This window comes from Haematobia irritans, chromosome 1 (assembly GCF_050003625.1).
Source record: "Haematobia irritans isolate KBUSLIRL chromosome 1, ASM5000362v1, whole genome shotgun sequence".
Taxonomy (NCBI): Eukaryota; Metazoa; Arthropoda; class Insecta; order Diptera; family Muscidae; genus Haematobia; species Haematobia irritans.
The window spans coordinates 73813882-73885970 of NC_134397.1; the positions used below are offsets into that span (position 1 = coordinate 73813882).

Genomic DNA, 72089 nt, shown 5'->3' on the forward strand with positions numbered 1-72089 from the left:
GAAGTTTTTCATATAAAAATTTCCATTTTTTTAGGATTTGGTTGGATTTTTCGATTTTTTGGGGGTGGTCACGAATTATCGCCCTTTTCGCTCTAGGACGCTTAGTTTAGGAGATATGGCCAAAAGAAGTTTTTCATATAAAAATTTCAATTTTTTTAGGATTTGGGTGGATTTTTCGATTTTTTGAGGGTGGTCACGAATTAAAGCCCTTTTCGCTCTAGGACGCTTAGTTTAGGAGATATGGCCAAAAGAAGTTTTTCATATAAAAATTTCGATTTTTTTAGGATTTGAATGGATTTTTCGATTTTTTGGGGGTGGTCACGAATTAAAGCCCTTTTCGCTCTAGGACGCTTAGTTTAGGAGATATGGCCAAAAGAAGTTTTTCATATAAAAATTTCAATTTTTTTAGGATTTGGGTGGATTTTTCGATTTTTTGGGGGTGGTCACAAATTATCGTCCTTTTCGCTCTAGGACGCTTAGTTTAGGAGATATGGCCAAAAGAAGTTTTTCATATAAAAATTTCAATTTTTTTAGGATTTGGGTGGATTTTTCGATTTTTTTGGGGGTGGTCACGGATTATCGTCCTTTTCGCTCTAGGACGCTTAGTTTAGGAGATATGGCCAAAGGAAGTTTTTCATATAAAAATTTCAATTTTTTTAGGATTTGGGTGGATTTTTCGATTTTTTTGGGGGTGGTCACGAATTATCGTCCTTTTCGCTCTAGGACGCTTAGTTTAGGAGATATGGCCAAAAGAAGTTTTTCATATAAAAATTTGAATTTTTTTAGGATTTGGGTGGATTTTTCGATTTTTTGGGGGTGGTCACGAATTATCGTCCTTTTCGCTCTAGGACGCTTAGTTTAGGAGATATGGCCAAAAGAAGTTTTTCATATAAAAATTTCAATTTTTTTAGGATTTGGGAGGATTTTTCGATTTTTTGGGGGTGGTCACGAATTATCGTCCTTTTCGCTCTAGGACGCTTAGTTTAGGAGATATGGCCAAAAGAAGTTTTTCATATAAAAATTTCAATTTTTTTAGGATTTGGGTGGATTTTTCGATTTTTTGGGGGTGGTCACGAATTATCGTCCTTTTCGCTCTAGGACGCTTAGTTTAGGAGATATGGCCAAAAGAAGTTTTTCATATAAAAATTTAAATTTTTTTAGGATTTGGGTGGATTTTTCGATTTTTTGAGGGTGGTCACGAATTATCGTCCTTTTCGCTCTAGGACGCTTAGTTTAGGAGATATGGCCAAAAGAAGTTTTTCATATAAAAATTTCAATTTTTTTAGGATTTGGGAGGATTTTTCGATTTTTTGGGGGTGGTCACGAATTAAAGCCCTTTTCGCTCTAGGACGCTTAGTTTAGGAGATATGGCCAAAAGAAGTTTTTCATATAAAAATTTCAATTTTTTTAGGATTTGGGTGGATTTTTCGATTTTTTGAGGGTGGTCACGAATTAAAGCCCTTTTCGCTCTAGGACGCTTAGTTTAGGAGATATGGCCAAAAGAAGTTTTTCATATAAAAATTTCAATTTTTTTTAGGATTTGGGTGGATTTTTCGATTTTTTGGGGGTGGTCACGAATTATCGTCCTTTTCGCTCTAGGACGCTTAGTTTAGGAGATATGGCCAAAAGAAGTTTTTCATATAAAATTTTAAATTTTTTTAGGTTTGGGTGGATTTTTCGATTTTTTGAGGGTGGTCACGAATTAAAGCCCTTTTCGCTCTAGGACGCTTAGTTTAGGAGATATGGCCAAAAGATGTTTTTCATATAAAAATTTCAATTTTTTAGGATTTGGGTGGATTTTTTGATTTTTTGGGGGTGGTCACGAATTATCGTCCTTTTCGCTCTAGGACGCTTAGTTTAGGAGATATGGCCAAAAGAAGATTTTCATATAAAAATTTCAATTTTTTTAGGATTTGGGTGAATTTTTAGATTTTTTGGGGGTGGTCGCGAATTATCGCCCTTTTCGCTCTAGGACGCTTAATTTAGGAGATATGGCCAAAAGAAGTTTTTCATATAAAAATTTCAATTTTTTTAGGATTTGGGTGTATTTTTCGATTTTTTGGGGGTGGTCACGAATTATCGTCCTTTTCGCTCTAGGACGCTTAGTTTAGGAGATATGGCCAAAAGAAGTTTTTCATATAAAAATTTGAATTTTTTTTAGGATTTGGGTGGATTTTTCGATTTTTTGGGGGTGGTCACGAATTATCGTCCTTTTCGCTCTAGGACGCTTAGTTTAGGAGATATGGCCAAAAGAAGTTTTTCATATAAAAATTTAAATTTTTTTAGGATTTGGGTGGATTTTTCGATTTTTTGAGGGTGGTCACGAATTATCGTCCTTTTCGCTCTAGGACGCTTAGTTTAGGAGATATGGCCAAAAGAAGTTTTCTAGGACGCTTAGTTTAGGAGATATGGCCAAAAGAAGTTTTTCATATAAAAATTTCAATTTTTTTAGGATTTGGGTGGATTATTCGATTTTTTGAGGGTGGTCACGAATTATCGTCCTTTTCGCTTTAGGACGCTTTGTTTAGGAGATATGGCCAAAAGAAGTTTTTCGCTCTAGGACGCTTAGTTTAGGAGATATGGCCAAAAGAAGTTTTTCATATAAAAATTTCAATTTTTTTAGGATTTGGGAGGATTTTTCGATTTTTTGAGGGTGGTCACGAATTAAAGCCCTTTTCGCTCTAGGACGCTTATTGGGTGGATTTTTCGATTTTTTGGGGGTGGTCACGAATTATCGTCCTTTTCGCTCTAGGACGCTTAGTTTAGGAGATATGGCCAAAAGAAGTTTTTCATATAAAAATTTCAATTTTTTTAGGATTTGGTTGGATTTTTCGATTTTTTGGGGGTGGTCACGAATTAAAGCCCTTTTCGCTCTAGGACGCTTAGTTTAGGAGATATGGCCAAAAGAAGTTTTTCATATAAAAATTTCAATTTTTTTAGGATTTGGGTGGATTTTTCGATTTTTTGAGGGTGGTCACGAATCATCGTCCTTTTCGCTCTAGGACGCTTAGTTTAGGAGATATGACCAAAAGAAGTTTTTCATATAAAAATTTCAATTTTTTTAGGATTTGGGTGGATTTTTCGATTTTTTGATGGTGGTCGCGAATTATCGTCCTCTTCGCTCTAGGTCGGTTAGTTTAGGAGATATGGCCAAAAGAAGTTTTTCATATAAAAATTTCAATTTTTTTAGGATTTGGTTGGATTTTTCGATTTTTTGGGGGTGGTCACGAATTAAAGCCCTTTTCGCTCTAGGACGCTTAGTTTAGGAGATATGGCCAAAAGAAGTTTTTCATATAAAAATTTCAATTTTTTTAGGATTTGATGGTGGTCACGACATATCGTCCTTTTCGCTCTAGGACGCTTAGTTTAGGAGATATGGCCAAACGAAGTTTTTCATATAAAAATTTCAATTTTGTTAGGATTTGGGTGGATTTTTCGACTTTTTGGGGGTGGTCACGAATTATCGTCCTTTTCGCTCTAGGACGCTTAGTTTAGAAGATATGGCCAAAAGAAGTTTTTCATATAAAAATTTCAATTTTTTTAGGATTTGGGTGGATTTATCGATTTTTTGAGGGTGGTCACGAATTAAAGCCCTTTTCGCTCTAGGACTCTTAGTTTAGGAGATATGGCCAAAAGAAGTTTTTCATATAAAAATTTCAATTTTTTTAGGATTTGAGAGTGGTCACGAATTATCGTCCTTTTCGCTCTAGGACGCTTAGTTTAGGAGATATGGTCAAAAGAAGTTTTTCATATAAAAATTTCAATTTTTTTAGGATTTGGGTGGATTTTTCGATTTTTTGGGGGTGGTCACGAATTAAAGCCCTTTTCGCTCTAGGACGCTTAGTTTAGGAGATATGGCCAAAAGAAGTTTTTCATATAAAAATTTCAATTTTTTTAGGATTTGATGGTGGTCACGAATTATCGTCCTTTTCGCTCTAGGACGCTTAGTTTAGGAGATATGGCCAAACGAAGTTTTTCATATAAAAATTTCAATGTTGTTAGGATTTGGGTGGATTTTTCGACTTTTTGGGGGTGGTCACGAATTATCGTCCTTTTCGCTCTAGGACGCTTAGTTTAGGAGATATGGCCAAAAGAAGTTTTTCATATAAAAATTTCAATTTTTTTAGGATTTGGGTGGATTTTTCGATTTTTTGAGGGTGGTCACGAATTATCGTCCTTTTCGCTCTAGGACGCTTAGTTTAGGAGATATGGTCAAAAGAAGTTTTTCATATAAAAATTTCAATTTTTTTAGGATTTGGGTGGATTTTTCGATTTTTTGGGGGTGGTCACGAAATAAAGCCCTTTTCGCTCTAGGACGCTTAGTTTAGGAGATATGGCCAAAAGAAGTTTTTCATATAAAAATTTCAATTTTTTTAGGATTTGGGTGGATTTTTCGATTTTTTGGGGGTGGTCACGAATTAAAGCCCTTTTCGCTCTAGGACGCTTAGTTTAGGAGATATGGCCAAAAGAAGTTTTTCATATAAAAATTTCATTTTTTTTAGGATTTGGGTGGATTCTTCGATTTTTTGGGGGTGGTCACGAATTATCGTCCTTTTCGCTCTAGGACGCTTAGTTTAGGAGATATGGCCAAAAGAAGTTTTTCATATAAAAATTTCAATTTTTTAGGATTTGGGTGGATTTTTCGATTTTTTGGGGGTGGTCACGAATTAAAGCCCTTTTCGCTCTAGGACGCTTAGTTTAGGGGATATGGCCAAAAGAAGTTTTTCATAAAAAATTTCCATTTTGTAGGATTTGGTTGGATTTTTCGATTTTTTTGGGGGTGGTCACGAATTAAAGCCCTTTTCGCTCTAGGACGCTTAGTTTAAGAGATATGGCCAAAAGAAGTTTTTCATATAAAAATTTCAATTTTTTTAGGATTTGGGTGGATTCTTCGCTTTTTTGGGGGTGGTCACGAATTATCGTCCTTTTCGCTCTAGGACGCTTAGTTTAGGAGATATGGCCAAAAGAAGTTTTTCATATACAAATTTGAATTTTTTTAGGATTTGGGTGGATTTTTCGATTTTTTGAGGGTGGTCACGAATTAAAGTCCTTTTCGCTCTAGGACGCTTAGTTTAGGAGATATGGCCAAAAGAAGTTTTTCATATAAAAATTTCAATTTTTTTAGGATTTGGGAGGATTTTTCGATTTTTTGAGGGTGGTCACGAATTAAAGCCCTTTTCGCTCTAGGACGCTTATTGGGTGGATTTTTCGATTTTTTGGGGGTGGTCACGAATTATCGTCCTTTTCGCTCTAGGACGCTTAGTTTAGGAGATATGGCCAAAAGAAGTTTTTCATATAAAAATTTCAATTTTTTTAGGATTTGGGTGGATTTTTCGATTTTTTGGGGGTGGTCACGAATTATCCTCCTTTTCGCTCTAGGACGCTTAGTTTAGGAGATATGGTCAAAAGAAGTTTTTCATATAAAAATTTAAATTTTTTTAGGATTTGGGTGGATTTTTCGATTTTTTGAGGGTCGTCACGAATTAAAGTCCTTTTCACTCTAGGACGCTTAGTTTAGGAGATATGGCCAAAAGAAGTTTTTCATATAAAAATTTCAATTTTTTTAGGATTTGGGTGGATTTTTCGATTTTTTGAGGGTGGTCACGAATTATCGTCCTTTTCGCTCTAGGACGCTTAGTTTAGGAGATATGACCAAAAGAAGTTTTTCATATAAAAATTTAAATTTTTTTAGGATTTGGGTGGATTTTTCGATTTTTTGATGGTGGTCACGAATTATCGTCCTCTTCGCTCTAGGTCTGTTAGTTTAGGAGATATGGCCAAAAGAAGTTTTTCATATAAAAATTTCAATTTTTTTAGGATTTCGGAGGATTTTTCGATTTTTTGAGGGTGGTCACGAATTAAAGCCCTTTTCGCTCTAGGACGCTTATTGGGTGGATTTTTCGATTTTTTGGGGGTGGTCACGAATTATCGTCCTTTTCGCTCTAGGACGCTTAGTTTAGGAGATATGGCCAAAAGAAGTTTTTCATATAAAAATTTCAATTTTTTTAGGATTTGGGTGGATTTTTCGATTTTTTGAGGGTGGTCACGAATTATCGTCCTTTTCGCTCTTGGACGCTTAGTTTAGGAGATATGACCAAAAGAAGTTTTTCATATAAAAATTTCAATTTTTTTAGGATTTGGGTGGATTTTTCGATTTTTTGATGGTGGTCACGAATTATCGTCCTCTTCGCTCTAGGTCGGTTAGTTTAGGAGATATGGCCAAAAGAAGTTTTTCATATAAAAATTTCAATTTTTTTAGGATTTGGGTGGATTTTTCGATTTTTTTGAGGGTGGTCACGAATTATCGTCCTTTTCGCTCTAGGACGCTTAGTTTAGGAGATATGGCCAAAAGAAGTTTTTCATATAAAAATTTAAATTTTTTTAGGATTTGGGTGGATTTTTCGATTTTTTGAGGGTGGTCACGAATTATCGTCCTTTTCGCTCTAGGACGCTTAGTTTAGGAGATATGGCCAAAAGAAGTTTTTCATATACAAATTTCAATTTTTTTAGGATTTGGGTGGATTTTTCGATTTTTTGAGGGTGGTCACGAATTGTCGTCCTTTTCGCTCTAGGACGCTTAGTTTAGGAGATATGGCCAAAAGAAGTTTTTCATATAAAAATTTCAATTTTTTTAAGATTTGGGTGGATTTTTCGATTTTTTGGGGGTGGTCACGAATTATCGCCCTTTTCGCTCTAGGACGCTTAGTTTATGAGATATGGCCAAAAGAAGTTTTTCATATAAAAATTTCAATTTTTTTAGGATTTGGGTGGATTTTTCGATTTTTTGAGGGTGGTCACGAATTGTCGTCCTTTTCGCTCTAGGACGCTTAGTTTAGGAGATATGGCCAAAAGAAGTTTTTCATATAAAAATTTCAATTTTTTTAAGATTTGGGTGGATTTTTAGATTTTTTGGGGGTGGTCACGAATTATCGCCCTTTTCGCTCTAGGACGCTTAGTTAGGAGATATGGCCAAAAGAAGTTTTTCATATAAAAATTTCAATTTTTTTAGGATTTGGGTGGATTTTTCGATTTTTTGAGGGTGGTCACGAATTATCGCCCTTTTCGCTCTAGGACGCTTAGTTTAGGAGATATGGCCAAAAGAAGTTTTTCATATAAAAATTTCAATTTTTTTAGGATTTGGGTGGATTTTTCGATTTTGTGAGGGTGGTCACGAATTAAAGCCCTTTTCGCTCTAGGACGCTTAGTTTAGGAGATATGGCCAAAAGAAGTTTTTCATATAAAAATTTAAATTTTTTTAGGATTTGGGTGGATTTTTCGATTTTTTGGGGGTGGTCACGAATTATCATCCTTTTCGCTCTGGGACGCTTAGTTTAGGAGATATGGCCAAAAGAAGTTTTTCATATAAAAATTTCAACTTTTTTAGGATTTGGGTGGATTTTTCGATTTTTTGGGGGTGGTCACGAATTATCGCCCTTTTCGCTCTAGGACGCTTAGTTTAGGAGATATGGCCAAAAGAAGTTTTTCATATAAAAATTTCAATTTTTTTAGGATTTGGTTGGATTTTTCGATTTTTTGGGGTGGTCACGAATTATCGTCCTTTTCGCTCTAGGACGCTTAGTTTAGGAGATATGGCCAAAAGAAGTTTTTCATATAAAAATTTCAATTTTTTTTAGGATTTGGGTGGATTTTTCGATTTTTTGAGGGTGGTCACGAATTATCGTCCTTTTCGCTCTAGGACGCTTAGTTTAGGAGATATGGCCAAAAGAAGTTTTTCATGTAAAAATGTCAATTTTTTTAGGATTTGGTTGGATTTTTCGATTTTTTGGGGGTGGTCACGAATTATCGTCCTTTTCGCTCTAGGACGCTTAGTTTAGGAGATATGGCCAAAAGAAGTTTTTCATATAAAAATTTCAATTTTGTTAGGATTTTTGGGGGTGGTCACGAATTATCGTCCTTTTCGCTCTAGGACGCTTAGTTTAGGAGATATGGCCAAAAGAAGTTTTTCATATAAAAATGTCAATTTTTTTAGGATTTGGGTGGATTTTTCGATTTTTTGAGGGTGGTCACGAATTAAAGCCCTTTTCGCTCTAGGACGCTTAGTTTAGGAGATATGGCCAAAAGAAGTTTTTCATATAAAATTTTCAATTTTTTTAGGATTTGAGGGTGGTCACGAATTATCGTCCTTTTCGCTCTAGGATGCTTAGTTTAGGAGATATGGCCAAACGAAATTTTTCATATAAAAATTTCAATTTTGTTAGGATTTGGGTGGATTTTTCGATTTTTTGGGGGTGGTCACGAATTATCGTCCTTTTCGCTCTAGGACGCTTAGTTTAGGAGATATGGCCAAAAGAAGTTTTTCATATAAAAATTTAAATTTTTTTTAGGATTTGGGTGGATTTTTCGATTTTTTGAGGGTGGTCACGAATTATCGTCCTTTTCGCTCTAGGACGCTTAGTTTAGGAGATATGGCCAAAAGAAGTTTTTCATATAAAAATTTCAACTTTTTTAGGATTTGGGTGGATTTTTCGATTTTTTGGGGGTGGTCACGAATTATCGCCCTTTTCGCTCTAGGACGCTTAGTTTAGGAGATATGGCCAAAAGAAGTTTTTCATATAAAAATTTCATTTTTTTTAGGATTTGGTTGGATTTTTCGATTTTTTGGGGGTGGTCACGAATTATCGTCCTTTTCGCTCTAGGACGCTTAGTTTAGGAGATATGGCCAAAAGAAGTTTTTCATATAAAAATTTCAATTTTTTTTAGGATTTGGGTGGATTTTTCGATTTTTTGAGGGTGGTCACGAATTATCGTCCTTTTCGCTCTAGGACGCTTAGTTTAGGAGATATGGCCAAAAGAAGTTTTTCATATAAAAATGTCAATTTTTTTAGGATTTGGTTGGATTTTTCGATTTTTTGGGGGTGGTCACGAATTATCGTCCTTTTCGCTCTAGGACGCTTAGTTTAGGAGATATGGCCAAAAGAAGTTTTTCATATAAAAATTTCAATTTTGTTAGGATTTTTGGGGGTGGTCACGAATTATCGTCCTTTTCGCTCTAGGACGCTTAGTTTAGGAGATATGGCCAAAAGAAGTTTTTCATATAAAAATGTCAATTTTTTTAGGATTTTGGTGGATTTTTCGATTTTTTGAGGGTGGTCACGAATTAAAGCCCTTTTCGCTCTAGGACGCTTAGTTTAGGAGATATGGCCAAAAGAAGTTTTTCATATAAAATTTTCAATTTTTTTAGGATTTGAGGGTGGTCACGAATTATCGTCCTTTTCGCTCTAGGATGCTTAGTTTAGGAGATATGGCCAAACGAAATTTTTCATATAAAAATTTCAATTTTGTTAGGATTTGGGTGGATTTTTCGATTTTTTGGGGGTGGTCACGAATTATCGTCCTTTTCGCTCTAGGACGCTTAGTTTAGGAGATATGGCCAAAAGAAGTTTTTCATATAAAAATTTAAATTTTTTTTAGGATTTGGGTGGATTTTTCGATTTTTTGAGGGTGGTCACGAATTATCGTCCTTTTCGCTCTAGGACGCTTAGTTTAGGAGATATGGCCAAAAGAAGTTTTTCATATAAAAATTTCAATTTTTTTAGGATTTGGTTGGATTTTGCGATTTTTTGGGGGTGGTCACGAATTATCGCCCTTTTCGCTCTAGGACGCTTAGTTTAGGAGATATGGCCAAAAGAAGTTTTTCATATAAAAATTTCAATTTTTTTAGGATTTGGGTGGATTTTTCGATTTTTTGAGGGTGGTCACGAATTAAAGCCCTTTTCGCTCTAGGACGCTTAGTTTAGGAGATATGGCCAAAAGAAGTTTTTCATATAAAAATTTCAATTTTTTTAGGATTTGGGTGGATTTTTCGATTTTTTGGGGGTGGTCACGAATTAAAGCCCTTTTCGCTCTAGGACGCTTAGTTTAGGAGATATGGCCAAAAGAAGTTTTTCATATAAAAATTTCATTGTTGTTAGGATTTGGTTGGATTTTTCGATTTTTTGAGAGTGGTCACGAATTATCGTCCTTTTCGCTCTAGGACGCTTAGTTTAGGAGATATGGCCAAAAGAAGTTTTTCATATAAAAATTTCAATTTTTTTAGGATTTGGGTGGATTTTTCGATTTTTTGAGGGTGGTCACGAATTGTCGTCCTTTTCGCTCTAGGACGCTTAGTTTAGGAGATATGGCCAAAAGAAGTTTTTCATATAAAAATTTCAATTTTTGTAAGATTTGGGTGGATTTTTCGATTTTTTGGGGGTGGTCACGAATTATCGCCCTTTTCGCTCTAGGACGCTTAGTTTAGGAGATATGGCCAAAAGAAGTTTTTCATATAAAAATTTCAATTTTTTTAGGATTTGGGTGGATTTTTCGATTTTTTGAGGGTGGTCACGAAAATTTCAATTTTTTTTAGGATTTGGGTGGATTTTTCGATTTTTTGAGGGTGGTCACGAATTATCGTCCTTTTCGCTCTAGGACGCTTAGTTTAGGAGATATGGCCAAACGAAATTTTTCATATAAAAATTTCAATTTTGTTAGGATTTGGGTGGATTTTTCGATTTTTTGGGGGTGGTCACGAATTATCGTCCTTTTCGCTCTAGGATGCTTAGTTTAGGAGATATGGCCAAACGAAATTTTTCATATAAAAATTTCAATTTTGTTAGGATTTGGGTGGATTTTTCGATTTTTTGGGGGTGGTCACGAATTATCGTCCTTTTCGCTCTAGGACGCTTAGTTTAGGAGATATGGCCAAAAGAAGTTTTTCATATAAAAATTTCAATTTTTTTAGGATTTGGGTGGATTTTTCGATTTTTTGAGGGTGGTCACGAATTATCGTCCTTTTCGCTCTAGGACGCTTAGTTTAGGAGATATGGCCAAAAGAAGTTTTTCATATAAAAATTTCAATTTTTTTAGGATTTGGGTGGATTTTTCGATTTTTTGAGGGTGGTCACGAATTAAAGCCCTTTTCGCTCTAGGACGCTTAGTTTAGGAGATATGGCCAAAAGAAGTTTTTCATATAAAATTTTCATTTTTTTTAGGATTTGAGGTTGGTCACGAATTATCGTCCTTTTCGCTCTAGGATGCTTAGTTTAGGAGATATGGCCAAACGAAATTTTTCATATAAAAATTTCAATTTTGTTAGGATTTGGGTGGATTTTTCGATTTTTTGGGGGTGGTCACGAATTATCGTCCTTTTCGCTCTAGGACGCTTAGTTTAGGAGATATGGCCAAAAGAAGTTTTTCATATAAAAATTTAAATTTTTTTAGGATTTGGGTGGATTTTTCGATTTTTTGAGGGTGGTCACGAATTATCGTCCTTTTCGCTCTAGGACGCTTAGTTTAGGAGATATGGCCAAAAGAAGTTTTTCATATAAAAATTTCAATTTTTTTAGGATTTGGTTGGATTTTTCGATTTTTTGGGGGTGGTCACGAATTATCGCCCTTTTCGCTCTAGGACGCTTAGTTTAGGAGATATGGCCAAAAGAAGTTTTTCATATAAAAATTTCAATTTTTTTAGGATTTGGGTGGATTTTTCGATTTTTTGAGGGTGGTCACGAATTAAAGCTCTTTTCGCTCTAGGACGCTTAGTTTAGGAGATATGGCCAAAAAAAGTTTTTCATATAAAAATTTCAATTTTTTTAGGATTTGGGTGGATTTTTCGATTTTTTGGGGGTGGTCACGAATTAAAGCCCTTTTCGCTCTAGGACGCTTGGCTTAGGAGATATGGCCAAAAGAAGTTTTTCATATACAAATTTCAATTTTTTTAGGATTTGGGTGGATTTTTCGATTTTTTGGGGGTGGTCACGAATTGTCGTCCTTTTCGCTCTAGGACGCTTAGTTTAGGAGATATGGCCAAAAGAAGTTTTTCATATAAAAATTTCAATTTTTTTAAGATTTGGGTGGATTTTTCGATTTTTTGGGGGTGGTCACGAATTATCGCCCTTTTCGCTCTAGGACGCTTAGTTTAGGAGATATGGCCAAAAGAAGTTTTTCATATAAAAATTTCAATTTTTTTAGGATTTGGGTGGATTTTTCGATTTTTTGAGGGTGGTCACGAATTGTCGTCCTTTTCGCTCTAGGACGCTTAGTTTAGGAGATATGGCCAAAAGAAGTTTTTCATATAAAAATTTCAATTTTTTTAAGATTTGGGTGGACTTTTCGATTTTTTGGGGGTGGTCACGAATTATCGCCCTTTTCGCTCTAGGACGCTTAGTTTAGGAGATATGGCCAAAAGAAGTTTTTCATATAAAAATTTCAATTTTTTAGGATTTGGGTGGATTTTTCGATTTTTTGAGGGTGGTCACGAATTATCGCCCTTTTCGCTCTAGGACGCTTAGTTTAGGAGATATGGCCAAAAGAAGTTTTTCATATAAAAATTTCAATTTTTTAGGATTTGGGTGGATTTTTCGATTTTGTGAGGGTGGTCACGAATTAAAGCCCTTTTCGCTCTAGGACGCTTAGTTTAGGAGATATGGCCAAAAGAAGTTTTTCATATAAAAATTTAAATTTTTTAGGATTTGGGTGGATTTTTCGATTTTTTGGGGGTGGTCACGAATTATCGTCCTTTTCGCTCTAGGACGCTTAGTTTAGGAGATATGGCCAAAAGAAGTTTTTCATATAAAAATTTCAACTTTTTTTGGATTTGGGTGGATTTTTCGATTTTTTGGGGGTGGTCACGAATTATCGTCCTTTTCGCTCTAGGATGCTTAGTTTAGGAGATATGGCCAAACGAAATTTTTCATATAAAAATTTCAATTTTGTTAGGATTTGGGTGGATTTTTCGATTTTTTGGGGGTGGTCACGAATTATCGTCCTTTTCGCTCTAGGACGCTTAGTTTAGGAGATATGGCCAAAAGAAGTTTTTCATATAAAAATTTAAATTTTTTTAGGATTTGGGTGGATTTTTCGATTTTTTGAGGGTGGTCACGAATTATCGTCCTTTTCGCTCTAGGACGCTTAGTTTAGGAGATATGGCCAAAAGAAGTTTTTCATATAAAAATTTCAATTTTTTTAGGATTTGGTTGGATTTTTCGATTTTTTGGGGGTGGTCACGAATTATCGCCCTTTTCGCTCTAGGACGCTTAGTTTAGGAGATATGGCCAAAAGAAGTTTTTCATATAAAAATTTCAATTTTTTTAGGATTTGGGTGGATTTTTCGATTTTTTGAGGGTGGTCACGAATTAAAGCCCTTTTCGCTCTAGGACGCTTAGTTTAGGAGATATGGCCAAACGAAATTTTTCATATAAAAATTTCAATTTTGTTAGGATTTGGGTGGATTTTTCGATTTTTTGGGGGTGGTCACGAATTATCGTCATTTTCGCTCTAGGACGCTTAGTTTAGGAGATATGGCCAAAAGATGTTTTTCATATAAAAATTTCAATTTTTTTTAGGATTTGGGTGGATTTTTCGATTTTTTGAGGGTGGTCACGAATTATCGTCCTTTTCGCTCTAGGACGCTTAGTTTAGGAGATATGGCCAAAAGAAGTTTTTCATATAAAAATGTCAATTTTTTTAGGATTTGGGTGGATTTTTCGATTTTTTGAGGGTGGTCACGAATTGTCGTCCTTTTCGCTCTAGGACGCTTAGTTTAGGAGATATGGCCAAAAGAAGTTTTTCATATAAAAATTTCAATTTTTTTAAGATTTGGGTGGATTTTTCGATTTTTTGGGGGTGGTCACGAATTATCGCCCTTTTCGCTCTAGGACGCTTAGTTTAGGAGATATGGCCAAAAGAAGTTTTTCATATAAAAATTTCAATTTTTTTAGGATTTGGGTGGATTTTTCGATTTTTTGAGGGTGGTCACGAATTGTCGTCCTTTTCGCTCTAGGACGCTTAGTTTAGGAGATATGGCCAAAAGAAGTTTTTCATGTAAAAATTTCAATTTTTTTAAGATTTGGGTGGATTTTTCGATTTTTTGGGGGTGGTCACGAATTATCGCCCTTTTCGCTCTAGGACGCTTAGTTTAGGAGATATGGCCAAAAGAAGTTTTTCATATAAAAATTTCAATTTTTTTAGGATTTGGGTGGATTTTTCGATTTTTTGAGGGTGGTCACGAATTATCGCCCTTTTCGCTCTAGGACGCTTAGTTTAGGAGATATGGCCAAAAGAAGTTTTTCATATAAAAATTTCAATTTTTTTAGGATTTGGGTGGATTTTTCGATTTTGTGAGGGTGGTCACGAATTAAAGCCCTTTTCGCTCTAGGACGCTTAGTTTAGGAGATATGGCCAAAAGAAGTTTTTCATATAAAAATTTAAATTTTTTAGGATTTGGGTGGATTTTTCGATTTTTTGGGGGTGGTCACGAATTATCGTCCTTTTCGCTCTAGGATGCTTAGTTTAGGAGATATGGCCAAACGAAATTTTTCATATAAAAATTTCAATTTTGTTAGGATTTGGGTGGATTTTTCGATTTTTTGGGGGTGGTCACGAATTATCGTCCTTTTCGCTCTAGGACGCTTAGTTTAGGAGATATGGCCAAAAGAAGTTTTTCATATAAAAATTTAAATTTTTTTAGGATTTGGGTGGATTTTTCGATTTTTTGAGGGTGGTCACGAATTAAAGCCCTTTTCGCTCTAGGACGCTTAGTTTAGGAGATATGGCCAAAAAAAGTTTTTCATATAAAAATTTCAATTTTTTTAGGATTTGGGTGGATTTTTCGATTTTTTGGGGGTGGTCACGAATTAAAGCCCTTTTCGCTCTAGGACGCTTAGTTTAGGAGATATGGCCAAACGAAATTTTTCATATAAAAATTTCAATTTTGTTAGGATTTGGGTGGATTTTTCGATTTTTTGGGGGTGGTCACGAATTATCGTCCTTTTCGCTCTAGGACGCTTAGTTTAGGAGATATGGCCAAAAGAAGTTTTTCATATAAAAATTTCAATTTTTTTTAGGATTTGGGTGGATTTTTCGATTTTTTGAGGGTGGTCACGAATTAAAGCCCTTTTCGCTCTAGGACGCTTAGTTTAGGAGATATGGCCAAAAGAAGTTTTTCATATAAAAATTTCAATTTTTTTAGGATTTGGGTGGATTTTTCGATTTTTTGAGGGTGGTCACGAATTGTCGTCCTTTTCGCTCTAGGACGCTTAGTTTAGGAGATATGGCCAAAAGAAGTTTTTCATATAAAAATTTCAATTTTTTTAAGATTTGGGTGGATTTTTCGATTTTTTGGGGGTGGTCACGAATTATCGCCCTTTTCGCTCTAGGACGCTTAGTTTAGGAGATATGGCCAAAAGAAGTTTTTCATATAAAAATTTCAATTTTTTTAGGATTTGGGTGGATTTTTCGATTTTGAGGGTGGTCACGAATTGTCGTCCTTTTCGCTCTAGGACGCTTAGTTTAGGAGATATGGCCAAAAGAAGTTTTTCATATAAAAATTTCAATTTTTTTAAGATTTGGGTGGATTTTTCGATTTTTTGGGGGTGGTCACGAATTATCGCCCTTTTCGCTCTAGGACGCTTAGTTTAGGAGATATGGCCAAAAGAAGTTTTTCATATAAAAATTTCAATTTTTTTAGGATTTGGGTGGATTTTTCGATTTTTTGAGGGTGGTCACGAATTATCGCCCTTTTCGCTCTAGGACGCTTAGTTTAGGAGATATGGCCAAAAGAAGTTTTTCATATAAAAATTTCAATTTTTTTAGGATTTGGGTGGATTTTTCGATTTTGTGAGGGTGGTCACGAATTAAAGCCCTTTTCGCTCTAGGACGCTTAGTTTAGGAGATATGGCCAAAAGAAGTTTTTCATATAAAAATTTAAATTTTTTAGGATTTGGGTGGATTTTTCGATTTTTTGGGGGTGGTCACGAATTATCGTCCTTTTCGCTCTAGGACGCTTAGTTTAGGAGATATGGCCAAAAGAAGTTTTTCATATAAAAATTTCAACTTTTTTAGGATTTGGGTGGATTTTCCGATTTTTTGGGGGTGGTCACGAATTATCGCCCTTTTCGCTCTAGGACGCTTAGTTTAGGAGATATGGCCAAAAGAAGTTTTTCATATAAAAATTTCAATTTTTTTAGGATTCGGTTGGATTTTTCGATTTTTTGGGGGAGGTCACGAATTATCGTCCTTTTCGCTCTAGGACGCTTAGTTTAGGAGATATGGCCAAAAGAAGTTTTTCATATAAAAATTTCAATTTTTTTTAGGATTTGGGTGCATTTTTCGATTTTTTGAGGGTGGTCACGAATTATCGTCCTTTTCGCTCTAGGACGCTTAGTTTAGGAGATATGGCCAAAAGAAGTTTTTCATATAAAAATGTCAATTTTTTTAGGATTTTGTTGGATTTTTCGATTTTTTGGGGGTGGTCACGAATTATCGTCCTTTTCGCTCTAGGACGCTTAGTTTAGGAGATATGGCCACAAGAAGTTTTTCATATAAAAATTTCAATTTTGTTACGATTTGGGTGGATTTTTCGATTTTTTGGGGGTGGTCACGAATTATCGTCCTTTTCGCTCTAGGACGCTTAGTTTAGGAGATATGGCCAAAAGAAGTTTTTCATATAAAAATGACAATTTTTTTAGGATTTGGGTGGATTTTTCGATTTTTTGAGGGTGGTCACGAATTAAAGCCCTTTTCGCTCTAGGACGCTTAGTTTAGGAGATATGGCCAAAAGAAGTTTTTCATATAAAATTTTCAACTTTTTTAGGATTTGAGGGTGGTCAGGAATTATCGTCCTTTTCGCTCTAGGATGCTTAGTTTAGGAGATATGGCCAAACGAAATTTTTCATATAAAAATTTCAATTTTGTTAGGATTTGGGTGGATTTTTCGATTTTTTGGGGGTGGTCACGAATTATCGTCCTTTTCGCTCTAGGACGCTTAGTTTAGGAGATATGGCCAAAAGAAGTTTTTCATATAAAAATTTCAATTTTTTTAGGATTTGGGTGGATTTTTCGATTTTTTGAGGGTGGTCACGAATTAAAGCCCTTTTCGCTCTAGGACGCTTAGTTTAGGAGATATGGCCAAAAGAAGTTTTTCATATAAAAATTTCAATTTTTTTAGGATTTGGGTGGATTTTTCGATTTTTTGGGGGTGGTCACGAATTAAAGCCCTTTTCGCTCTAGGACGCTTAGTTTAGGAGATATGGCCAAAAGAAGTTTTTCATATAAAAATTTCAATTTTTTTTAGGATTTGGGTGGATTTTTCGATTTTTTGAGGGTGGTCACGAATTATCGTCCTTTTCGCTCTAGGACGCTTAGTTTAGGAGATATGGCCAAAAGAAGTTTTTCATATAAAAATGTCAATTTTTTTAGGATTTGGGTGGATTTTTCGATTTTTTGAGGGTGGTCACGAGTTAAAGCCCTTTTCGCTCTAGGACGCTTAGTTTAGGAGATATGGCCAAAAGAAGTTTTTCATATAAAATTTTCAATTTTTTTAGGATTTGAGGTTGGTCACGAATTATCGTCCTTTTCGCTCTAGGATGCTTAGTTTAGGAGATATGGCCAAACGAAATTTTTCATATAAAAATTTCAAATTTGTTAAGATTTGGGTGGATTTTTCGATTTTTTGGGGGTGGTCACGAATTGTCGTCCTTTTCGCTCTAGGACGCTTAGTTTAGGAGATATGGCCAAAAGAAGTTTTTCATATAAAAATTTCAATTTTTTTAAGATTTGGGTGGATTTTTCGATTTTTTGAGGGTGGTCACGAATTATCGTCCTTTTCGCTCTAGGACGCTTAGTTTAGGAGATATGGCCAAAAGAAGTTTTTCATATAAAAATTTCAATTTTTTTAGGATTTGGTTGGATTTTTCGATTTTTTGGGGGTGGTCACGAATTATCGCCCTTTTCGCTCTAGGACGCTTAGTTTAGGAGATATGGCCAAAAGAAGTTTTTCATATAAAAATTTCAATTTTTTTAGGATTTGGGTGGATTTTTCGATTTTTTGGGGGTGGTCACGAATTATCGTCCTTTTCGCTCTAGGACGCTTAGTTTAGGAGATATGGCCAAAAGAAGTTTTTCATATAAAAATTTCAATTTTTTTAGGATTTGGGTGGATTTTTCGATTTTTTGAGGGTGGTCACGAATTATCGTCCTTTTCGCTCTAGGACGCTTAGTTTAGGAGATATGGCCAAAAGAAGTTTTTCATATAAAAATTTCAATTTTTTTAGGATTTGGGTGGATTTTTCGATTTTTTGGGGGTGGTCACGAATTATCGTCCTTTTCGCTCTAGGACGCTTAGTTTAGGAGATATGGCCAAAAGAAGTTTTTCATATAAAAATTTCAATTTTTTTAGGATTTGGGTGGATTTTTCGATTTTTTGAGGGTGGTCACGAATTAAAGCCCTTTTCGCTCTAGGACGCTTAGTTTAGGATATATGGCCAAAAGAAGTTTTTCATATAAAATTTTCAATTTTTTTAGGATTTGAGGTTGGTCACGAATTATCGTCCTTTTCGCTCTAGGATGCTTAGTTTAGGAGATATGGCCAAACGAAATTTTTCATATAAAAATTTCAATTTTGTTAGGATTTGGGTGGATTTTTCGATTTTTTGGGGGTGGTCACGAATTGTCGTCCTTTTCGCTCTAGGACGCTTAGTTTAGGAGATATGGCCAAAAGAAGTTTTTCATATAAAAATTTCAATTTTTTTAAGATTTGGGTGGATTTTTCGATTTTTTGAGGGTGGTCACGAATTATCGTCCTTTTCGCTCTAGGACGCTTAGTTTAGGAGATATGGCCAAAAGAAGTTTTTCATATAAAAATTTCAATTTTTTTAGGATTTGGTTGGATTTTTCGATTTTTTGGGGGTGGTCACGAATTATCGCCCTTTTCGCTCTAGGACGCTTAGTTTAGGAGATATGGCCAAAAGAAGTTTTTCATATAAAAATTCCATTTTTTTTAGGATTTGGGTGGATTTTTCGATTTTTTTAGGGTGGTCACGAATTAAAGCCCTTTTCGCTCTAGGACGCTTAGTTTAGGAGATATGGCTAAAAGAAGTTTTTCATATAAAAATTTCAATTTTTTTAAGATTTGGGTGGATTTTTCGATTTTTTGGGGGTGGTCACGAATTATCGCCCTTTTCGCTCTAGGACGCTTAGTTTAGGAGATATGGCCAAAAGAAGTTTTTCATATAAAAATTTCAATTTTTTTAGGATTTGGGTGGATTTTTCGATTGTGTGAGGGTGGTCACGAATTAAAGCCCTTTTCGCTCTAGGACGCTTAGTTTAGGAGATATGGCCAAAAGAAGTTTTTCATATAAAAATTTCAATTTTTTTAGGATTTGGTTGGATTTTTCGATTTTTTGGGGGTGGTCACGAATTATCGTCCTTTTCGCTCTAGGACGCTTAGTTTAGGAGATATGGCCAAAAGAAGTTTTTCATATAAAAATTTCAATTTTTTTTAGGATTTGGGTGGATTTTTCGATTTTTTGAGGGTGGTCACGAATTATCGTCCTTTTCGCTCTAGGACGCTTAGTTTAGGAGATATGGCCAAAAGAAGTTTTTCATACAAAATTTCTATTTTTTTAGGATTTGGTTGGATTTTTCGATTTTTTGGGGGTGGTCACGAATTATCGTCCTTTTCGCTCTAGGACGCTTAGTTTAGGAGATATGGCCAAAAGAAGTTTTTCATATAAAAATTTCAATTTTGTTAGGATTTGGGTGGATTTTTCGATTTTTTGGGGGTGGTCACGAATTAAAGCCCTTTTCGCTCTAGGACGCTTAGTTTAGGAGATATGGCCAAAAGAAGTTTTTCATATAAAAATTTCAATTTTTTTAGGATTTGGTTGGATTTTTCGATTTTTTGGGGGTGGTCACGAATTATCGTCCTTTTCGCTCTAGGACGCTTAGTTTAGGAGATTTGGGTGGATTTTTCGATTTTTTGAGGGTGGTCACGAATTATCGTCCTTTTCGCTCTAGGACGCTTAGTTTAGGAGATATTTTTTGAGGGTGGTCACGAATTATCGTCCTTTTCGCTCTAGGACGCTTAGTTTAGGAGATATGGCCAAAAGAAGTTTTTCATACAAAATTTCTATTTTTTTAGGATTTGGTTGGATTTTTCGATTTTTTGGGGGTGGTCACGAATTATCGTCCTTTTCGCTCTAGGACGCTTAGTTTAGGAGATATGGCCAAAAGAAGTTTTTCATATAAAAATTTCAATTTTGTTAGGATTTGGGTGGATTTTTCGATTTTTTGGGGGTGGTCACGAATTATCGTCCTTTTCGCTCTAGGACGCTTAGTTTAGGAGATATGGCCAAAAGAAGTTTTTCATATAAAAATTTCAATTTTTTTAGGATTTGGGTGGATTGTTCGATTTTTTGAGGGTGGTCACGAATTATCGTCCTTTTCGCTCTAGGACGCTTAGTTTAGGAGATATGGCCAAAAGAAGTTTTTCATATAAAAATTTCAATTTTTTTAGGATTTGGGTGGATTTTTCGATTTTTTGAGGGTGGTCACGAATTAAAGCCCTTTTCGCTCTAGGACGCTTAGTTTAGGAGATATGGCCAAAAGAAGTTTTTCATATAAAATTTTCATTTTTTTTAGGATTTGAGGTTGTTCACGAATTATCGTCCTTTTCGCTCTAGGATGCTTAGTTTAGGAGATATGGCCAAACGAAATTTTTTATATAAAAATTTCAATTTTGTTAGGATTTGGGTGGATTTTTCGATTTTTTGGGGGTGGTCACGAATTATCGTCCTTTTCGCTCTAGGACGCTTAGTTTAGGAGATATGGCCAAAAGAAGTTTTTCATATAAAAATGTCAATTTTTTTAGGATTTGGGTGGATTTTTCGATTTTTTGAGGGTGGTCACGAATTAAAGCCCTTTTCGCTCTAGGACGCTTAGTTTAGGAGATATGGCCAAAAGAAGTTTTTCATATAAAATTTTCAATTTTTTTAGGATTTGAGGTTGGTCACGAATTATCGTCCTTTTCGCTCTAGGATGCTTAGTTTAGGAGATATGGCCAAACGAAATTTTTCATATAAAAATTTCAATTTTGTTAGGATTTGGGTGGATTTTTCGATTTTTTGGGGGTGGTCACGAATTATCGTCCTTTTCGCTCTAGGACGCTTAGTTTAGGAGATTTGGGTGGATTTTTCGATTTTTTGAGGGTGGTCACGAATTATCGTCCTTTTCGCTCTAGGACGCTTAGTTTAGGAGATATGGCCAAAAGAAGTTTTTCATATAAAAATTTCAATTTTTTTAGGATTTGGTTGGATTTTTCGATTTTTTGGGGGTGGTCACGAATTATCGCCCTTTTCGCTCTAGGACGCTTAGTTTAGGAGATATGGCCAAAAGAAGTTTTTCATATAAAAATTTCAATTTTTTTTAGGATTTGGGTGGATTTTTCGATTTTTTGAGGGTGGTCACGAATTAAAGCCCTTTTCGCTCTAGGACGCTTAGTTTAGGAGATATGGCCAAAAGAAGTTTTTCATATAAAAATTTCAATTTTTTTAGGATTTGGGTGGATTTTTCGATTTTTTGGGGGTGGTCACGAATTAAAGCCCTTTTCGCTCTAGGACGCTTAGTTTAGGAGATATGGCCAAAAGAAGTTTTTCATATAAAAATTTCATTTTTTTTAGGATTTGGTTGGATTTTTCGATTTTTTGAGGGTGGTCACGAATTATCGTCCTTTTCGCTCTAGGACGCTTAGGTTAGGAGATATGGCCAAAAGAAGTTTTTCATATACAAATTGAAATTTTTTTAAGATTTGGGTGGATTTTTCGATTTTTTGGGGGTGGTCACGAATTATCGCCCTTTTCGCTCTAGGACGCTTAGTTTAGGAGATATGGCCAAAAGAAGTTTTTAATATAAAAATTTAAATTTTTTTAGGATTTGGGTGGATTTTTCGATTTTTTGAGGGTGGTCACGAATTAAAGCCCTTTTCGCTCTAGGACGCTTAGTTTAGGAGATATGGCCAAAAGAAGTTTTTCATATAAAAATTTAAATTTTTTTAGGATTTGGGTGGATTTTTCGATTTTTTGGGGGTGGTCACGAATTAAAGCCCTTTTCGCTCTAGGACGCTTAGTTTAGGAGATATGGCCAAAAGAAGTTTTTCATATAAAAATTTCAATTTTTTTTAGGATTTGGGTGGATTTTTCGATTTTTTGAGGGTGGTCACGAATTATCGTCCTTTTCGCTCTAGGACGCTTAGTTTAGGAGATATGGCCAAAAGAAGTTTTTCATATAAAAATGTCAATTTTTTTAGGAGATATGGCCAAAGAAGTTTTTCATATAAAAATTTCAATTTTTTTAGGATTTGGGTGGATTTTTCGATTTTTTGAGGGTGGTCACGAATTATCGCCCTTTTCGCTCTAGGACGCTTAGTTTAGGAGATATGGCCAAAAGAAGTTTTTCATATAAAAATTTCAATTTTTTTAGGATTTGGGTGGATTTTTCGATTTTTTGAGGGTGGTCACGAATTAAAGCCCTTTTCGCTCTAGGACGCTTAGTTTGGGAGATATGGCCAAAGAAGTTTTTCATATAAAAATTTAAATTTTTTAGGATTTGGGTGGATTTTTCGATTTTTTGGGGGTGGTCACGAATTATCGTCCTTTTCGCTCTAGGACGCTTAGTTTAGGAGATATGGCCAAAAGAAGTTTTTCATATAAAAATTTCAACTTTTTTACGATTTGGGTGGATTTTTCGATTTTTTGGGGGTGGTCACGAATTATCGCCCTTTTCGCTCTAGGACGCTTAGTTTAGGAGATATGGCCAAAAGAAGTTTTTCATATAAAAATTTCAATTTTTTTTAGGATTTGGGTGGATTTTTCGATTTTTTGAGGGTGGTCACGAATTATCGTCCTTTTCGCTCTAGGACGCTTAGTTTAGGAGATATGGCCAAAAGAAGTTTTTCATATAAAAATGTCAATTTTTTTAGGATTTGGTTGGATTTTTCGATTTTTTGGGGTGTGATGAATATTTTTTTTTGTCTTACATGTAAATGTATATCACTATGATGTAGTCACTGAAATGTTTGATGGGTCTTGTACAGAGTTTGGCCCAATAACGTATATACGGGTATATATAACTACAATTTGACTCTCAATGGCTTTGCTCTTTACTCTCCAAGTAGAAACATCTGTAGGATTTCGAAGTCCAACGGGGTAAACATTGTTTTAGTCAGCAGGTCTCTCATGGGTTGCAATGGCTTGGTTGGTAGAACGTTGGCCTCGAATGACTGGTGACCCCGGTTCAAACCCCAGCGAGGGTTGTTTTTTTTATAATTACTATTAGTATTTTTTCTTTTTTTTTATTTTATAATTCATATTTTTCTTATTGTCATTTCGAGCCAAGGGCAAACGGTCATGAGACAAACTATTCTCAGGTAATTGTTGACCAAAGTGTGAGAACTAAAACTGTATTTTTTTTAGAACATAGCGGTCGATATCTTTCAAATTTCACACCATTCCTATATTGATCTTAGTGGTGGGAAGTGATCTAGTTCCTCAGCTCATATAAATAAAATTGCACCAGGGTATGAGCTTGCTTTTGTTTTTCAAGCGCAGTACAGGAAACATTCTCAATAATAAGTGTTTGAATGTAAGAATTGAAAGCTGTAACAATTGAACGAGAACCAATTGTTCATAATTGAATTTTTTTTTACAAAATTCTACCTTAAATTATTGCGGTAAATCTAGTGCAAAAAGTTATTGTGAATCTGATATAATTTGCCTAATTTCCTTTAGGTAATTTGAGGGAGTTTTCAATTAAGAGGCATTAAATTCCTGCCAATTTATTATTTGCGCGAAATTTTGTTTTTGGGTATTCATGCTGTAAATGTTTAAAGGCTGAATTTTATTTCTTTTTTGAGGTAAGAGTTTTTAAAGCATGACAGTGGTGTGGAAATTTACAAAAAAAAAAAATCTATTTTTTTTTTGTAACAGATAAACGCAATTTCATTAATTTTGGAGAGGGTTTCCCACCCTGAAGTAACCTAAAGAAATTCCTCGTTTATGAGTTATTTCCACAACAGTAAATAAGAAGAATTTCTGTTCTGATAAATTTCTGTGAGGCGAAATTGTAACCAACAATCATCGGAGGATTCGGTGATACACCTGGAAATACCAAAGCCCAGTGCTCCTATCCTTTTGTCCAAGAGTGTGCCCATTCTCAACCAAAGGCCTATCAACAGGCGGAAGCTTTTAGCCACTCATAGATACTCTGTTGTGTGAGAGTATATCACCCAATTGGAGAGAATCTAAAAATAACTCTCTCACCAGCTGGTGGTTTGTTCAACGAGACCACCATTGACTCCCAGTGATCCATGTCTTGCAAATGCTGCATATCGGCCACATCAGCCGCTAGCCCAGAGCGCTAAAGCGCCGACTGAAAACCAACCATATCTAGCGATCCAAGTTCAAACCCCCAGAATGTTGTTATATATGTATGAATTTAATTATTACAATTTTATCAGCCAGGCATATGCATAAAATCATCAATTTATCAATTTCATTCTTATTAACCAATTTATAGCTAGCTAAGGAAAGTAAAGTAAAGTTCAACAGCAAAAACAACAACATACGACCATGTTCAACGAGGCCTCGGAGATCACCATCGAATGTTAAGTTCTTAACTTTGGCTAAAACCCACAACCAAGGAACAAAATAACACAAACTGAAAACAACAAAACAAAAAAAAAAAGTAAGTTTTGATATAAAAATAACATTGATAAATTTGATTTACATGCATATGAAAAAAAAAAATGAAAATGAGAAAAAAAAAATCACTAAGAAAGTTTAATTAATTGAATTTCGAAAATTTTGAATTAATAATTCCCAAAATTTAGTAGAAAAAAAAAAGAAAAAAAAACTTAAAAAAAATATAAAATCCTTGGAATTAGTATCCTTTCCACGTTAATTTAACTGATCCTCACTAAAATACTTCATGTCCAAATTTAACAAATATTAGAGTCCTGCCACAGGATATTTGTAGTTTATTTTTTCTTAATATAATTTCAGTTAAAATTCCGTGGAAAGAGAATTTACAATCACAAAATTTATCTAAACGATTTTGCAATATGCTCTTACAATTGTCCTTGAATTTAATTGTTTATTTAACTACCAGATATTTTTGAAAACTCGTATTATGTACTTTAATTAAAATATTAGAAATATAATGAAAATAATTTTTAAAATGAATCCTTAAACTTTTCAATATTCTTACGTGGGTGATGTAAATGTAGGGTAATATCTGAGTAGGGGTATTAGTAACATTGTAGGCCACTAATACCATGGCAGGGATAAGGGTAAAGAGGCCAAGGATTCCAGAACACCAGGAATTCCTTACAAAACAACTTTCCTCCAAGATAATTTGTTTAACATTAATTCTAACCATTTGGGGTTTTGTTATGTGTGGTTAGATATTCCATCGTGTTCTATTTCATGTCTTTAGGGAGTCTATAATAATTTTGTTTATGTCCAGGATTGAAGGATATCAGAGAATCTAGGGGACCCGAACCCCCCCACCCGGCTGCTAGCTAGCGATCAACGGCTCCCTGTCTACCTAGATCTCGTATTATTTAAAATTTTATTTCGACCCATACCTCGTATCCTGTTTTTCCACGTCCAACGATTGAGCACCTTCATCGGGAGAAACTAGACATAAAGGGTCCTGTGTTAAATTCAAAAAATTATGAAGTGTAGTTGGACATTACATAGATAAATGGCGCCCAGCGTGGGGCTTTAAGAATCTTATCCATAAGAAACTTCTTGCTCACGATAAATTTAATTCAGGATAATGTAAATTTCATCCTTAAAGGGATTGCAGGAACACCACTTGAGGAGTAATATTTGCTTTTAATACTTAACGAACTTCTTTGGATATTCATAAATCTGATGGTTTCGGGTTATGACCAAGAACGCATTCGTTAATATTTTCATTGCACTCGGTGCTCTAATAGATAGGTGATACTGGAATTTCTGGGAATGGTTTCACGTACGTTCAAGTAGATTAAAGCTAGTTATCAGCATCCTGTTTCTGTTAGGATCTACTTTATTATCGCTTATTGCATTTTAAAGTCCACGTGTTACAGTTTTTGCTTGGAATTTTAGTATGCTGGTTTGCTAATTCTATTGGAAAATATATGAAAAGCATTCTCCCATAGCCCAGTTTAGAAAGTTTTAGTAGGAAATTGTATGCGAAAAATTACCCTATTCTTTTACTCACCCATCAACGTAAGATAAATATTTATGAAAAATATCTACAATTGTATTATATTCGAGTTGCAAAGCAAAGGAAATCTTGTTCAGAGTCACGATTTTTTTTTATTATAATTTGAGGGGGAAATATTGAAGCATGCCAATACCACATAGTCCTCTTCGTCCTTCAGCTCCTCCTGAGGATCAAAATAGGATAATGGAAAATAATGAATTGAAATGTGTTATTTGTGACAATGTCATGAATTTCGAATCACAAGATTGTTATAAAATTATGACATGTTCTCACATTTTTCACCGAGGCTGTATTGAAGAGTCCCTATCTTCCTCTTCGAATTGTCCAAATTGTCAGGTGTCGTGCGAGCTTTCCGATCTTCGAAAGTATACACCAGAATTACATAGTGCACCAGACAATATCAATCCCACGGGGTCCACCAAGAAAACTAAGTCTTCTGGTCGTGGAAGACCTAGGGGCGCTCTTGTAAATAGGCCTCATACAAGAAATTTCTACAGAAATTTATCATACGACCAACATTTTAGTTTAGAGGCAAGCCCTCATGATAGCAATGTCGAAATGTCAAATTCTGTATCTTCTGGTAATGTTCTTCAACCAGAAATTGCCGCCACTCGAAATTCGGCAAATGAGACTAATCTACGAAATCACAATGATTCTGGTGAGATAGATTATGATCGAATTGGACGGATGATTGAACAAAGTGTTATGCAAATGATGCAAAATTTACAAATTTCCAGAAATCCTCCGAATTGTTCGCATAAATCACAACCACCAGCTTCTCACCCGCATGAACATTTTCCCAACTCACAATCAAGAACTGAACCGTATAATTCGAACTATAACACAAATGGACATAGTCACAGACAGTCCAAAAATTCTAGTTCTCCTGTTCCAAATGCTGAAAAGGTCACATCCATAATACAGAATTGGAATGTAAAATTTGATGGTTCTAGTAATGGCCTCACAGTAGACGAGTTTTTATATCGAATTAAATCTCTTACTGCTGAGCATTTTAATAATAATTTCGATTTGATTTGTAAAAATCTAAATATTCTTTTGACGAACAAAGCTCATGAATGGTATTGGAGATACCATAAACAGGTGCCTTTTATAGAATGGAATGAGTTTTGTGCGGCTTTGAAGTCCCAATATAAAGACATGCGTTCGGTTTATGACAGAAAGGAAGAGGTTCGCAACAGGAAAATGAAACCTGGTGAAACTTTTGAATCCTTTTACGACTCTATCTGTTCCATTATGGACAGACTTGAACAGCCTATGGAAGAATCGGAATTAGTCGAAATTCTTATCCGCAACCTGAGGCCGGATATTAGGCATGAATTGTTGTATGTGCCTGTGTATTCCATAGCGCATTTACGGAGACTTGTGCAAATGCGCGAGAATTTATTATCGGACGAAAATTTCCGAAGGGGTTTCCCCAGCAAATCGTATCCCAGTCCGCCCATTTCGGGACGTAGAAACGTTTCTGAAATCTACAGTGGAGAGGATGGTGTTTCTGATACCACTGCACCAGCGATTGTGGATGCAGTTAATCAAAATTGTAGCACATACAAGTGTTGGAATTGTGATGAACCGGGACACTTTTGGGACGATTGTGTTCGCGACAGAAAGGTATTTTGCTACGGATGTGGCACTAAAGATATTTATAAGCCACAGTGTGCCAAATGCGCAGCTAGGAAAGTATCTTTGTCAAAAAACTCGATGCGCCACAACCCGTCACAACAGAACACATAACAGTTTCAAATTCTTCTTCTGAAGATTTAAACGAGCCAAATACTAAAACCAAATTCTGTCAACCAAATGATATATCTATTCTTCCTCGAGATTCTTCTCACCACACAACCTTCATAAAAAAATTATACCCGATTAGACCGTATCATGAGAGATATGCCGAATACATCAGGAAACGTAATGAAATATTTTCAGTTGACACGATCGAAACGAAACGCCCCAAGAGGTCTACTGTTCGCATGCGAAAGTATTTCCGGCTACGCAAAAGTTTATCTAAATACACAATATCATCAATTGTCTGCAATCCAAAAGACAGACGATTTTATGCCAGAATAAATTTTTTGTATTTTGAAGAACTAGGTTTGCTTGATACTGGAGCAAACGTATCGTGTATTGGAGCAACTTTGGCCCAGCATGATTTTTCGATTTTTGATCATTATGTACCTGCAAAAACTTTTGTTCAGACTGCGGATGGCAAATTTCAAAAGACCTTGGGATTTTTAATTACCGATGTCACTTTTCGTAATCAGACCAAACAATTGAGAATGTTAATTGTTCCTTCCATAACGCAACGACTTATTTTGGGTCTTGATTTTTGGGAAGCCTTTGGTATAGCCTCTGACGTTTTTGAATCGGCCATCATATCCGATTCGTCGCTTAATGTTGACCCTTGCTGTTTAACTGATATGTCTTGTTTGAATGAAGTAGCCTCACACAAGATCACATCGGATAATAAATATCCACTCAGCCCATCTCAGACTCGACAGTTGTCATCGATTATCGATTTGTTCCCTAATTATTGTAAGGAAGGCTTAGGCAGAACGACAATGATTTCTCATGAGATCGATGTGGGTTCTTCAAAGCCAATCAAACAAAGATATTACCCGGTCTCACCAGCTGTGGAAAGGGTAATGTTCCAGGAGATAGATCGCATGTTGGCACTTGGGGTGATTGAGCAGTCCACCTCCCCGTGGAGCTCACCAATGCGTCTAGTCCTGAAACCCAATAAAGTTCGCTTGTGTTTAGATGCTCGCAAACTAAACCAAGTAACTAAAAAGGATGCGTATCCGCTCCACAGTATTGAGGGCATATTTTCGAGATTGCCACAGGCCAACATCATTTCCAAATTGGATCTAAAGGACGCTTACTGGCAGGTTGCTTTGAGCGAAGAAGCGAAACCTTTAACCGCTTTTACCGTGCCAGGGCGTCCCTTATACCAATTTGTAGTGATGCCATTTGGCCTGTGCAACGCTCCACAGACCATGTGTCGCCTCATGGACCAGTTAATTCCACCAGATCTTCGTCATTGTGTTTTCGGATATTTGGACGATTTAATCATTGTGTCCGAAAATTTCAATAGTCATTTGTCCGTTTTAGTTCGTATAGCCGAAGAGTTTCGTAAGGCTAATTTAACTCTCAATATTGAGAAAAGCCACTTCTGTGTCACAGAAGTAAAATATCTTGGCTATATTATAGGAAATGGTGGTATAAGAACTGACCCCGAAAAGGTAGAAGCGATCAGCAAATGGCCAACACCAAGAACTGTAAAACAGGTTCGTGGATTCCTTGGGTTAGCTGGCTGGTACAGACGCTTCATTGAAAACTTTTCGTCCTTAACTTTTCCGATTACTGAGACCCTCTCATCCAAACGCAAATTTCAATGGACTTCAGAGGCAGACGAGGCATTTGAGTTAGTGAAGAAGCGTCTTACCACTGCACCAGTTCTGGCTAACCCAAATTTTACGAAAAAGTTCTTCGTTCATTGCGACGCCTCCGATTACGGTATAGGGGCAGTTTTAGTACAATTAGACAAAGATGGTGAAGAGCGACCCATTGCTTATATGTCAAAAAAACTAAATACTGCCCAAAGAAACTATAGCGTAACGGAGAAGGAATGTCTTGCAGCCATCGAAGCAGTTAAGCGTTTCCGTTGCTATTTGGAGATGCAGGAGTTTGAGATCATAACGGATCACTCCTCATTGCTTTGGCTCATGTCGCAACCGGACTTATCAGGGCGTTTAGCCAGATGGGTATTTAAACTACAATCTTTCAAATTCACTATTAGTCATCGCCCAGGAAAAAATCATGTAGTACCGGATGCTCTGTCTCGGATGGATTTCGGAGAAGTTTCAGGCATCGAAATTTCTGAGCCAGAAGTTGATCTGGATTCGCCTTGTTTTGATGATAGTGAATACGTGGACTTGAGACTGAAAATTCGGGAAAATGAGTCGAAATACCCTGACTTAAGGATAATTGATAAATTCGTGTATATTCGGAACGATTTTTATAGAGGGACTGAAGAACAGGAGAATAATACCTGGAAGTTGTGGATTCCTAGAAACCTTCGTTTAAGTATTATATCTCGATTTCATGACTCTACAATAACTGCCCATGGTGGTATGACGAAGACTTTGGAATTAATACGGCGAAATTTTTATTGGCCAGGTATGGTCACGGACGTCCGGGACTATGTGAGGGAGTGTCATATTTGTAAAACCACGAAGCACCCTAATGTAATTTTAAAGCCGGAAATGGGCAAACCCGTCGTCTCAATACGGCCATTTCAACGCTTATATGTGGATATTTTGGGACCATACCCGAGATCAAAGAGTGGACATATTGGTCTATTAATTGTTCTAGACCATTTAACAAAGTTTCATTGGCTTTGCCCTTTGAAAAAATTTACGTCTGGTGTTATCCAAGAATTCCTTTTGAAGGACATTTTTCATGTCTTCGGTGTACCCGAGTTTATTATCAGTGATAATGGTTCCCAGTTTCGGGCCGGTGATTTTAATGCATTTTTAACCAGAATGGGTATTCAACATATTTATACCGCGCTATATTCACCTCAAGCGAATGCCTCTGAGCGTGTGAACAGATCTATCATAGCGGCAATACGAGCTTATTTGAAAGAGGACCATAGAATGTGGGATGAACATTTGAGTTCAATAAGTTGTGCCTTGAGAAATGCTTTTCATCAAGCCATCAAATGTTCTCCTTATTTCGCCACATTCGGGTTTGATATGATTACCCACGGCGATTCATATAAGCTTTTGAGGCATGTCAATCTTTTGGATGACCCAATATCCCCATTGAAAAGAGAGGACAAACTTGCTCTCGTTCGGAAAGAGATACGAGAAAACATTGCAAAGGCATATAATACTAATCGTGACCAATATAATTTACGGACTCGTCCTGTATCTTTTTCTGTTGGACAAATAGTTTACAGGAGAAACTTTTCCCAAAGCAGTGCTGAAAAGAGATTCAGCTCTAAGCTTGCGCCAACTTTCATCAAAGCAATTGTAAAAGATAAAATAGGAACCAATTATTATGTCCTCAAAGACATAGATGGAAATTCCACTGGTACATATCACGCAAAGGATATGCGATCCTAGAGTTAGTATTCTCCGATTAATATCGCCGTCTAATAGACCGATATTACCCGGTTTTGTGATGAATATTTTTTTTTGTCTTACATGTAAATGTATATCACTATGATGTAGTCACTGAAATGTTTGATGGGTCTTGTACAGAGTTTGGCCCAATAACGTATATACGGGTATATATAACTACAATTTGACTCTCAATGGCTTTGCTCTTTACTCTCCAAGTAGAAACATCTGTAGGATTTCGAAGTCCAACGGGGTAAACATTGTTTTAGTCAGCAGGTCTCTCATGGGTTGCAATGGCTTGGTTGGTAGAACGTTGGCCTCGAATGACTGGTGACCCCGGTTCAAACCCCAGCGAGGGTTGTTTTTTTTATAATTACTATTAGTATTTTTTCTTTTTTTTATTTTATAATTCATATTTTTCTTATTGTCATTTCGAGCCAAGGGCAAACGGTCATGAGACAAACTATTCTCAGGTAATTGTTGACCAAAGTGTGAGAACTAAAACTGTATTTTTTTTAGAACATAGCGGTCGATATCTTTCAAATTTCACACCATTCCTATATTGATCTTAGTGGTGGGAAGTGATCTAGTTCCTCAGCTCATATAAATAAAATTGCACCAGGGTATGAGCTTGCTTTTGTTTTTCAAGCGCAGTACAGGAAACATTCTCAATAATAAGTGTTTGAATGTAAGAATTGAAAGCTGTAACAATTGAACGAGAACCAATTGTTCATAATTGAATTTTTTTTTACAAAATTCTACCTTAAATTATTGCGGTAAATCTAGTGCAAAAAGTTATTGTGAATCTGATATAATTTGCCTAATTTCCTTTAGGTAATTTGAGGGAGTTTTCAATTAAGAGGCATTAAATTCCTGCCAATTTATTATTTGCGCGAAATTTTGTTTTTGGGTATTCATGCTGTAAATGTTTAAAGGCTGAATTTTATTTCTTTTTTGAGGTAAGAGTTTTTAAAGCATGACAGTGGTGTGGAAATTTACAAAAAAAAAAAATCTATTTTTTTTTTTGTAACAGATAAACGCAATTTCATTAATTTTGGAGAGGGTTTCCCACCCTGAAGTAACCTAAAGAAATTCCTCGTTTATGAGTTATTTCCACAACAGTAAATAAGAAGAATTTCTGTTCTGATAAATTTCTGTGAGGCGAAATTGTAACCAACAATCATCGGAGGATTCGGTGATACACCTGGAAATACCAAAGCCCAGTGCTCCTATCCTTTTGTCCAAGAGTGTGCCCATTCTCAACCAAAGGCCTATCAACAGGCGGAAGCTTTTAGCCACTCATAGATACTCTGTTGTGTGAGAGTATATCACCCAATTGGAGAGAATCTAAAAATAACTCTCTCACCAGCTGGTGGTTTGTTCAACGAGACCACCATTGACTCCCAGTGATCCATGTCTTGCAAATGCTGCATATCGGCCACATCAGCCGCTAGCCCAGAGCGCTAAAGCGCCGACTGAAAACCAACCATATCTAGCGATCCAAGTTCAAACCCCCAGAATGTTGTTATATATGTATGAATTTAATTATTACAATTTTATCAGCCAGGCATATGCATAAAATCATCAATTTATCAATTTCATTCTTATTAACCAATTTATAGCTAGCTAAGGAAAGTAAAGTAAAGTTCAACAGCAAAAACAACAACATACGACCATGTTCAACGAGGCCTCGGAGATCACCATCGAATGTTAAGTTCTTAACTTTGGCTAAAACCCACAACCAAGGAACAAAATAACACAAACTGAAAACAACAAAACAAAAAAAAAAAGTAAGTTTTGATATAAAAATAACATTGATAAATTTGATTTACATGCATATGAAAAAAAAAATGAAAATGAGAAAAAAAAAATCACTAAGAAAGTTTAATTAATTGAATTTCGAAAATTTTGAATTAATAATTCCCAAAATTTAGTAGAAAAAAAAAAAGAAAAAAAAACTTAAAAAAAATATAAAATCCTTGGAATTAGTATCCTTTCCACGTTAATTTAACTGATCCTCACTAAAATACTTCATGTCCAAATTTAACAAATATTAGAGTCCTGCCACAGGATATTTGTAGTTTATTTTTTCTTAATATAATTTCAGTTAAAATTCCGTGGAAAGAGAATTTACAATCACAAAATTTATCTAAACGATTTTGCAATATGCTCTTACAATTGTCCTTGAATTTAATTGTTTATTTAACTACCAGATATTTTTGAAAACTCGTATTATGTACTTTAATTAAAATATTAGAAATATAATGAAAATAATTTTTAAAATGAATCCTTAAACTTTTCAATATTCTTACGTGGGTGATGTAAATGTAGGGTAATATCTGAGTAGGGGTATTAGTAACATTGTAGGCCACTAATACCATGGCAGGGATAAGGGTAAAGAGGCCAAGGATTCCAGAACACCAGGAATTCCTTACAAAACAACTTTCCTCCAAGATAATTTGTTTAACATTAATTCTAACCATTTGGGGTTTTGTTATGTGTGGTTAGATATTCCATCGTGTTCTATTTCATGTCTTTAGGGAGTCTATAATAATTTTGTTTATGTCCAGGATTGAAGGATATCAGAGAATCTAGGGGACCCGAACCCCCCACCCGGCTGCTAGCTAGCGATCAACGGCTCCCTGTCTACCTAGATCTCGTATTATTTAAAATTTTATTTCGACCCATACCTCGTATCCTGTTTTTCCACGTCCAACGATTGAGCACCTTCATCGGGAGAAACTAGACATAAAGGGTCCTGTGTTAAATTCAAAAAATTATGAAGTGTAGTTGGACATTACAGGGGGTGGTCACGAATTATCGTCCTTTTCGCTCTAGGACGCTTAGTTTAGGAGATATGGCCAAAAGCAGTTATTCATATAAAAATTTCAATTTTGTTAGGATTTGGGTGGATTTTTCGATTTTTTGGGGGTGGTCACGAATTATCGTCCTTTTCGCTCTAGGACGCTTAGTTTAGGAGATATGGCCAAAAGAAGTTTTTCATATAAAAATGTAAATTTTTTTAGGATTTGGGTGGATTTTTCGATTTTTTGAGGGTGGTCACGAATTAAAGCCCTTTTCGCTCTAGGACGCTTAGTTTAGGAGATATGGCCAAAAGAAGTTTTTCATATAAAATTTTCAATTTTTTTAGGATTTGAGGGTGGTCACGAATTATCGTCCTTTTCGCTCTAGGATGCTTAGTTTAGGAGATATGGCCAAACGAAAATTTTCATATAAAAATTTCAATTTTGTTAGGATTTGGGTGGATTTTTCGATTTTTTGGGGGTGGTCACGAATTATCGTCCTTTTCGCTCTAGGACGCTTAGTTTAGGAGATATGGTCAAAAGAAGTTTTTCATATAAAAATTTAAATTTTTTTAGGATTTGGGTGGATTTTTCGATTTTCGAGGGTGGTCACGAATTATCGTCCTTTTCGCTCTAGGACGCTTAGTTTAGGAGATATGGCCAAAAGAAGTTTTTCATATAAAAATTTCAATTTTTTTAGGATTTGGGTGGATTTTTCGATTTTTTGAGGGTGGTCACGAATTAAAGCCCTTTTCGCTCTAGGACGCTTAGTTTAGGAGATATGGCCAAAAGAAGTTTTTCATATAAAAATTTCAATTTTTTTAGGATTTGGGTGGATTTTTCGATTTTTTGGGGGTGGTCACGAATTAAAGCCCTTTTCGCTCTAGGACGCTTAGTTTAGGAGATATGGCCAAAAGAAGTTTTTCATATAAAAATTTCAATTTTTTTTAGGATTTGGGTGGATTTTTCGATTTTTTGAGGGTGGTCACGAATTATCGTCCTTTTCGCTCTAGGACGCTTAGTTTAGGAGATATGGCCAAAAGAAGTTTTTCATATAAAAATTTCAATTTTTTTAGGATTTGGGTGGATTTTTCGATTTTTTGGGGGTGGTCACGAAATAAAGCCCTTTTCGCTCTAGGACGCTTAGTTTAGGAGATATGGCCAAAAGAAGTTTTTCAGATAAAATTTTCAATTTTTTTAGGATTTGAGGTTGGTCACGAATTATCGTCCTTTTCGCTCTAGGATGCTTAGTTTAGGAGATATGGCCAAACGAAATTTTTCATATAAAAATTTCAATTTTGTTAGGATTTGGGTGGATTTTTCGATTTTTTGGGGGTGGTCACGAATTATCGTCCTTTTCGCTCTAGGACGCTTAGTTTAGGAGATATGGTCAAAAGAAGTTTTTCATATAAAAATTTAAATTTTTTTAGGATTTGGGTGGATTTTTCGATTTTCGAGGGTGGTCACGAATTATCGTCCTTTTCGCTCTAGGACGCTTAGTTTAGGAGATATGGCCAAAAGAAGTTTTTCATATAAAAATTTCAATTTTTTTAGGATTTGGTTGGATTTTTCGATTTTTTGGGGGTGGTCACGAATTAAAGCCCTTTTCGCTCTAGGACGCTTAGTTTAGGAGATATGGCCAAAAGAAGTTTTTCATATAAAAATTTCAATTTTTTTAGGATTTGGGTGGATTTTTCGATTTTTTGAGGGTGGTCACGAATTAAAGCCCTTTTCGCTCTAGGACGCTTAGTTTAGGAGATATGGCCAAAAGAAGTTTTTCATATAAAAATTTCAATTTTTTTAGGATTTGGGTGGATTTTTCGATTTTTTGAGGGTGGTCACGAATTATCGTCCTTTTCGCTCTAGGACGCTTAGTTTAGGAGATATGGCCAAAAGAAGTTTTTCATATAAAAATTTAATTTTTTTTAGGATTTGGTTGGATTTTTCGATTTTTTGAGGGTGGTCACGAATTATCGTCCTTTTCGCTCTAGGACGCTTAGTTTAGGAGATATGGCCAAAAGAAGTTTTTCATATAAAAATTTAAATTTTTTTAGGATTTGGGTGGATTTTTCGATTTTTTGAGGGTGGTCACGAATTGTCGTCCTTTTCGCTCTAGGACGCTTAGTTTAGGAGATATGGCCAAAAGAAGTTTTTCATATAAAAATTTCAATTTTTTTAAGATTTGGGTGGATTTTTCGATTTTTTGGGGGGTGGTCACGTATTAAAGCCCTTTTCGCTCTAGGACGCTTAGTTTAGGAGATATGGCCAAAAGAAGTTTTTCATATAAAAATTTCAATTTTTTTAGGATTTGGGTGGATTTTTCGATTTTTTGAGGGTGGTCACGAATTATCGTCCTCTTCGCTCTAGGACGCTTAGTTTAGGAGATATGGCCAAAAGAAGTTTTTCATATAAAAATTTAATTTTTTTTAGGATTTGGTTGGATTTTTCGATTTTTTGAGGGTGGTCACGAATTATCGTCCTTTTCGCTCTAGGACGCTTAGTTTAGGAGATATGGCCAAAAGAAGTTTTTCATATACAAATTTCAATTTTTTTAGGATTTGGGTGGATTTTTCGATTTTTTGAGGGTGGTCACGAATTGTCGTCCTTTTCGCTCTAGGACGCTTAGTTTAGGAGATATGGCCAAAAGAAGTTTTTCATATAAAAATTTCAATTTTTTTAAGATTTGGGTGGATTTTTCGATTTTTTGGGGGGTGGTCACGAATTATCGCCCTTTTCGCTCTAGGACGCTTAGTTTAGGAGATATGGCCAAAAGAAGTTTTTCATATAAAAATTTCAATTTTTTTAGGATTTGGGTGGATTTTTCGATTTTTTGAGGGTGGTCACGAATTGTCGTCCTTTTCGCTCTAGGACGCTTAGTTTAGGAGATATGGCCAAAAGAAGTTTTTCATATAAAAATTTCAATTTTTTTAGGATTTGGGTGGATTTTTCGATTTTTTGAGGGTGGTCACGAATTGTCGTCCTTTTCGCTCTAGGACGCTTAGTTTAGGAGATATGGCCAAAAGAAGTTTTTCATATAAAAATTTCAATTTTTTTAAGATTTGGGTGGATTTTTCGATTTTTTGGGGGGTGGTCACGAATTATCGCCCTTTTCGCTCTAGGACGCTTAGTTTAGGAGATATGGCCAAAAGAAGTTTTTCATATAAAAATTTCAATTTTTTTAGGATTTGGGTGGATTTTTCGATTTTTTGAGGGTGCTCACGAATTGTCGTCCTTTTCGCTCTAGGACGCTTAGTTTAGGAGATATGGCCAAAAGAAGTTTTTCATATAAAAATTTCAATTTTTTTAGGATTTGAGGGTGGTCACGAATTATCGTCCTTTTCGCTCAAGGATGCTTAGTTTAGGAGATATGGCCAAACGAAATTTTTCATATAAAAATTTCAATTTTGTTAGGATTTGGGTGGATTTTTCGATTTTTTGGGGGTGGTCACGAATTATCGTCCTTTTCGCTCTAGGACGCTTAGTTTAGGAGATATGGCCAAAAGAAGTTTTTCATATAAAAATTTAAATTTTTTTAGGATTTGGGTGGATTTTTCGATTTTTTGAGGGTGGTCACGAATTATCGTCCTTTTCGCTCTAGGACGCTTAGTTTAGGAGATATGGCCAAAATAAGTTTTTCATATAAAAATTTCAATTTTTTTAGGATTTGGTTGGATTTTTCGATTTTTTGGGGGTGGTCACGAAATATCGCCCTTTTCGCTCTAGGACGCTTAGTTTAGGAGATATGGCCAAAAGAAGTTTTTCATATAAAAATTTCAATTTTTTTAGGATTTGGGTGGATTATTCGATTTTTTGAGGGTGGTCACGAATTAAAGCCCTTTTCGCTCTAGGACGCTTAGTTTAGGAGATATGGCCAAAAGAAGTTTTTCATATAAAAATTTCAATTTTTTTAGGAATCAAAGCCCTTTTCGCTCTAGGACGCTTAGTTTAGGAGATATGGCCAAAAGAAGTTTTTCATATAAAAATTTCATTTTTTTTAGGATTTGGTTGAATTTTTCGATTTTTTGAGGGTGGTCACGAATTATCGTCCTTTTCGCTCTAGGACGCTTAGTTTAGGAGATATGGCCAAAAGAAGTTTTTCATATACAAATTTCAATTTTTTTAGGATTTGGGTGAATTTTTCGATTTTTTGAGGGTGGTCACGAATTGTCGTCCTTTTCGCTCTAGGACGCTTAGTTTAGGAGATATGGCCAAAAGAAGTTTTTCATATAAAAATTTAAATTTTTTTAGGATTTGGGTGGATTTTTCGATTTTTTGAGGGTGGTCACGAATTATCGTCCTTTTCGCTCTAGGACGCTTAGTTTAGGAGATATGGCAAAAAGAAGGTTTTCATATAAAAATTTAAATTTTTTTAGGATTTGGGTGGATTTTTCGATTTTTTGAGGGTGGTCACGAATTATCGTCCTTTTCGCTCTAGGACGCTTAGTTTAGGAGATATGGCCAAAAGAAGATTTTCATATAAAAATTTCAATTTTTTTAGGATTTGGTTGGATTTTTCGATTTTTTGGGGGTGGTCACGAATTATCGCCCTTTTCGCTCTAGGACGCTTAGTTTAGGAGATATGGCCAAAAGAAGTTTTTCATATAAAAATTTCAATTTTTTTAGGATTTGGGTGGATTTTTCGATTTTTTGAGGGTGGTCACGAATTAAAGCCCTTTTCGCTCTAGGACGCTTAGTTAGGAGATATGGCCAAAACAAGTTTTTCATTTAAAAATTTCAATTTTTTTAGGATTTGGGTGGATTTTTCGATTTTTTGGGGGTGGTCACGAATTAAAGCCCTTTTCGCTCTAGGACGCTTAGTTTAGGAGATATGGCCAAAAGAAGTTTTTCATATAAAAATTTCATTTTTTTAGGATTTGGTTGGATTTTTCGATTTTTTGAGGGTGGTCACGAATTATCGTCCTTTTCGCTCTAGGACGCTTAGTTTAGGAGATATGGCCAAAAGAAGTTTTTCATATACAAATTTCAATTTTTTTAGGATTTGGGTGGATTTTTCGATTTTTTGAGGGTGGTCACGAATTGTCGTCCTTTTCGCTCTAGGACGCTTAGTTTAGGAGATATGGCCAAAAGAAGTTTTTCATATAAAAATTTCAATTTTTTTAAGATTTGGTTGGATTTTTCGATTTTTTGGGGGTGGTCACGAATTATCGCCCTTTTCGCTATAGGACGCTTAGTTTAGGAGATATGGCCAAAAGAAGTTTTTCATATAAAAATTTCAATTTTTTTAGGATTTGGGTGGATTTTTCGATTTTTTGAGGGTGGTCACGAATTATCGCCCTTTTCGCTCTAGGACGCTTAGTTTAGGAGATATGGCCAAAAGAAGTTTTTCATACAAAAATTTCAATTTTTTTAGGATTTGGGTGGATTTTTCGATTTTGTGAGGGTGGTCACGAATTAAAGCCCTTTTCGCTCTAGGACGCTTAGTTTAGGAGATATGGCCAAAAGAAGTTTTTCATATAAAAATTTAAATTTTTTAGGATTTGGGTGGATTTTTCGATTTTTTGGGGGTGGTCACGAATTATCGTCCTTTTCGCTCTAGGACGCTTAGTTTAGGAGATATGGCCAAAAGAAGTTTTTCATATAAAAATTTCAACTTTTTTAGGATTTGGGTGGATTTTTCGATTTTTTGGGGGTGGTCACGAATTATCCTCCTTTTCGCTCTAGGACGCTTAGTTTAGGAGATATGGCCAAAAGAAGTTTTTCATATAAAAATTTCAATTTTTTTAGGATTTGGTTGGATTTTTCGATTTTTTGGGGGTGGTCACGAATTATCGTCCTTTTCGCTCTAGGACGCTTAGTTTAGGAGATATGGCCAAAAGAAGTTTTTCATATAAAAATTTCAATTTTTTTTAGGATTTGGATGGATTTTTCGATTTTTTGAGGGTGGTCACGAATTATCGTCCTTTTCGCTCTAGGACGCTTAGTTTAGGAGATATGGCCAAAAGAAGTTTTTCATATAAAAATGTCAATTTTTTTAGGATTTGGTTGGATTTTTCGATTTTTTGGGGGTGGTCACGAATTATCGTCCTTTTCGCTCTAGGACGCTTAGTTTAGGAGATATGGCCAAAAGAAGTTTTTCATATAAAAATTTCAATTTTTTTTAGGATTTGGGTGGATTTTTCGATTTTTTGAGGGTGGTCACGAATTATCGTCCTTTTCGCTCTAGGACGCTTAGTTTAGGAGATATGGCCAAAAGAAGTTTTTCATATAAAAATGTCAATTTTTTTAGGATTTGGTTGGATTTTTCGATTTTTTGGGGGTGGTCACGAATTATCCTCCTTTTCGCTCTAGGACGCTTAGTTTAGGAGATATGGCCAAAAGAAGTTTTTCATATAAAAATTTCAATTTTTTTAGGATTTGAGGGTGGTCACGAATTATCGTCCTTTTCGCTCTAGGATGCTTAGTTTAGGAGATATGGCCAAACGAAATTTTTCATATACAAATTTCAATTTTGTTAGGATTTGGGTGGATTTTTCGATTTTTTGGGGGTGGTCACGAATTATCGTCCTTTTCGCTCTAGGACGCTTAGTTTAGGAGATATGGCCAAAAGAAGTTTTTCATATAAAAATTTTAATTTTTTTAGGATTTGGGTGGATTTTTCGATTTTTTGAGGGTGGTCACGAATTAAAGCCCTTTTCGCTCTAGGACGCTTAGTTTAGGAGATATGGCCAAAAGAAGTTTTTCATATAAAAATTTCATTTTTTTTAGGATTTGGGTGGATTTTTCGATTTTTTGGGGGTGGTCACGAATTAAAGCCCTTTTCGCTCTAGGACGCTTAGTTTAGGAGATATGGCCAAAAGAAGTTTTTCATATAAAAATTTCAATTTTTTTTAGGATTTGGGTGGATTTTTCGATTTTTTGAGGGTGGTCACGAATTATCGTCCTTTTCGCTCTAGGACGCTTAGTTTAGGAGATATGGCCAAAAGAAGTTTTTCATATAAAAATGTCAATTTTTTTAGGATTTGGGTGGATTTTTCGATTTTTTGAGGGTGGTCACGAATTAAAGCCCTTTTCGCTCTAGGACGCTTAGTTTAGGAGATATGGCCAAAAGAAGTTTTTCATATAAAATTTTCAATTTTTTTAGGATTTGAGGTTGGTCACGAATTATCGTCCTTTTCGCTCTAGGATGCTTAGTTTAGGAGATATGGCCAAACGAAATTTTTCATATAAAAATTTCATTTTGTTAGGATTTGGGTGGATTTTTCGATTTTTTGGGGGTGGTCACGAATTATCGTCCTTTTCGCTCTAGGACGCTTAGTTTAGGAGATATGGCCAAAAGAAGTTTTTCATATAAAAATGTCAATTTTTTTAGGATTTGGTTGGATTTTTCGATTTTTTGGGGGTGGTCACGAATTATCGTCCTTTTCGCTCTAGGACGCTTAGTTTAGGAGATATGGCCAAAAGAAGTGTTTCATATAAAAATTTCAATTTTGTTAGGATTTGGGTGGATTTTTCGATTTTTTGGGGGTGGTCACGAATTATCGTCCTTTTCGCTCTAGGACGCTTAGTTTAGGAGATATGGCCAAAAGAAGTTTTTCATATAAAAATGTCAATTTTTTTAGGATTTGGGTGGATTTTTCGATTTTTTGAGGGTGGTCACGAATTAAAGCCCTTTTCGCTCTAGGACGCTTAGTTTAGGAGATATGGCCAAAAGAAGTTTTTCATATAAAAATGTCAATTTTTTTAGGATTTGGGTGGATTTTTCGATTTTTTGAGGGTGGTCACGAATTAAAGCCCTTTTCGCTCTAGGACGCTTAGTTTAGGAGATATGGCCAAAAGAAGTTTTTCATATAAAATTTTCAATTTTTTTAGGATTTGAGGTTGGTCACGAATTATCGTCCTTTTCGCTCTAGGATGCTTAGTTTAGGAGATATGGCCAAACGAAATTTTTCATATAAAAATTTCATTTTGTTAGGATTTGGGTGGATTTTTCGATTTTTTGGGGGTGGTCACGAATTATCGTCCTTTTCGCTCTAGGACGCTTAGTTTAGGAGATATGGCCAAAAGAAGTTTTTCATATAAAAATTTCAATTTTTTTAGGATTTGGGTGGATTTTTCGATTTTTTGGGGGTGGTCACGAATTAAAGCCCTTTTCGCTCTAGGACGCTTAGTTTAGGAGATATGGCCAAAAGAAGTTTTTCATATAAAAATTTCAATTTTTTTTAGGATTTGGGTGGATTTTTCGATTTTTTGAGGGTGGTCACGAATTATCGTCCTTTTCGCTCTAGGACGCTTAGTTTAGGAGATATGGCCAAAAGAAGTTTTTCATATAAAAATGTCAATTTTTTTAGGATTTGGGTGGATTTTTCGATTTTTTGAGGGTGGTCACGAATTAAAGCCCTTTTCGCTCTAGGACGCTTAGTTTAGGAGATATGGCCAAAAGAAGTTTTTCATATAAAATTTTCAATTTTTTTAGGATTTGAGGTTGGTCACGAATTATCGTCCTTTTCGCTCTAGGATGCTTAGTTTAGGAGATATGGCCAAACGAAATTTTTCATATAAAAATTTCATTTTGTTAGGATTTGGGTGGATTTTTCGATTTTTTGGGGGTGGTCACGAATTATCGTCCTTTTCGCTCTAGGACGCTTAGTTTAGGAGATATGGCCAAAAGAAGTTTTTCATATAAAAATTTCAATTTTTTTAGGATTTGGGTGGATTTTTCGATTTTTTGGGGGTGGTCACGAATTAAAGCCCTTTTCGCTCTAGGACGCTTAGTTTAGGAGATATGGCCAAAAGAAGTTTTTCATATAAAAATTTCAATTTTTTTAGGATTTGGGTGGATTTTTCGATTTTTTGAGGGTGGTCACGAATTATCGTCCTTTTCGCTCTAGGACGCTTAGTTTAGGAGATATGGCCAAAAGAAGTTTTTCATATAAAAATGTCAATTTTTTTAGGATTTGTGGATTTTTCGATTTTTTGAGGGTGGTCACGAATTAAAGCCCTTTTCGCTCTAGGACGCTTAGTTTAGGAGATATGGCCAAAAGAAGTTTTTCATATAAAAATTTCAATTTTTTTAGGATTTGGGTGGATTTTTCGATTTTTTGGGGGTGGTCACGAATTAAAGCCCTTTTCGCTCTAGGATGCTTAGTTTAGGAGATATGGCCAAACGAAATTTTTCATATAAAAATTTCAATTTTGTTAGGATTTGGGTGGATTTTTCGATTTTTTGGGGGTGGTCACGAATTATCGTCCTTTTCGCTCTAGGACGCTTAGTTTAGGAGATATGGCCAAAAGAAGTTTTTCATATAAAAATTTCAATTTTTTTAGGATTTGGGTGGATTTTTCATTTTTTGAGGGTGGTCACGAATTATCGTCCTTTTCGCTCTAGGACGCTTAGTTTAGGAGATATGGCCAAAAGAAGTTTTTCATATAAAATTTTCAATTTTTTTAGGATTTGAGGTTGGTCACGAATTATCGTCCTTTTCGCTCTAGGATGCTTAGTTTAGGAGATATGGCCAAACGAAATTTTTCATATAAAAATTTCAATTTTGTTAGGATTTGGGTGGATTTTTCGGGGGTGGTCACGAATTATCGCCCTTTTCGCTCTAGGACGCTTAGTTTAGGAGATATGGCCAAAAGAAGTTTTTCATATAAAAATTTAAATTTGTTTAGGATTTGGGTGGATTTTTCGATTTTTTGAGGGTGGTCACGAATTATCGTCCTTTTCGCTCTAGGACGCTTAGTTTAGGAGATATGGCCAAAAGAAGTTTTTCATATAAAAATTTCAATTTTTTTAGGATTTGGTTGGATTTTTCGATTTTTTGGGGGTGGTCACGAATTATCGCCCTTTTCGCTCTAGGACGCTTAGTTTAGGAGATATGGCCGAAAGAAGTTTTTCATATAAAAATTTCAATTTTTTTAGGATTTGGGTGGATTTTTCGATTTTTTGAGGGTGGTCACGGAGTAAAGCCCTTTTCGCTCTAGGACGCTTAGTTTAGGAGATATGGCCAAAAGAAGTTTTTCATATAAAATTTTCAATTTTTTTAGGATTTGAGGTTGGTCACGAATTATCGTCCTTTTCGCTCTAGGATGCTTAGTTTAGGAGATATGGCCAAACGAAATTTTTCATATAAAAATTTCAATTTTGTTAGGATTTGGGTGGATTTTTCGATTTTTTGGGGGTGGTCACGAATTATCGTCCTTTTCGCTCTAGGACGCTTAGTTTAGGAGATATGACCAAAAGAAGTTTTTCATAGAAAAATTTAAATTTTTTTAGGATTTGGGTGTATTTTTCGATTTTTTGGGGGTGGTCACGAATTAAAGCCCTTTTCGCTCTAGGACGCTTAGTTTAGGAGATATGGCCAAAAGAAGTTTTTCATATAAAAATTTCAATTTTTTTAGGATTTGGGTGGATTTTTCGATTTTTTGAGGGTGGTTACGAATTATCGTCCTTTTCCCTCTAGGACGCTTAGTTTAGGAGATATGGCCAAAAGAAGTTTTTCATATAAAAATTTCATTTTTTTTAGGATTTGGGTGGATTTTTCGATTTTTTGGAGTGGTCACGAATTATCGTCCTTTTCGCTCTAGGACGCTTAGTTTAGGAGATATGGCCAAAAGAAGTTTTTCATATAAAAATGTCAATTTTTTTAGGATTTGGGTGGATTTTTCGATTTTTTGAGGATGGTTACGAATTATCATCCTTTTCGCTCTAGGACGCTTAGTTTAGGAGATATGGCCAAAAGAAGTTTTTCATATAAAAATTTCAATTTTTTTAGGATTTGGGTGGATTTTTCGATTTTTTGAGGGTGGTCACGAATTATCGTCCTTTTCGCTCTAGGACGCTTAGTTTAGGAGATATGGCCAAAAGAAGTTTTTCATATAAAAATTTCAATTTTTTTAGGATTTGGGTGGATTTTTTGGGGGTGGTCACGAATTATCGTCCTTTTCGCTCTAGGACATTTAGTTTAGGAGATATGACCAAAAGAAGTTTTTCATATAAAAATTTCAATTTTTTTAGGATTTGGGTGGATTTTTCGATTTTTTGAGGGTGGTCACGAATTAAAGCCCTTTTCGCCCTAGGATGCTTAGTTTAGGAGATATGGCCAAAAGAAGTTTTTCATATAAAAATTTCAATTTTTTTAGGATTTGGGTGGATTGTTCGATTTTTTGGGGTGGTCACGAGTTATCGTCCTTTTCGCTCTAGGACGCTTAGTTTAGGAGATATGACCAAAAGAAGTTTTTCATATAAAAATTTCAATTTTTTTAAGATTTGGGTGGATTTTTCGATTTTTTGAGGGTGGTCACGAATTATCGTCCTTGTCGCTCTAGGACGTTTAGTTTAGGAGATATGGCCAAAAGAAGTTTTTCATATAAAAATTTCAATTTTTTAGGATTTGGGTGGATTTTTCGATTTTTTGAGAGTGGTCACGAATTATCGTCCTTTTCGCTCTAGGACGCTTAGTTTAGGAGATATGGCCAAAAGAAGTTTTTCATATAAAAATTTCAATTTTTTTAGGATTTGGGTGGATTTTTCGATTTTTTGAGAGTGGTCACGAATTATCGTCCTTTTCGCTCTAGGACGCTTAGTTTAGGAGATATGGCCAAAAGAAGTTTTTCATATAAAAATTTCAATTTTTTAAGGATTTGGGTGGATTTTTCGATTTTTTGAGGGTGGTCACGAATTATCGTCCTTTTCGCTCTAGGACGCTTAGTTTAGGAGATATGGCCAAAAGAAGTTTTTCATATAAAAATTTCAATTTTTTTAGGATTTGGGTGGATTTTTCGATTTTTTGAGGGTGGTCACGAATTATCGTCCTTTTCGCTCTAGGACGCTTAGTTTAGGAGATATGACCAAAAGAAGTTTTTCATATAAAAATTTCAATTTTTTTAGGATTTGGGTGGATTTTTCGATTTTTTGAAGGTGGTCATGAATTATCGTCCTTTTCGCTCTTCGCTCTAGGACGCTTAGTTTAGGAGATATGACCAAAAGAAGTTTTTCATATAAAAATTTCAATTTTTTTTGGGATTTGTGTGGATTTTTCGATTTTTTGAGGGTGGTCACGAATTATCGTCCTTTTCGCTCTAGGACGCTTAGTTTAGGAGATATGGCCAAAAGAAGTTTTTCATATAAAAATTTCAATTTTTTTTAGGATTTGGGTGGATTTTTCGATTTTTTGAGGGTGGTCACGAATTATCGTCCTTTTCGCTCTAGGACGCTTAGTTTAGGAGATATGGCCAAAAGAAGTTTTTCATATAAAAATGTCAATTTTTTTAGGATTTGGTTGGATTTTTCGATTTTTTGGGGGTGGTCACGAATTATCGTCCTTTTCGCTCTAGGACGCTTAGTTTAGGAGATATGACCAAAAGAAGTTTTTCATATAAAAATTTCAATTTTTTTAGGATTTAGGTGGATTTTTCGATTTTTTGAGGGTGGTCACGAATTAAAGCCCTTTTCGCCCTAGGATGCTTAGTTTAGGAGATATGGCCAAAAGAAGTTTTTCATATAAAAATTTCAATTTTTTAGGATTTGGGTGGATTGTTCGATTTTTTGGGGTGGTCACGAGTTATCGTCCTTTTCGCTCTAGGACGCTTAGTTTAGGAGATATGACCAAAAAAAGTTTTTCATATAAAAATTTCAATTTTTTTAAGATTTGGGTGGATTTTTCGATTTTTTGAGGGTGGTCACGAATTATCGTCCTTGTCGCTCTAGGACGTTTAGTTTAGGAGATATGGCCAAAAGAAGTTTTTCATATAAAAATTTCAATTTTTTTGGATTTGGGTGGATTTTTCGATTTTTTGAGAGTGGTCACGAATTATCGTCCTTTTCGCTCTAGGACGCTTAGTTTAGGAGATATGGCCAAAAGAAGTTTTTCATATAAAAATTTCAATTTTTTAGGATTTGGGTGGATTTTTCGATTTTTTGAGAGTGGTCACGAATTATCGTCCTTTTCGCTCTAGGACGCTTAGTTTAGGAGATATGGCCAAAAGAAGTTTTTCATATAAAAATTTCAATTTTTTAAGGATTTGGGTGGATTTTTCGATTTTTTGAGGGTGGTCACGAATTATCGTCCTTTTCGCTCTAGGACGCTTAGTTTAGGAGATATGGCCAAAAGAAGTTTTTCATATAAAAATTTCAATTTTTTTTAGGATTTGGGTGGATTTTTCGATTTTTTGAGGGTGGTCACGAATTATCGTCCTTTTCGCTCTAGGACGCTTAGTTTAGGAGATATGACCAAAAGAAGTTTTTCATATAAAAATTTCAATTTTTTTAGGATTTGGGTGGATTTTTCGATTTTTTGAAGGTGGTCATGAATTATCGTCCTTTTCGCTCTTCGCTCTAGGACGCTTAGTTTAGGAGATATGACCAAAAGAAGTTTTTCATATAAAAATTTCAATTTTTTTTGGGATTTGTGTGGATTTTTCGAGTTTTTGAGGGTGGTCACGAATTAAAGCCCTTTTCGCTCTAGGACGCTTAGTTTAAGAGATATGGCCAAAAGAAGTTTTTCATATACAAATTTCAATTTTTTTAGGATTTGGGTGGATTTTTCGATTTTTTGGGGGTGGTCACGAATTAAAGCCCTTTTCGCTCTAGGACGCTTAGTTTAGGAGATATGGCCAAAAGAAGTTTTTCATATAAAAATTTCAATTTTTTTAGGATTTGGGTGGATTTTTCGATTTTTTGGGGGTGGTCACCAATTATCGCCCTTTTCGCTCTAGGACGCTTAGTTTAGGAGATATGGCCAAAAGAAGTTTTTCATATAAAAATTTCAATTTTTTTAGGATTTGGGTGGATTTTTCGATTTTTTGAGGGTGGTCACGAATTAAAGCCCTTTTCGCTCTAGGACGCTTAGTTTAGGAGATATGGCCAAAAGAAGTTTTTCATATAAAAATTTCAATTTTTTAGGATTTGGGTGAATTTTTCGATTTTTTGAGGGTGGTCACGAATTATCGTCCTTTTCGCTCTAGGACGCTTAGTTTTGGAGATATGGCCAAAAGAAGTTTTTCATATAAAAATTTAAATTTTTTTAGGTTTTGGGTGGATTTTTCAATTTTTTGAGGGTGGTCATGAATTATCGTCCTTTTCGCTCTAGGACGCTTAGTTTAGGAGATATGGCCAAAAGAAGTTTTTCATATAAAAATTTCAATTTTTTTAGGATTTGGGTGGATTTTTCGATTTTTTGGGGGTGGTCACGAATTATCGTCCTTTTCGCTCTAGGACGCTTAGTTTAGGAGATATGGCCAAAAGAAGTTTTTCATATAAAAATTTCAATTTTTTAAGGATTTGGGTGGATTGTTCGATTTTTTGGGGTGGTCACGAGTTATCGTCCTTTTCGCTCTAGGACGCTTAGTTTAGGAGATATGACCAAAAGAAGTTTTTCATATAAAAATTTCAATTTTTTTAAGATTTGGGTGGATTTTTCGATTTTTTGAGGGTGGTCACGAATTATCGTCCTTGTCGCTCTAGGACGTTTAGTTTAGGAGATATGGCCAAAAGAAGTTTTTCATATAAAAATTTCAATTTTTTTAGGATTTGGGTGGATTTTTCGATTTTTTGAGAGTGGAGATATGGCCAAAAGAAGTTTTTCATATAAAAATTTCAATTTTTTTAGGATTTGGGTGGATTTTTCGATTTTTTGAGAGTGGTCACGAATTATCGTCCTTTTCGCTCTAGGACGCTTAGTTTAGGAGATATGGCCAAAAGAAGTTTTTCATATAAAAATTTCAATTTTTTAAGGATTTGGGTGGATTTTTCGATTTTTTGAGGGTGGTCACGAATTATCGTCCTTTTCGCTCTAGGACGCTTAGTTTAGGAGATATGGCCAAAAGAAGTTTTTCATATAAAAATTTCAATTTTTTTTAGGATTTGGGTGGATTTTTCGATTTTTTGAGGGTGGTCACGAATTATCGTCCTTTTCGCTCTAGGACGCTTAGTTTAGGAGATATGACCAAAAGAAGTTTTTCATATAAAAATTTCAATTTTTTTAGGATTTGGGTGGATTTTTCGATTTTTTGAAGGTGGTCATGAATTATCGTCCTTTTCGCTCTTCGCTCTAGGACGCTTAGTTTAGGAGATATGACCAAAAGAAGTTTTTCATATACAAATTTCAATTTTTTTAGGATTTGGGTGGATTTTTCGATTTTTTGGGGGTGGTCACGAATTAAAGCCCTTTTCGCTCTAGGACGCTTAGTTTAGGAGATATGACCAAAAGAAGTTTTTCATATAAAAATTTAAATTTTTTTAGGATTTGGGTGGATTTTTCGTTTTTTTGGGGGTGGTCACGAATTAAAGCCCTTTTCGCTCTAGGACGCTTAGTTTAGGAGATATGGCCAAAAGAAGTTTTTCATATAAAAATTTCAATTTTTTTTAGGATTTGGGTGGATTTTTCGATTTTTTGAGGGTGGTCACGAATTATCGTCCTTTTCGCTCTAGGACGCTTAGTTTAGGAGATATGGCCAAAAGAAGTTTTTCATATAAAAATGTCAATTTTTTTAGGATTTGGGTGGATTTTTCGATTTTTTGAGGGTGGTCACGAATTAAAGCCCTTTTCGCTCTAGGACGCTTAGTTTAGGAGATATGGCCAAAAGAAGTTTTTCATATAAAATTTTCAATTTTTTTAGGATTTGAGGTTGGTCACGAATTATCGTCTTTTTCGCTCTAGGATGCTTACTTTAGGAGATATGGCCAAACGAAATTTTTCATATAAAAATTTCAATTTTGTTAGGATTTGGGTGGATTTTTCGATTTTTTGGGGGTGGTCACGAATTATCGTCCTTTTCGCTCTAGGACGCTTAGTTTAGGAGATATGGCCAAAAGAAGTTTTTCATATTAAAATTTAAATTTTTTTAGGATTTGGGTGGATTTTTCGATTTTTTGAGGGTGGTCACGAATTATCGTCCTTTTCGCTCTAGGACGCTTAGTTTAGGAGATATGGCCAAAAGAAGTTTTTCATATAAAAATTTCAATTTTTTTAAGATTTGGGTGGATTTTTCGATTTTTTGAGGGTGGTCACGAATTATCGTCCTTTTCGCTCTAGGACGCTTAGTTTAGGAGATATGGCCAAAAGAAGTTTTTCATATACAAATTTCAATTTTTTTAGGATTTGGGTGGATTTTTCGATTTTTTGGGGGTGGTCACGAATTATCGTCCTTTTCGCTCTAGGACGCTTAGTTTAGGAGATATGGCCAAAAGAAGTTTTTCATATAAAAATTTCAATTTTTTTTAGGATTTGGGTGGATTTTTCGATTTTTTGAGGGTGGTCACGAATTATCGTCCTTTTCGCTCTAGGACGCTTAGTTTAGGAGATATGGCCAAAAGAAGTTTTTCATATAAAAATTTCAATTTTTTTAGGATTTGGTTGGATTTTTCGATTTTTTGGGGGTGGTCACGAATTATCGTCCTTTTCGCTCTAGGACGCTTAGTTTAGGAGATATGGCCAAAAGAAGTTTTTCATATAAAAATTTCAATTTTGTTAGGATTTGGGTGGATTTTTCGATTTTTTGGGGGTGGTCACGAATTATCGTCCTTTTCGCTCTAGGACGCTTAGTTTAGGAGGTATGGCCAAAAGAAGTTTTTCATATAAAAATGTCAATTTTTTTAGGATTTGGGTGGATTTTTCGATTTTTTGAGGGTGGTCACGAATTAAAGCCCTTTTCGCTCTAGGACGCTTAGTTTAGGAGATATGGCCAAAAGAAGTTTTTCATATAAAATTTTCAATTTTTTTAGGATTTGAGGGTGGTCACGAATTATCGTCCTTTTCGCTCTAGGATGCTTAGTTTAGGAGATATGGCCAAACGAAATTTTTCATATAAAAATTTCAATTTTGTTAGGATTTGGGTGGATTTTTCGATTTTTTGGGGGTGGTCACGAATTATCGTCCTTTTCGCTCTAGGACGCTTAGTTTAGGAGATATGGCCAAAAGAAGTTTTTCATATAAAAATTTAAATTTTTTTAGGATTTGGGTGGATTTTTCGATTTTTTGAGGGTGGTCACGAATTATCGTCCTTTTCGCTCTAGGACGCTTAGTTTAGGAGATATGGCCAAAAGAAGTTTTTCATATAAAAATTTCAATTTTTTTAGGATTTGGTTGGATTTTTCGATTTTTTGGGGGTGGTCACGCATTAAAGCCCTTTTCGCTCTAGGACGCTTAGTTTAGGAGATATGGCCAAAAGAAGTTTTTCATATAAAAATTTCAATTTTTTTAGGATTTGGGTGGATTTTTCGATTTTTTGGGGGTGGTCACGAATTATCGTCCTTTTCGCTCTAGGACGCTTAGTTTAGGAGATATGGCCAAAAGAAGTTTTTCATATAAAAATTTCAATTTTTTTTAGGATTTGGGTGGATTTTTCGATTTTTTGAGGGTGGTCACGAATTATCGTCCTTTTCGCTCTAGGACGCTTAGTTTAGGAGATATGGCCAAAAGAAGTTTTTCATATAAAAATGTCAATTTTTTTAGGATGTGGGTGGATTTTTCGATTTTTTGAGGGTGGTCACGAATTAAAGCCCTTTTCGCTCTAGGACGCTTAGTTTAGGAGATATGGCCAAAAGAAGTTTTTCATATAAAATTTTCAATTTTTTTAGGATTTGAGGTTGGTCACGAATTATCGTCCTTTTCGCTCTAGGACGCTTAGTTTAGGAGATATGGCCAAACGAAATTTTTCATATAAAAATTTCAATTTTGTTAGGATTTGGGTGGATTTTTCGATTTTTTGGGGGTGGTCACGAATTATCGTCTTTTTCGCTCTAGGACGCTTAGTTTAGGAGATATGGCCAAAAGAAGTTTTTCATATAAAAATTTAAATTTTTTTAGGATTTGGGTGGATTTTTCGATTTTTTGAGGGTGGTCACGAATTATCGTCCATTTCGCTCTAGGACGCTTAGTTTAGGAGATATGGCCAAAAGAAGTTTTTCATATAAAAATTTCAATTTTTTTAGGATTTGGGTGGATTTTTCGATTTTTTGGGGGTGGTCACGAATTAAAGCCCTTTTCGCTCTAGGACGCTTAGTTTAGGAGATATGGCCAAAAGAAGTTTTTCATATAAAAAATTCAATTTTTTTAGGATTTGGGTGGATTTTTCGATTTTTTGAGGGTGGTCACGAATTAAAGCCCTTTTCGCTCTAGGACGCTTAGTTTAGGAGATATGGCCAAAAGAAGTTTTTCATATAAAAATTTCAATTTTTTTAGGATTTGGGTGGATTTTTCGATTTTTTGGGGGTGGTCACGAATTAAAGCCCTTTTCGCTCTAGGACGCTTAGTTTAGGAGATATGGCCAAAAGAAGTTTTTCATATAAAAATTTCATTTTTTTTAGGATTTGGTTGGATTTTTCGATTTTTTGAGGGTGGTCACGAATTAAAGCCCTTTTCGCTCTAGGACGCTTAGTTTAGGAGATATGGCCAAAAGAAGTTTTTCATATAAAAATTTCAATTTTTTTAGGATTTGGGTGGATTTTTCGATTTTTTGGGGGTGGTCACCAATTATCGCCCTTTTCGCTCTAGGACGCTTAGTTTAGGAGATATGGCCAAAAGAAGTTTTTCATATAAAAATTTCAATTTTTTTAGGATTTGGGTGGATTTTTCGATTTTTTGAGGGTGGTCACGAATTAAAGCCCTTTTCGCTCTAGGACGCTTAGTTTAGGAGATATGGCCAAAAGAAGTTTTTCATATAAAAATTTCAATTTTTTAGGATTTGGGTGAATTTTTCGATTTTTTGAGGGTGGTCACGAATTATCGTCCTTTTCGCTCTAGGACGCTTAGTTTTGGAGATATGGCCAAAAGAAGTTTTTCATATAAAAATTTAAATTTTTTTAGGTTTTGGGTGGATTTTTCAATTTTTTGAGGGTGGTCATGAATTATCGTCCTTTTCGCTCTAGGACGCTTAGTTTAGGAGATATGGCCAAAAGAAGTTTTTCATATAAAAATTTCAATTTTTTTAGGATTTGGGTGGATTTTTCGATTTTTTGGGGGTGGTCACGAATTATCGTCCTTTTCGCTCTAGGACGCTTAGTTTAGGAGATATGGCCAAAAGAAGTTTTTCATATAAAAATTTCAATTTTTTAAGGATTTGGGTGGATTGTTCGATTTTTTGGGGTGGTCACGAGTTATCGTCCTTTTCGCTCTAGGACGCTTAGTTTAGGAGATATGACCAAAAGAAGTTTTTCATATAAAAATTTCAATTTTTTTAAGATTTGGGTGGATTTTTCGATTTTTTGAGGGTGGTCACGAATTATCGTCCTTGTCGCTCTAGGACGTTTAGTTTAGGAGATATGGCCAAAAGAAGTTTTTCATATAAAAATTTCAATTTTTTTAGGATTTGGGTGGATTTTTCGATTTTTTGAGAGTGGAGATATGGCCAAAAGAAGTTTTTCATATAAAAATTTCAATTTTTTTAGGATTTGGGTGGATTTTTCGAGTTTTTGAGAGTGGTCACGAATTATCGTCCTTTTCGCTCTAGGACGCTTAGTTTAGGAGATATGGCCAAAAGAAGTTTTTCATATAAAAATTTCAATTTTTTAAGGATTTGGGTGGATTTTTCGATTTTTTGAGGGTGGTCACGAATTATCGTCCTTTTCGCTCTAGGACGCTTAGTTTAGGAGATATGGCCAAAAGAAGTTTTTCATATAAAAATTTCAATTTTTTTTAGGATTTGGGTGGATTTTTCGATTTTTTGAGGGTGGTCACGAATTATCGTCCTTTTCGCTCTAGGACGCTTAGTTTAGGAGATATGACCAAAAGAAGTTTTTCATATAAAAATTTCAATTTTTTTAGGATTTGGGTGGATTTTTCGATTTTTTGAAGGTGGTCATGAATTATCGTCCTTTTCGCTCTTCGCTCTAGGACGCTTAGTTTAGGAGATATGACCAAAAGAAGTTTTTCATATACAAATTTCAATTTTTTTAGGATTTGGGTGGATTTTTCGATTTTTTGGGGGTGGTCACGAATTAAAGCCCTTTTCGCTCTAGGACGCTTAGTTTAGGAGATATGACCAAAAGAAGTTTTTCATATAAAAATTTAAATTTTTTTAGGATTTGGGTGGATTTTTCGTTTTTTTGGGGGTGGTCACGAATTAAAGCCCTTTTCGCTCTAGGACGCTTAGTTTAGGAGATATGGCCAAAAGAAGTTTTTCATATAAAAATTTCAATTTTTTTTAGGATTTGGGTGGATTTTTCGATTTTTTGAGGGTGGTCACGAATTATCGTCCTTTTCGCTCTAGGACGCTTAGTTTAGGAGATATGGCCAAAAGAAGTTTTTCATATAAAAATGTCAATTTTTTTAGGATTTGGGTGGATTTTTCGATTTTTTGAGGGTGGTCACGAATTAAAGCCCTTTTCGCTCTAGGACGCTTAGTTTAGGAGATATGGCCAAAAGAAGTTTTTCATATAAAATTTTCAATTTTTTTAGGATTTGAGGTTGGTCACGAATTATCGTCTTTTTCGCTCTAGGATGCTTACTTTAGGAGATATGGCCAAACGAAATTTTTCATATAAAAATTTCAATTTTGTTAGGATTTGGGTGGATTTTTCGATTTTTTGGGGGTGGTCACGAATTATCGTCCTTTTCGCTCTAGGACGCTTAGTTTAGGAGATATGGCCAAAAGAAGTTTTTCATATTAAAATTTAAATTTTTTTAGGATTTGGGTGGATTTTTCGATTTTTTGAGGGTGGTCACGAATTATCGTCCTTTTCGCTCTAGGACGCTTAGTTTAGGAGATATGGCCAAAAGAAGTTTTTCATATAAAAATTTCAATTTTTTTAAGATTTGGGTGGATTTTTCGATTTTTTGAGGGTGGTCACGAATTATCGTCCTTTTCGCTCTAGGACGCTTAGTTTAGGAGATATGGCCAAAAGAAGTTTTTCATATACAAATTTCAATTTTTTTAGGATTTGGGTGGATTTTTCGATTTTTTGGGGGTGGTCACGAATTATCGTCCTTTTCGCTCTAGGACGCTTAGTTTAGGAGATATGGCCAAAAGAAGTTTTTCATATAAAAATTTCAATTTTTTTTAGGATTTGGGTGGATTTTTCGATTTTTTGAGGGTGGTCACGAATTATCGTCCTTTTCGCTCTAGGACGCTTAGTTTAGGAGATATGGCCAAAAGAAGTTTTTCATATAAAAATTTCAATTTTTTTAGGATTTGGTTGGATTTTTCGATTTTTTGGGGGTGGTCACGAATTATCGTCCTTTTCGCTCTAGGACGCTTAGTTTAGGAGATATGGCCAAAAGAAGTTTTTCATATAAAAATTTCAATTTTGTTAGGATTTGGGTGGATTTTTCGATTTTTTGGGGGTGGTCACGAATTATCGTCCTTTTCGCTCTAGGACGCTTAGTTTAGGAGGTATGGCCAAAAGAAGTTTTTCATATAAAAATGTCAATTTTTTTAGGATTTGGGTGGATTTTTCGATTTTTTGAGGGTGGTCACGAATTAAAGCCCTTTTCGCTCTAGGACGCTTAGTTTAGGAGATATGGCCAAAAGAAGTTTTTCATATAAAATTTTCAATTTTTTTAGGATTTGAGGGTGGTCACGAATTATCGTCCTTTTCGCTCTAGGATGCTTAGTTTAGGAGATATGGCCAAACGAAATTTTTCATATAAAAATTTCAATTTTGTTAGGATTTGGGTGGATTTTTCGATTTTTTGGGGGTGGTCACGAATTATCGTCCTTTTCGCTCTAGGACGCTTAGTTTAGGAGATATGGCCAAAAGAAGTTTTTCATATAAAAATTTAAATTTTTTTAGGATTTGGGTGGATTTTTCGATTTTTTGAGGGTGGTCACGAATTATCGTCCTTTTCGCTCTAGGACGCTTAGTTTAGGAGATATGGCCAAAATAAGTTTTTCATATAAAAATTTCAATTTTTTTAGGATTTGGTTGGATTTTTCGATTTTTTGGGGGTGGTCACGCATTAAAGCCCTTTTCGCTCTAGGACGCTTAGTTTAGGAGATATGGCCAAAAGAAGTTTTTCATATAAAAATTTCAATTTTTTTAGGATTTGGGTGGATTTTTCGATTTTTTGGGGGTGGTCACGAATTATCGTCCTTTTCGCTCTAGGACGCTTAGTTTAGGAGATATGGCCAAAAGAAGTTTTTCATATAAAAATTTCAATTTTTTTTAGGATTTGGGTGGATTTTTCGATTTTTTGAGGGTGGTCACGAATTATCGTCCTTTTCGCTCTAGGACGCTTAGTTTAGGAGATATGGCCAAAAGAAGTTTTTCATATAAAAATGTCAATTTTTTTAGGATGTGGGTGGATTTTTCGATTTTTTGAGGGTGGTCACGAATTAAAGCCCTTTTCGCTCTAGGACGCTTAGTTTAGGAGATATGGCCAAAAGAAGTTTTTCATATAAAATTTTCAATTTTTTTAGGATTTGAGGTTGGTCACGAATTATCGTCCTTTTCGCTCTAGGACGCTTAGTTTAGGAGATATGGCCAAACGAAATTTTTCATATAAAAATTTCAATTTTGTTAGGATTTGGGTGGATTTTTCGATTTTTTGGGGGTGGTCACGAATTATCGTCTTTTTCGCTCTAGGACGCTTAGTTTAGGAGATATGGCCAAAAGAAGTTTTTCATATAAAAATTTAAATTTTTTTAGGATTTGGGTGGATTTTTCGATTTTTTGAGGGTGGTCACGAATTATCGTCCTTTTCGCTCTAGGACGCTTAGTTTAGGAGATATGGCCAAAAGAAGTTTTTCATATAAAAATTTCAATTTTTTTAGGATTTGGGTGGATTTTTCGATTTTTTGGGGGTGGTCACGAATTAAAGCCCTTTTCGCTCTAGGACGCTTAGTTTAGGAGATATGGCCAAAAGAAGTTTTTCATATAAAAAATTCAATTTTTTTAGGATTTGGGTGGATTTTTCGATTTTTTGAGGGTGGTCACGAATTAAAGCCCTTTTCGCTCTAGGACGCTTAGTTTAGGAGATATGGCCAAAAGAAGTTTTTCATATAAAAATTTCAATTTTTTTAGGATTTGGGTGGATTTTTCGATTTTTTGGGGGTGGTCACGAATTAAAGCCCTTTTCGCTCTAGGACGCTTAGTTTAGGAGATATGGCCAAAAGAAGTTTTTCATATAAAAATTTCATTTTTTTTAGGATTTGGTTGGATTTTTCGATTTTTTGAGGGTGGTCACGAATTATCGTCCTTTTCGCTCTAGGACGCTTAGTTTAGGAGATATGGCCAAAAGAAGTTTTTCATATAAAAATTTCAATTTTTTTTAGGATTTGGGTGGATTTTTCGATTTTTTGAGGGTGGTCACGAATTATCGTCCTTTTCGCTCTAGGACGCTTAGTTTAGGAGATATGGCCAAAAGAAGTTTTTCATATAAAAATGTCAATTTTTTTAGGATTTGGTTGGATTTTTCGATTTTTTGGGGGTGGTCACGAATTATCGTCCTTTTCGCTCTAGGACGCTTAGTTTAGGAGATATGGCCAAAAGAAGTTTTTCATATAAAAATTTCAATTTTGTTAGGATTTGGGTGGATTTTTCGATTTTTTGGGGGTGGTCACGAATTATCGTCCTTTTCGCTCTAGGACGCTTAGTTTAGGAGGTATGGCCAAAAGAAGTTTTTCATATAAAAATGTCAATTTTTTTAGGATTTGGGTGGATTTTTCGATTTTTTGAGGGTGGTCACGAATTAAAGCCCTTTTCGCTCTAGGACGCTTAGTTTAGGAGATATGGCCAAAAGAAGTTTTTCATATAAAATTTTCAATTTTTTTAGGATTTGAGGGTGGTCACGAATTATCGTCCTTTTCGCTCTAGGATGCTTAGTTTAGGAGATATGGCCAAACGAAATTTTTCATATAAAAATTTCAATTTTGTTAGGATTTGGGTGGATTTTTCGATTTTTTGGGGGTGGTCACGAATTATCGTCCTTTTCGCTCTAGGACGCTTAGTTTAGGAGATATGGCCAAAAGAAGTTTTTCATATAAAAATTTAAATTTTTTTAGGATTTGGGTGGATTTTTCGATTTTTTGAGGGTGGTCACGAATTATCGTCCTTTTCGCTCTAGGACGCTTAGTTTAGGAGATATGGCCAAAAGAAGTTTTTCATATAAAAATTTCAATTTTTTTAGGATTTGGTTGGATTTTTCGATTTTTTGGGGGTGGTCACGCATTAAAGCCCTTTTCGCTCTAGGACGCTTAGTTTAGGAGATATGGCCAAAAGAAGTTTTTCATATAAAAATTTCAATTTTTTTAGGATTTGGGTGGATTTTTCGATTTTTTGGGGGTGGTCACGAATTATCGTCCTTTTCGCTCTAGGACGCTTAGTTTAGGAGATATGGCCAAAAGAAGTTTTTCATATAAAAATTTCAATTTTTTTTAGGATTTGGGTGGATTTTTCGATTTTTTGAGGGTGGTCACGAATTATCGTCCTTTTCGCTCTAGGACGCTTAGTTTAGGAGATATGGCCAAAAGAAGTTTTTCATATAAAAATGTCAATTTTTTTAGGATGTGGGTGGATTTTTCGATTTTTTGAGGGTGGTCACGAATTAAAGCCCTTTTCGCTCTAGGACGCTTAGTTTAGGAGATATGGCCAAAAGAAGTTTTTCATATAAAATTTTCAATTTTTTTAGGATTTGAGGTTGGTCACGAATTATCGTCCTTTTCGCTCTAGGACGCTTAGTTTAGGAGATATGGCCAAACGAAATTTTTCATATAAAAATTTCAATTTTGTTAGGATTTGGGTGGATTTTTCGATTTTTTGGGGGTGGTCACGAATTATCGTCTTTTTCGCTCTAGGACGCTTAGTTTAGGAGATATGGCCAAAAGAAGTTTTTCATATAAAAATTTAAATTTTTTTAGGATTTGGGTGGATTTTTCGATTTTTTGAGGGTGGTCACGAATTATCGTCCTTTTCGCTCTAGGACGCTTAGTTTAGGAGATATGGCCAAAAGAAGTTTTTCATATAAAAATTTCAATTTTTTTAGGATTTGGGTGGATTTTTCGATTTTTTGGGGGTGGTCACGAATTAAAGCCCTTTTCGCTCTAGGACGCTTAGTTTAGGAGATATGGCCAAAAGAAGTTTTTCATATAAAAAATTCAATTTTTTTAGGATTTGGGTGGATTTTTCGATTTTTTGAGGGTGGTCACGAATTAAAGCCCTTTTCGCTCTAGGACGCTTAGTTTAGGAGATATGGCCAAAAGAAGTTTTTCATATAAAAATTTCAATTTTTTTAGGATTTGGGTGGATTTTTCGATTTTTTGGGGGTGGTCACGAATTAAAGCCCTTTTCGCTCTAGGACGCTTAGTTTAGGAGATATGGCCAAAAGAAGTTTTTCATATAAAAATTTCATTTTTTTTAGGATTTGGGTGGGTTTTTCGATTTTTTGAGGGTGGTCACGAATTATCGTCCTTTTCGCTCTAGGACGCTTAGTTTAGGAGATATGGCCAAAAGAAGTTTTTCATATAAAAATTTCAATTTTTTTAGGATTTGGGTGGATTTTTCGATTTTTTGGGGGTGGTCACGAATTAAAGCCCTTTTCGCTCTAGGACGCTTAGTTTAGGAGATATGGCCAAAAGAAGTTTTTCATATAAAAATTTCATTTTTTTTAGGATTTGGTTGGATTTTTCGATTTTTTGAGGGTGGTCACGAATTATCGTCCTTTTCGCTCTAGGACGCTTAGTTTAGGAGATATGGCCAAAAGAAGTTTTTCATATACAAATTTCAATTTTTTTAGGATTTGGGTGGATTTTTCGATTTTTTGAGGGTGGTCACGAATTGTCGTCCTTTTCGCTCTAGGACGCTTAGTTTAGGAGATATGGCCAAAAGAAGTTTTTCATATAAAAATTTCAATTTTTTTAAGATTTGGGTGGATTTTTCGATTTTTTGGGGGTGGTCACGAATTAAAGCCCTTTTCGCTCTAGGACGCTTAGTTTAGGAGATATGGCCAAAAGAAGTTTTTCATATAAAAATTTCAATTTTTTTAGGATTTGGGTGGATTTTTCGATTTTTTGAGGGTGGTCACGAATTGTCGTCCTTTTCGCTCTAGGACGCTTAGTTTAGGAGATATGGCCAAAAGAAGTTTTTCATATAAAAATTTCAATTTTTTTAAGATTTGGGTGGATTTTTCGATTTTTTGGGGGTGGTCACGAATTATCGCCCTTTTCGCTCTAGGACGCTTAGTTTAGGAGATATGGCCAAAAGAAGTTTTTCATATAAAAATTTCAATTTTTTTAGGATTTGGGTGGATTTTTCGATTTTTTGAGGGTGGTCACGAATTATCGCCCTTTTCGCTCTAGGACGCTTAGTTTAGGAGATATGGCCAAAAGAAGTTTTTCATATAAAAATTTCAATTTTTTTAGGATTTGGGTGGATTTTTCGATTTTGTGAGGGTGGTCACGAATTAAAGCCCTTTTCGCTCTAGGACGCTTAGTTTAGGAGATATGGCCAAAAGAAGTTTTTCATATAAAAATTTAAATTTTTTAGGATTTGGGTGGATTTTTCGATTTTTTGGGGGTGGTCACGAATTATCGTCCTTTTCGCTCTAGGACGCTTAGTTTAGGAGATATGGCCAAAAGAAGTTTTTCATATAAAAATTTCAACTTTTTTAGGATTTGGGTGGATTTTTCGATTTTTTGGGGGTGGTCACGAATTATCGCCCTTTTCGCTCTAGGACGCTTAGTTTAGGAGATATGGCCAAAAGAAGTTTTTCATATAAAAATTTCAATTTTTTTAGGATTTGGTTGGATTTTTCGATTTTTTGGGGGTAGTCACGAATTATCGTCCTTTTCGCTCTAGGACGCTTAGTTTAGGAGATATGGCCAAAAGAAGTTTTTCATATAAAAATTTAAATTTTTTTTAGGATTTGGGTGGATTTTTCGATTTTTTGAGGGTGGTCACGAATTATCGTCCTTTTCGCTCTAGGACGCTTAATTTAGGAGATATGGCCAAAAGAAGTTTTTCATATAAAAATGTCAATTTTTTTAGGATTTGGTTGGATTTTTCGATTTTTTGGGGGTGGTCACGAATTATCGTCCTTTTCGCTCTAGGACGCTTAGTTTAGGAGATATGGCCAAAAGAAGTTTTTCATATAAAAATTTCAATTTTGTTTGGATTTGGGTGGATTTTTCGATTTTTTGGGGGTGGTCACGAATTATCGTCCTTTTCGCTCTAGGACGCTTAGTTTAGGAGATATGGCCAAAAGAAGTTTTTCATATAAAAATTTCAATTTTGTTAGGATTTGGGTGGATTTTTCGGGGGTGGTCACGAATTATCGCCCTTTTCGCTCTAGGACGCTTAGTTTAGGAGATATGGCCAAAAGAAGTTTTTCATATAAAAATTTAAATTTGTTTAGGATTTGGGTGGATTTTTCGATTTTTTGAGGGTGGTCACGCATTATCGTCCTTTTCGCTCTAGGACGCTTAGTTTAGGAGATATGGCCAAAAGAAGTTTTTCATATAAAAATTTCAATTTTTTAGGATTTGGGTGGATTTTTCGATTTTTTGAGGGTGGTCACGAATTAAAGCCCTTTTCGCTCTAGGACGCTTAGTTTAGGAGATATGGCCAAAAGAAGTTTTTCATATAAAAATTTCAATTTTTTTAGGATTTGGGTGGATTTTCGATTTTTTGGGGGTGGTCACGAATTAAAGCCCTTTTCGCTCTAGGACGCTTAGTTTAGGAGATATGGCCAAAAGAAGTTTTTCATATAAAAATTTAAATTTTTTTAGGATTTGGGTGGATTTTTTGAGGGTGGTCACGAATTATCGTCCTTTTCGCTCTAGGACGCTTAGTTTAGGAGATATGGCCAAAAGAAGATTTTCATATAAAATTTTCAATTTTTTTAGGATTTGAGGTTGGTCACGAATTATCGTCCTTTTCGCTCTAGGATGCTTAGTTTAGGAGATATGGCCAAACGAAATTTTTCATATAAAAATTTCAATTTTGTTAGGATTTGGGTGGATTTTTCGATTTTTTGGGGGTGGTCACGAATTATCGTCCTTTTCGCTCTAGGACGCTTAGTTTAGGAGATATGGCCAAAAGAAGTGTTTCATATAAAAATTTAAATTTTTTTAGGATTTGGGTGGATTTTTCGATTTTTTGAGGGTGGTCACGAATTATCGTCCTTTTCGCTCTAGGACGCTTAGTTTAGGAGATATGGCCAAAAGAAGTTTTTCATATAAAAATTTCAATTTTTTTTAGGATTTGGTTGGATTTTTCGATTTTTTGGGGGTGGTCACGAATTATCGCCCTTTTCGCTCTAGGACGCTTAGTTTAGGAGATATGGCCAAAAGAAGTTTTTCATATAAAAATTTCAACTTTTTTAGGATTTGGGTGGATTTTTCGATTTTTTGGGGGTGGTCACGAATTAAAGCCCTTTTCGCTCTAGGACGCTTAGTTTAGGAGATATGACCAAAAGAAGTTTTTCATATAAAAATTTCAACTTTTTTAGGATTTAGGTGGATTTTTCGATTTTTTGGGGGTGGTCACGAATTAAAGCCCTTTTCGCTCTAGGACGCTTAGTTTAGGAGATATGGCCAAAAGAAGTTTTTCATATAAAAATTCACGAATTATCGCCCTTTTCGCTCTAGGACGCTTAGTTTAGGAGATATGGCCAAAAGAAGTTTTTCATATAAAAATTTCAATTTTTTTAGGATTTGGGTGGATTTTTCGATTTTTTGAGGGTGGTCACGAATTATCGTCCTTTTCGCTCTAGGACGCTTAGTTTAGGAGATATGGCCAAAAGAAGTTTTTCATATAAAAATTTCAATTTTTTTAGGATTTGGGTGGATTTTTCGATTTTTTGGGGGTGGTCCCGAATTATCGTCCTTTTCGCTCTAGGACGCTTAGTTTAGGAGATATGGCCAAAAGAAGTTTTTCATATAAAAATTTCAATTTTTTGAGGATTTGGGTGGATTTTTCGATTTTTTGAGGGTGGTCACGAATTAAAGCCCTTTTCGCTCTAGGACGCTTAGTTTAGGAGATATGGCCAAACGAAGTTTTTCATATAAAAATTTCAATTTTTTTAGGATTTGGGTGGATTTTTCGATTTTTTGAGGGTGGTCACGAATTAAAGCCCTTTTCGCTCTAGGACGCTTAGTTTAGGAGATATGGCCAAAAGAAGTTTTTCATATAAAAATTTCAATTTTTTTAGGATTTGGGTGGATTTTTCGATTTTTTGGGGGTGGTCACGAATTAAAGCCCTTTTCGCTCTAGGACGCTTAGTTTAGGAGATATGGCCAAACGAAGTTTTTCTTATAAAGATTTCAATTTTTTTAGGATTTGGGTGGATTTTTCCAATTTTTGGGGGTGGTCACGAATTAAAGCCCTTTTCGCTCTAGGACGCTTAGTTTAGGAGATATGGCCAAACGAAGTTTTTCATATAAAAATTTCAATTTTTTTAGGATTGGGTGGATTTTTTGATTTTTTGGGGGTGGTCACGAATTAAAGCCCTTTTCGCTCTAGGACGCTTAGTTTAGGAGATATGGCCAAAAGAAGTTTTTCATATAAAAATTTAAATTTTTTTAGGATTTGAGTGGATTTTTCGATTTTTTGAGGGTGGTCACGAATTATCGTCCTTTTCGCTCTAGGACGCTTAGTTTAGGAGATATGGCCAAAAGAAGCTTTTCATATAAAAATTTCAATTTTTTTAGGATTTGGGTGGATTTTTCGATTTTTTGGGGGTGGTCACGAATTAAAGCCCTTTTCGCTCTAGGACGCTTAGTTTAGGAGATATGGCCAAAAGAAGTTTTTCATATAAAAATTTCAATTTTTTTAGGATTTGGGTGGATTTTTCGATTTTTTGGGGGTGGTCACGAATTAAAGCCCTTTTCGCTCTAGGACGCTTAGTTTAGGAGATATGGCCAAACGAAGTTTTTCATATAAAAATTTCAATTTTTTTAGGATTGGGTGGATTTTTCGATTTTTTGGGGGTGGTCACGAATTAAAGCCCTTTTCGCTCTAGGACGCTTAGTTTAGGAGATATGGCCAAAAGAAGTTTTTCATATAAAAATTTCAATTTTTTTAGGATTTGGGTGGATTTTTTGATTTTTTGGGGGTGGTCACGAATTAAAGCCCTTTTCGCTCTAGGACGCTTAGTTTAGGAGATATGGCCAAAAGAAGTTTTTCATATAAAAATTTCAATTTTTTTAGGATTTGGGTGGATTTTTCGATTTTTTGGGGGTGGTCACGAATTATCGCCCTTTTCGCTCTAGGACGCTTAGTTTAGGAGATATGGCCAAAAGAAGTTTTTCATATAAAAATTTCAATTTTTTTAGGATTTTGGGTGGATTTTTCGATTTTTTGAGGGTGGTCACGAATTAAAGCCCTTTTCGCTCTAGGACGCTTAGTTTAGGAGATATGGCCAAAAGAAGTTTTTCATATAAAAATTTCAATTTTTTTAGGATTTGGGTGAATTTTTCGATTTTTTGAGGGTGGTCACGAATTATCGTCCTTTTCGCTCTAGGACGCTTAGTTTAGGAGATATGGCCAAAAGAAGTTTTTCATATAAAAATTTCAATTTTTTTAGGATTTGGGTGGATTTTTCGATTTTTTGAGGGTGGTCACGAATTAAAGCCCTTTTCGCTCTAGGACGCTTAGTTTAGGAGATATGGCCAAGAGAAGTTTTTCATATAAAAATTTCAATTTTTTTAGGATTTGGGTGGATTTTTCGATTTTTTGGGGGTGGTCACGAATTATCGCCCTTTTCGCTCTAGGACGCTTAGTTTAGGAGATATGGCCAAAAGAAGTTTTTCATATAAAAATTTCAATTTTTTTAGGATTTGGGTGGATTTTTCGATTTTTTGAGGGTGGTCACGAATTAAAGCCCTTTTCGCTCTAGGACGCTTAGTTTAGGAGATATGGCCAAAAGAAGTTTTTCATATAAAAATTTAAATTTTTTTAGGATTTGGGTGGATTTTTCGATTTTTTGGGGGTGGTCACGAATTAAAGCCCTTTTCGCTCTAGGACGCTTAGTTTAGGAGATATGACCAAAAGAAGTTTTTCATATAAAAATTTCAATTTTTTTAGGATTTGGGTGGATTTTTCGATTTTTTGGGGGTGGTCACGAATTATCGCCCTTTTCGCTCTAGGACGCTTAGTTTAGGAGATATGGCCAAAAGAAGTTTTTCATATAAAAATTTCAATTTTTTTAGGATTTGGGTGGATTTTTCGATTTTTTGAGGGTGGTCACGAATTATCGTCCTTTTCGCTCTAGGACGCTTAGTTTAGGAGATATGGCCAAAAGAAGTTTTTCATATAAAAATTTCAATTTTTTTAGGATTTGGGTGGATTTTTCGATTTTTTGGGGGTGGTCCCGAATTATCGTCCTTTTCGCTCTAGGACGCTTAGTTTAGGAGATATGGCCAAAAGAAGTTTTTCATATAAAAATTTCAATTTTTTGAGGATTTGGGTGGATTTTTCGATTTTTTGAGGGTGGTCACGAATTAAAGCCCTTTTCGCTCTAGGACGCTTAGTTTAGGAGATATGGCCAAACGAAGTTTTTCATATAAAAATTTCAATTTTTTTAGGATTTGGGTGGATTTTTCGATTTTTTGAGGGTGGTCACGAATTAAAGCCCTTTTCGCTCTAGGACGCTTAGTTTAGGAGATATGGCCAAAAGAAGTTTTTCATATAAAAATTTAAATTTTTTTAGGATTTGGGTGGATTTTTCGATTTTTTGGGGGTGGTCACGAATTAAAGCCCTTTTCGCTCTAGGACGCTTAGTTTAGGAGATATGGCCAAACGAAGTTTTTCTTATAAAGATTTCAATTTTTTTAGGATTTGGGTGGATTTTTCCAATTTTTGGGGGTGGTCACGAATTAAAGCCCTTTTCGCTCTAGGACGCTTAGTTTAGGAGATATGGCCAAACGAAGTTTTTCATATAAAAATTTCAATTTTTTTAGGATTGGGTGGATTTTTTGATTTTTTGGGGGTGGTCACGAATTAAAGCCCTTTTCGCTCTAGGACGCTTAGTTTAGGAGATATGGCCAAAAGAAGTTTTTCATATAAAAATTTAAATTTTTTTAGGATTTGAGTGGATTTTTCGATTTTTTGAGGGTGGTCACGAATTATCGTCCTTTTCGCTCTAGGACGCTTAGTTTAGGAGATATGGCCAAAAGAAGCTTTTCATATAAAAATTTCAATTTTTTTAGGATTTGGGTGGATTTTTCGATTTTTTGGGGGTGGTCACGAATTAAAGCCCTTTTCGCTCTAGGACGCTTAGTTTAGGAGATATGGCCAAAAGAAGTTTTTCATATAAAAATTTCAATTTTTTTAGGATTTGGGTGGATTTTTCGATTTTTTGGGGGTGGTCACGAATTAAAGCCCTTTTCGCTCTAGGACGCTTAGTTTAGGAGATATGGCCAAAAGAAGTTTTTCATATAAAAATTTCAATTTTTTTAGGATTGGGTGGATTTTTCGATTTTTTGGGGGTGGTCACGAATTAAAGCCCTTTTCGCTCTAGGACGCTTAGTTTAGGAGATATGGCCAAAAGAAGTTTTTCATATAAAAATTTCAATTTTTTTAGGATTTGGGTGGATTTTTTGATTTTTTGGGGGTGGTCACGAATTAAAGCCCTTTTCGCTCTAGGACGCTTAGTTTAGGAGATATGGCCAAAAGAAGTTTTTCATATAAAAATTTCAATTTTTTTAGGATTTGGGTGGATTTTTCGATTTTTTGGGGGTGGTCACGAATTATCGCCCTTTTCGCTCTAGGACGCTTAGTTTAGGAGATATGGCCAAAAGAAGTTTTTCATATAAAAATTTCAATTTTTTTAGGATTTTGGGTGGATTTTTCGATTTTTTGAGGGTGGTCACGAATTAAAGCCCTTTTCGCTCTAGGACGCTTAGTTTAGGAGATATGGCCAAAAGAAGTTTTTCATATAAAAATTTCAATTTTTTTAGGATTTGGGTGAATTTTTCGATTTTTTGAGGGTGGTCACGAATTATCGTCCTTTTCGCTCTAGGACGCTTAGTTTAGGAGATATGGCCAAAAGAAGTTTTTCATATAAAAATTTCAATTTTTTTTAGGATTTGGTTGGATTTTTCGATTTTTTGGGGGTGGTCACGAATTATCGCCCTTTTCGCTCTAGGACGCTTAGTTTAGGAGATATGGCCAAAAGAAGTTTTTCATATAAAAATTTCAATTTTTTTAGGATTTGGGTGGATTTTTCGATTTTTTGAGGGTGGTCACGAATTATCGTCCTTTTCGCTCTAGGACGCTTAGTTTAGGAGATATGGCCAAAAGAAGTTTTTCATATAAAAATTTCAATTTTTTTAGGATTTGGGTGGATTTTTCGATTTTTTGGGGGTGGTCCCGAATTATCGTCCTTTTCGCTCTAGGACGCTTAGTTTAGGAGATATGGCCAAAAGAAGTTTTTCATATAAAAATTTCAATTTTTTGAGGATTTGGGTGGATTTTTCGATTTTTTGAGGGTGGTCACGAATTAAAGCCCTTTTCGCTCTAGGACGCTTAGTTTAGGAGATATGGCCAAACGAAGTTTTTCATATAAAAATTTCAATTTTTTTAGGATTTGGGTGGATTTTTCGATTTTTTGAGGGTGGTCACGAATTAAAGCCCTTTTCGCTCTAGGACGCTTAGTTTAGGAGATATGGCCAAAAGAAGTTTTTCATATAAAAATTTCAATTTTTTTAGGATTTGGGTGGATTTTTCGATTTTTTGGGGGTGGTCACGAATTAAAGCCCTTTTCGCTCTAGGACGCTTAGTTTAGGAGATATGGCCAAACGAAGTTTTTCTTATAAAGATTTCAATTTTTTTAGGATTTGGGTGGATTTTTCCAATTTTTGGGGGTGGTCACGAATTAAAGCCCTTTTCGCTCTAGGACGCTTAGTTTAGGAGATATGGCCAAACGAAGTTTTTCATATAAAAATTTCAATTTTTTTAGGATTGGGTGGATTTTTTGATTTTTTGGGGGTGGTCACGAATTAAAGCCCTTTTCGCTCTAGGACGCTTAGTTTAGGAGATATGGCCAAAAGAAGTTTTTCATATAAAAATTTAAATTTTTTTAGGATTTGAGTGGATTTTTCGATTTTTTGAGGGTGGTCACGAATTATCGTCCTTTTCGCTCTAGGACGCTTAGTTTAGGAGATATGGCCAAAAGAAGCTTTTCATATAAAAATTTCAATTTTTTTAGGATTTGGGTGGATTTTGCGATTTTTTGGGGGTGGTCACGAATTAAAGCCCTTTTCGCTCTAGGACGCTTAGTTTAGGAGATATGGCCAAAAGAAGTTTTTCATATAAAAATTTCAATTTTTTTAGGATTTGGGTGGATTTTTCGATTTTTTGGGGGTGGTCACGAATTAAAGCCCTTTTCGCTCTAGGACGCTTAGTTTAGGAGATATGGCCAAACGAAGTTTTTCATATAAAAATTTCAATTTTTTTAGGATTGGGTGGATTTTTCGATTTTTTGGGGGTGGTCACGAATTAAAGCCCTTTTCGCTCTAGGACGCTTAGTTTAGGAGATATGGCCAAAAGAAGTTTTTCATATAAAAATTTCAATTTTTTTAGGATTTGGGTGGATTTTTTGATTTTTTGGGGGTGGTCACGAATTAAAGCCCTTTTCGCTCTAGGACGCTTAGTTTAGGAGATATGGCCAAAAGAAGTTTTTCATATAAAAATTTCAATTTTTTTAGGATTTGGGTGGATTTTTCGATTTTTTGGGGGTGGTCACGAATTATCGCCCTTTTCGCTCTAGGACGCTTAGTTTAGGAGATATGGCCAAAAGAAGTTTTTCATATAAAAATTTCAATTTTTTTAGGATTTTGGGTGGATTTTTCGATTTTTTGAGGGTGGTCACGAATTAAAGCCCTTTTCGCTCTAGGACGCTTAGTTTAGGAGATATGGCCAAAAGAAGTTTTTCATATAAAAATTTCAATTTTTTTAGGATTTGGGTGAATTTTTCGATTTTTTGAGGGTGGTCACGAATTGTCGTCCTTTTCGCTCTAGGACGCTTAGTTTAGGAGATATGGCCAAAAGAAGTTTTTCATATAAAAATTTCAATTTTTTTAGGATTTGGGTGGATTTTTCGATTTTTTGAGGGTGGTCACGAATTAAAGCCCTTTTCGCTCTAGGACGCTTAGTTTAGGAGATATGGCCAAGAGAAGTTTTTCATATAAAAATTTCAATTTTTTTAGGATTTGGGTGGATTTTTCGATTTTTTGGGGGTGGTCACGAATTATCGCCCTTTTCGCTCTAGGACGCTTAGTTTAGGAGATATGGCCAAAAGAAGTTTTTCATATAAAAATTTCAATTTTTTTAGGATTTGGGTGGATTTTTCGATTTTTTGAGGGTGGTCACGAATTAAAGCCCTTTTCGCTCTAGGACGCTTAGTTTAGGAGATATGGCCAAAAGAAGTTTTTCATATAAAAATTTAAATTTTTTTAGGATTTGGGTGGATTTTTCGATTTTTTGGGGGTGGTCACGAATTAAAGCCCTTTTCGCTCTAGGACGCTTAGTTTAGGAGATATGACCAAAAGAAGTTTTTCATATAAAAATTTCAATTTTTTTAGGATTTGGGTGGATTTTTCGATTTTTTGGGGGTGGTCACGAATTAAAGCCCTTTTCGCTCTAGGACGCTTAGTTTAGGAGATATGGCCAAAAGAAGTTTTTCATATAAAAATTTCAATTTTTTTAGGATTTGGGTGGATTTTTCGATTTTTTGAGGGTGGTCACGAATTATCGTCCTTTTCGCTCTAGGACGCTTAGTTTAGGAGATATGGCCAAAAGAAGTTTTTCATATAAAAATTTCAATTTTTTTAGGATTTGGGTGGATTTTTCGATTTTTTGAGGGTGGTCATGAATTATCGTCCTTTTCGCTCTAGGACGCTTAGTTTAGGAGATATGGCCAAAAGAAGTTTTTCATATAAAAATTTCAATTTTTTTAGGATTTGGGTGGGGTTTTCGATTTTTTGAGGGTGGTCACGAATTATCGTCCTTTTCGCTCTAGGACGCTTAGTTTAGGAGATATGGTCAAAAGAAGTTTTTCATATAAAAATTTAAATTTTTTTAGGATTTGGGTGGATTTTTCGATTTTTTGGGGGTGGTCACGAATTATCGCCCTTTTCGCTCTAGGACGCTTAGTTTAGGAGATATGGCCTAAAGAAGTTTTTCATATAAAAATTTCAATTTTTTTAGGATTTGGGTGGATTTTTCGATTTTTTGAGGGTGGTCACGAATTAAAGCCCTTTTCGCTCTAGGACGCTTAGTTTAGGAGATATGGCCAAAAGAAGTTTTTCATATAAAAATTTCAATTTTTTTAGGATTTGGGTGAATTTTTCGATTTTTTGAGGGTGGTCACGAATTATCGTCCTTTTCGCTCTAGGACGCTTAGTTTAGGAGATATGGCCAAAAGAAGTTTTTCATATAAAAATTTCAATTTTTTTAGGATTTGGGTGGATTTTTCGATTTTTTGAGGGTGGTCACGAATTAAAGCCCTTTTCGCTCTAGGACGCTTAGTTTAGGAGACATGGCCAAAAGAAGTTTTTCATATAAAAATTTAAATTTTTTTAGGATTTGGGTGGATTTTTCGATTTTTTGGGGGTGGTCACGAATTAAAGCCCTTTTCGCTCTAGGACGCTTAGTTTAGGAGATATGACCAAAAGAAGTTTTTCATATAAAAATTTCAATTTTTTTAGGATTTGGGTGGATTTTTCGATTTTTTGGGGGTGGTCACGAATTAAAGCCCTTTTCGCTCTAGGACGCTTAGTTTAGGAGATATGGCCAAAAGAAGTTTTTCATATAAAAATTTCAATTTTTTTAGGATTTGAGTGGATTTTTCGATTTTTTGGGGGTGGTCACGAATTATCGCCCTTTTCGCTCTAGGACGCTTAGTTTAGGAGATATGGCCAAAAGAAGTTTTTCATATGAAAATTTAAATTTTTTTAGGATTTGGGTGGATTTTTCGATTTTTTGAGGGTGGTCACGAATTAAAGCCCTTTTCGCTCTAGGACGCTTAGTTTAGGAGATATGGCCAAAAGAAGTTTTTCATATAAAAATTTCAATTTTTTTAGGATTTGAGTGGATTTTTCGATTTTTTGGGGGTGGTCACGAATTATCGTCCTTTTCGCTCTAGGACGCTTAGTTTAGGAGATATGGCCAAAAGAAGATTTTCATATAAAATTTTCAATTTTTTTAGGATTTGAGGTTGGTCACGAATTATCGTCCTTTTCGCTCTAGGATGCTTAGTTTAGGAGATATGGCCAAACGAAATTTTTCATATAAAAATTTCAATTTTGTTAGGATTTGGGTGGATTTTTCGATTTTTTGGGGGTGGTCACGAATTATCGTCCTTTTCGCTCTAGGACGCTTAGTTTAGGAGATATGGCCAAAAGAAGTGTTTCATATAAAAATTTAAATTTTTTTAGGATTTGGGTGGATTTTTCGATTTTTTGAGGGTGGTCACGAATTATCGTCCTTTTCGCTCTAGGACGCTTAGTTTAGGAGATATGGCCAAAAGAAGTTTTTCATATAAAAATTTCAATTTTTTTTAGGATTTGGTTGGATTTTTCGATTTTTTGGGGGTGGTCACGAATTATCGCCCTTTTCGCTCTAGGACGCTTAGTTTAGGAGATATGGCCAAAAGAAGTTTTTCATATAAAAATTTCAACTTTTTTAGGATTTGGGTGGATTTTTCGATTTTTTGGGGGTGGTCACGAATTAAAGCCCTTTTCGCTCTAGGACGCTTAGTTTAGGAGATATGACCAAAAGAAGTTTTTCATATAAAAATTTCAACTTTTTTAGGATTTAGGTGGATTTTTCGATTTTTTGGGGGTGGTCACGAATTAAAGCCCTTTTCGCTCTAGGACGCTTAGTTTAGGAGATATGGCCAAAAGAAGTTTTTCATATAAAAATTTCAATTTTTTTAGGATTTGAGTGGATTTTTCGATTTTTTGGGGGTGGTCACGAATTATCGCCCTTTTCGCTCTAGGACGCTTAGTTTAGGAGATATGGCCAAAAGAAGTTTTTCATATAAAAATTTCAATTTTTTTAGGATTTGGGTGGATTTTTCGATTTTTTGAGGGTGGTCACGAATTATCGTCCTTTTCGCTCTAGGACGCTTAGTTTAGGAGATATGGCCAAAAGAAGTTTTTCATATAAAAATTTCAATTTTTTTAGGATTTGGGTGGATTTTTCGATTTTTTGGGGGTGGTCCCGAATTATCGTCCTTTTCGCTCTAGGACGCTTAGTTTAGGA

At 35.1% G+C, this 72089-nt stretch overlaps 2 long non-coding RNA genes across 2 annotated transcripts; both read left to right on the forward strand.

Moving 5' to 3' along the window:
• Positions 1-23560: 23560 nt before the first annotated feature.
• On the forward strand, positions 23561-24561 carry LOC142239144 (uncharacterized). The gene is made up of 2 exons (XR_012722929.1): positions 23561-23686; positions 23760-24561. It is a non-coding gene; the product is annotated as an uncharacterized LOC142239144 (long non-coding RNA).
• A 7459-nt stretch (positions 24562-32020) lies between these two features.
• On the forward strand, positions 32021-33022 carry LOC142239150 (uncharacterized). Its single transcript, XR_012722934.1, has 2 exons — positions 32021-32146; positions 32221-33022. It is a non-coding gene; the product is annotated as an uncharacterized LOC142239150 (long non-coding RNA).
• The last annotated feature ends 39067 nt before the right edge of the window (positions 33023-72089 follow it).